Here is a 72089-nt window from a genome sequence, read left to right as displayed (position 1 = left end):
AGGGTTGATCAAATCCTTGTGGCTCCTCCCATCTTTGATTGTTCCAACCTTGATGCCTGTTCTCATTGTAATTTCTTCTTCCTGCAACATAATTGTAACCAGACTCATAGCCAAAGGGGTGAGAGTTCATAGTAGCAAATAAAAAAAATAAAAACAAATTTAAATTAAAAGGTTATTTAAATTTTGAATTTGAAAATTAAATTTTGAAATTTGAAATTTGAAATTTTGAAATTTTAATTTTGAAATTTGAATTTAAAATTTTTTAAATTTGAATATTTGAAATTTGAAATTTGAAATTTGATTTTTGAAATAAGATAAGATAAGATAAAAAATTTTAAAAATAAAAATCTGAATTTTTTTTTCGAAAAAAATTAATTAAAAATATTTTTGAATTTAATGAGGAAAGAGAAAAACAATAAAATGACACCAAATTTCAAATTTTTAGATCAAAACGAAGAAAACAACTAAGAACAGCTTGAAGGTCAAGATGAACATGAAGAACAACTTGAAGATCAAGATGAACACTAAGAACAAATTTTTGAAATTTTTTTTTAATAACTAAATAAAAACAAATAACCTCTTAATTTATGGAAAAGCAAAAATAAAAACAAAAATAAAAATAAATAAACAAACAAAAAGCAAAAATATTTACAATAAGCAATAATAAGGCACACGTTTGCAATTCCCCGGCAACGGCGCCATTTTGACGTTAGGATTTTTGCCAGTAAAGAATGTCATAAAAACAGTCGCGTTGTAGATATAGTCTCTAAACCGACAAAAATCCCTTCGTACAAACGTTTTGGGTGTCACAAGTAACAAACCCCTTTAGAAATTGTTAACCGAGTATTCAAACCTCGGGTCGTCTTCTCAAAAAATTGCAGGGAGGTATGTTCTTATTATTGATTATGAGTCTTGTAAATTGGGGTTTTGGAAGTAAGGTGGGAATATGTTATATGACAAGTAAAATAAAATAATAATAATAAAATAAGTTCTTGGCACAGTATGAAGAACTGGAAGTCCTATCCTAGTTATCCTTATCAATTGTGATGAGAATTGGATTCTTCCGCCACCTTATTAACCTCTAACTATGAAGGTAAGTTAAGTGGACAAATTAATTCGAATCCTCAAGTCCCAGTTTTTCCTTGGGAAAAGTTAGAGTTATTGGATCTCGAAGTAATTCTTGAAGAATTCCAATTTTCAATCAACAATGAGTTTGATAACTCAAGAGTTACCAATGACTCAACCAAAGCCAAAAGAGAAAAATCCAAATTATTTATATAATAAAAAGGAGCAATCATAAGTCTGAAATACCTCAAGATATATTAAATAGAAAATCAATCTACACATAGAGAGTCATAAACAAAATTGAGAAAAGAAATAAAAAGAACATTGAACCTGGGAAGAAGTTGAAATAATAAAGTTGAAATAATAATATATCCTAATTCCTTTAAGAGGAATCCTAATCCTAAATCCTAAGAGAGAGGAGAGAACCTCTCCCTCTAAAAACTACATGAAAAGTGAATTATGGAAGTGTCCTCATGAATGAATGCATTCCCCCACTTTATAGCCTCTAATCTGTATTTTCTGGGCCGCAAACTGGGTCAGAAACAGTCCAGAATTTGTTGGGTTCGAATTTTAATGCGCTGATTTCCGTCACTGCGATGCGGCCGCATGGATCACGTGGTCGCGTCGCCTAGTGTCAGAAGAACTATAGCATATTATATATTAAATCGAAGCCCCGGACGTTAGCTTTCCAACACAACTAGAACCGCGTCATTTGGACCTCTGTAGCAAAAGTTATAGCCGTTTGAGTGCAGAGAGGTCAGGCTGGACAGCTTAGCAATTTCTCCAACTTCTTGCATTCCTTCCACTTTTGCATGCTTTCTTCCCATCCTCCAAGCCATTCCTGCCCTAAAATCTCTGAAAGCACTTAACACACATATTAAGGCATCTAATGGTAATAAGAGAGGATTAATAATAAGAAAATATAAGATCAAAGAAGCATGTTTTCAATCAAAGCACATAATTAGGAAGGCAAATGTAAAACCATGCAAATATTATGAATAAGTGGGTAAAGAGTTAATGAAATCCACTCAATTGAGCACAAGATAAACCATAAAGTAGTGGTTTATCAGGTTGCTCCCCCTAGATTTGTGCTCTTCTCTTCCTTCCTGTTTATTATTCTTAAAGAGAACACAATAATGTGCAACACACAATTCAACTTGACTAAGGGATTTTACATAGCCAGCGAAAAAAATAGCCCAATACTAAAGAAACATATCTCAAATATCCATTTCAAAAACTATAACTAACAAAGTGATGACAAGTCATCATATACCCTTTTTAATAGTCTTTTTCTTTATTTTCATTTGGTTTTATGCACTTTCTTGCATCCTAAGAAAGCAATTTGGAATGAAAATGCATAACTTCTTTGAATCAAACAACCACCATATAATTTATGCTAAATCATGAGGTTTAGGCCAAATTTAATTGCAGTTTGATGATTTGTAAACCTTGTGAATTTGGTGATACTTTGATTGGTTGTTTTGATTAATTGTAGGTGAAGAAAAGAAGAAAAGAAGAAAAGCGTGACCTAAGGAGCGTGGTTCAAGGAATAGAAAGTGTGGCCATCAAAGGAGAAAGTGTAGTGCAACAAACCATGGAACTCATTCCAAGAGCACCAAGCACTAAGAGAGCGCTACACTCACTTCCAAGGGACCAAGGCACAAAGCTCAGCTCACTTTGTGAGCTGAGCACAACACAAGGCCAAGAAATAAGGAAATGAGGAACCAAGCTCAGCTCACAAAGTGAGCATTATCGAGAGCGCTAGAGGAGAAATTCAAGAAAAATGATTTGCAAATGCATGCTCCAAGGTTTGAACCCATGACCCAAGGGAGAGTGGGGAGCGCCACTCACAAGGAAAATAAGCCAAAAATTGGCGAAAATGCTACCAGCAAGTCTCGAACACGGAGGCTTCAGCAAGGAAGGTGCACTCCCAGCACTACTGGAGCGCTACCTTGAAGATGTCTAAGACTTGGCACGCGAAATATTTTAAGGGATCAAGGCGCACAATTTGACACTAGCGCTCAGCTCACAAAGTGAGCTGAGCTCTCCCCTGATGCATCCCAAGCAGCAAAGCACGCAACAAAGGCCTCCCCACACTAAGTCTCCAAGCTCAGCTCACTTTGTGAGCTGAGCACTCCCCTGGAAGCAATTTCTTCTTGGGCTGAAAATTCAACCAAGAATCCAATTTAATTCAAATCTTCACCAAATCAAAAGCCCATCCAAATTCCAATATCCAAGAATAGAAAGTGTATAAATAGGAGTTAGTTTGATGTAATTAGAGAGCTGAATTTTACTTTTGAATTTTCCTTTCATTTTCATTTTGAGCTTTTAGTTTTGAATTTAGATTTCAGAGAACTTGGGAGGAGAATTGATCTCTCTTCTTCTTGGTTCTTGCTTGAACACTCTTTAATTTTCTTGCTTTGGATCTTTGGTGGAGAATTGAAGAAATTCTGTTTCAATCTCACCTTGAGATCCCTTGTTTATTTTCTTTCTGCATAATTGAATTTGAATTTCTGTCTACTGCTTCTTCATCTACTTTGTTTCTGCAATTTACTTTTCTTTGTTTCTTTTGCAATTGCTCTTGTTGGATCAAGGAAGGATTTGAGATCTAGACTTGTTATCTAGTCTCTTCCACTCCTGAGATCTCAACCCCTTTTAATTTGCTGCACTTAAGCACTGCTTTCTAGTTCTTTAAATTCTCAAGTCATTTTACTTTTCTGTTAAGATCTACTTCACTGCACTTCAATTTTCTCTTTTATGTTTAATGCCATTTACTTGTTTCTTGTTTAATTCCTGCAAGTCCACGCCCCAATCCCTTTTACAATTCAAGCAATTTACATTTCTTGCACTTTAAGCTTCAGTCATTTATATTCCTTGCAAGTTAAGATTCTGCACTTTATTTTACATGCTCTTTAAGATTCAGTTTCTTTATTTTCCTGCTCTTTAGTTTACTGCAATTTTCCCTTTCCCAATTACATTTCATGCAATTTAGTTTCTGTTAATCACAAACACTCAACCAATACTTGATTCGCTTGACTAAATCAACCACTAAACTAAAATTGCTCAATCCTTCAATCCCTGTGGGATCGACCTCACTCATGTGAGTTATTATTACTTGATGCGACCCGGTACACTTGCCGGTTAGATTTGTGTGTTCTGTTGGAAATTTATTTTTCACCAAAATATCTCATCAAGTTTTTGGCGCCGTTGCCGGGGATTGATTAGATTGACAATGATTAAGTGAGGTGGTGATCTAGATCAAGCATTTTTTTTTCTGTTTCTTTAATCTTTGACTTGAACACTAACTGTTTGAGACTTTGTCTCTACTAACCCCCACTGCACTCAAGCTACAGAATTCTCTGTGCATCTTTGCTGTTTTGATTGTATGACATGAACCAAGAGAAAGTTCTCCACCTCTGGAATTTCTGAAGAAGGGCACCAAGAAATGGAGGAGACCGGAAGGAAGTCCATAGTGAGAGGAGAAAAGCTGAGGCACTATGATTTTCAGCCTCCATGATCAAAGAATGAAGGATGTCAAGCTAGTGACAATAAAGAAGCGCTTTGTTGGGAGGCAACCCAACCTGAGGTAACTTTCTTTTCATAGCTATTTCAATAAAAAGGTTACTTAGTTTTATCTATATTGCAAGAAGCTAAGTTTGGTGTTGCACACCAAAACAATCTAAGGGAGAATGAAGGATTCTAAGTTTGGTGTTCCACCAAAATTTCATCATAAAACATATTCTCACCTTCTGCATAATGTAGGCTTCAAGCATGTTGGATAAACTAGTTAACTATTCTACTGTTTCCTAGTTTTCAGTTTTATTGCTTTTGAAAAAGAAGAAAAAGAGTTTCACACATGGTTAATCTGATGCATTGGCAAGGTACTAAGTTTGGTGTTTCCACACCAAAGTAAGTACAAAGGCCCACAAATAAATCATGCAAGCTAACCATTTTTCAAGTGCTTGGGGAACAAGCAACTTTCAATATCATTGCAGAGATCCATACAAGCTGTTGGAAGGATTAAGCATCATCAACCAAAGAGACAAAAGATGAACCTAAAGGCCAGCAATGATGATGATGAGAAAAAGAAAAGCAATTGAACTCCAACAGGTTGTATTGTTAAGTGATTGTTATACATCAAATATTGCTGTGATTGAAAGTTGGATTGTATCCTTAATTGCCCTGCCTGTCTGCATAGTATAATTTCTTTCTATATATCCCTGCCTGCATAACATAGTCTTTCTTTATAATTCAATAAGCAAGATGTTTTGATCATTCACAACATTCTCATCTTCAAAACTTGTTTGCACTCAATTTCCAAGAAATGCATCACATGAAAGTTCTTTGAGAAGAAAGATTGAGGAATCAATCAATTTTGAGGCAAGCAAAAGATTAAGGGAAGTGGTGGTTCTAGTTGTATGATAATGTATTGAGGTTGCATGCTTGTGAAAACTTGCATGGGAGCTCATAGGCGGGACATGAAGTTCAAAGAAGTATTGTGGAGATTCTCAAAAATCTATTGATCCAAGAAGCAGCAAACAAAACAAAAGAAAGAAAAGAAAATACAAAAGCAAAAAGAACATGGTCCAAGGCTCTGAGCATCAATTACTAGGCAGAAAAAGAAAGAAAGAAACAAAAACTCTAAGAGTTGTTATCCTAGTAAATGCTTGTGGTTGAAGTGTGTCAAGGAAAGAGGCTTGAGCAAGTAAATCCTTAGGGGTGCTTTAACACCTAATACCTTAAAACCAACTGGTTTAGGAGTATTGATTGAAAGCTTATATAAAGAGCCGCCTTGAGACATGATACTTAGAGTCGAGGCCAAAGCACAGAAATTATAAGCTGCTTCAAGGTGATTACATATAAAGAGATCTCCATGGTACCATTTGGATGAAAATCCTAAGACCTACGACTCCCAATATGTAAGGACTAGTGAGCACTGAAGCCCTTGCATAAGCATATAATTTAGAGTTCACCCCACTGATACTTGATCACTTCACTCACTACATTTTACAAGTGTTCCTCAATCCATCCTGATTGAAAGAATCTCTGAGCATAATTCATTTCTTGCTTGGGGACAAGCAAGTTTTAAGTTTGGTGTTGTGATGACAAGTCATCATATACCCTTTTTAATAGTCTTTTTCTTTATTTTCATTTGGTTTTATGCACTTTCTTGCATCCTAAGAAAGCAATTTGGAATGAAAATGCATAACTTCTTTGAATCAAACAACCACCATATAATTTATGCTAAATCATGAGGTTTAGGCCAAATTTAATTGCAGTTTGATGATTTGTAAACCTTGTGAATTTGGTGATACTTTGATTGGTTGTTTTGATTAATTGTAGGTGAAGAAAAGAAGAAAAGAAGAAAAGCGTGACCTAAGGAGCGTGGTTCAAGGAATAGAAAGTGTGGCCATCAAAGGAGAAAGTGTAGTGCAACAAACCATGGAACTCATTCCAAGAGCACCAAGCACTAAGAGAGCGCTACACTCACTTCCAAGGGACCAAGGCACAAAGCTCAGCTCACTTTGTGAGCTGAGCACAACACAAGGCCAAGAAATAAGGAAATGAGGAACCAAGCTCAGCTCACAAAGTGAGCATTATCGAGAGCGCTAGAGGAGAAATTCAAGAAAAATGATTTGCAAATGCATGCTCCAAGGTTTGAACCCATGACCCAAGGGAGAGTGGGGAGCGCCACTCACAAGGAAAATAAGCCAAAAATTGGCGAAAATGCTACCAGCAAGTCTCGAACACGGAGGCTTCAGCAAGGAAGGTGCACTCCCAGCACTACTGGAGCGCTACCTTGAAGATGTCTAAGACTTGGCACGCGAAATATTTTAAGGGATCAAGGCGCACAATTTGACACTAGCGCTCAGCTCACAAAGTGAGCTGAGCTCTCCCCTGATGCATCCCAAGCAGCAAAGCACGCAACAAAGGCCTCCCCACACTAAGTCTCCAAGCTCAGCTCACTTTGTGAGCTGAGCACTCCCCTGGAAGCAATTTCTTCTTGGGCTGAAAATTCAACCAAGAATCCAATTTAATTCAAATCTTCACCAAATCAAAAGCCCATCCAAATTCCAATATCCAAGAATAGAAAGTGTATAAATAGGAGTTAGTTTGATGTAATTAGAGAGCTGAATTTTACTTTTGAATTTTCCTTTCATTTTCATTTTGAGCTTTTAGTTTTGAATTTAGATTTCAGAGAACTTGGAGGAGAATTGATCTCTCTTCTTCTTGGTTCTTGCTTGAACACTCTTTAATTTTCTTGCTTTGGATCTTTGGTGGAGAATTGAAGAAATTCTGTTTCAATCTCACCTTGAGATCCCTTGTTTATTTTCTTTCTGCATAATTGAATTTGAATTTCTGTCTACTGCTACTTTGTTTCTGCAATTTACTTTTCTTTGTTTCTTTTGCAATTGCTCTTGTTGGATCAAGGAAGGATTTGAGATCTAGACTTGTTATCTAGTCTCTTCCACTCCTGAGATCTCAACCCCTTTTAATTTGCTGCACTTAAGCACTGCTTTCTAGTTCTTTAAATTCTCAAGTCATTTTACTTTTCTGTTAAGATCTACTTCACTGCACTTCAATTTTCTCTTTTATGTTTAATGCCATTTACTTGTTTCTTGTTTAATTCCTGCAAGTCCACGCCCCAATCCCTTTTACAATTCAAGCAATTTACATTTCTTGCACTTTAAGCTTCAGTCATTTATATTCCTTGCAAGTTAAGATTCTGCACTTTATTTTACATGCTCTTTAAGATTCAGTTTCTTTATTTTCCTGCTCTTTAGTTTACTGCAATTTTCCCTTTCCCAATTACATTTCATGCAATTTAGTTTCTGTTAATCACAAACACTCAACCAATACTTGATTCGCTTGACTAAATCAACCACTAAACTAAAATTGCTCAATCCTTCAATCCCTGTGGGATCGACCTCACTCATGTGAGTTATTATTACTTGATGCGACCCGGTACACTTGCCGGTTAGATTTGTGTGTTCTGTTGGAAATTTATTTTTCACCAAAATATCTCATCACAAAGACATGACAAAGCAACAATACTTGTAAGGTACAGTCAAGTTGGATGAGCACAGCCTGATCACAGTAGCATCAAGCTTTCAAGATCAATTCAAAAAACAAATAATTATCACAGCAGCAAATATCATATTTAATTCACAAAAAATGACCACAGCAGCAGTAGCACAAAAACCAGATTCATATACTGCTACTACTCCCCCTTTTGTCATCAAGGATGGAAAAGCACTTAATACCAAGATAAGACTGCACCTTAAGACCTACACAGAAGTGTTAATGCAAAGTTCAAAACAAGTATATAATTAAAATAAAGTGCAATAGTTGTTAAAAGTCTTACAGTCATTCGGAATAAAACATAGAGTAGTTCAAAAGTAAATGACAACAGTATTCATGAGACAAAAGTGAACAAAAAGCAGCAGCAACATGAGACAATTTCAGGCATCCGAACCATCCTCCTAAGAATCAGCTTCTTCATCAGCATCAGTAGGAGCATCTTCATCTTGTTGGAGATTATCAATGAACTTCATGAAGACAGCCACTCTATCTCTGGATTTTCTGAGGAAATTTTCATGCTTGCTAGCTAGCTTTCTATGTTCTCTGCTCATAACAATCATATGGTTGGACTGGGAGACAAATTCCTGTATTACGTCCTTAACAACCCTAAATAAAGCAGATTTTTATCCAGTTGAGATTGATGTACCCTCGATAGAAGGTGGGGGAGAATCCTCAAGAACGGATTCATCATCATCATCATCTAGAACCACCCTTTTAGAGCGAGTGGGTCCCTTTTTCTGTTGTTTCACTGAACCACCTCCTTTTAGATATGAGTGTCTATTTTCATATGAATCATTGGACAACTCAACACCAAAATGTTCAAAAATACAAGTTAAGAACATGCCATAAGGAAGGGCTTTATCTTTCTCACTTCTAACAGAATCAAACATATATCTAACCATTAAATAAGCAAAAGAGATTTCTGTTTTTGTGAGAAGAGCATACAAAACAAGAGTGCCAGTGTAAGATACTCTTTGATATGAACCACTCTGAGGAAGGATGACATGATTTACTATACGGTGCAACTAAGCACGTTCATAACCCAAGGCTCTGTGAGTAGCGGTGATGCCATTAATCAAAGAAACATGTTCACAGATATGAGCCAGAGCATCATTGAAAGAGATACCTACTACTTCACATCAATGTATTTCAAGGAATCACTGATTGTTTCATTGTTTAACAAAATGTCTCGGCCCTTGACATGAGAATAAACACTGCCCTCATGATAAGTCATATTTGCATAAAACTCTTTGACTAACAGTGGATACACAAGCTTTTTGATGTTAAAAACATTATTCCAGTCCAGAAATTCCAAATTTTCAACAAAAGAAAAACCTTTCTTTTTCAAATCGGGTAAATCAGTAAGAAAAGTGGGACACAAGGTACGGTACTTAATAACTCCTTCATAAAAATTATTGTTCACGGCAGACTTAAATCTGTGAGGGTTGTAATTGGAGTGGAAAGTCATGAAGTGTGATTTGTGTGAAAATGGATCAATGTCTAGTTTCTTAACAGATTTAAGAGGGATACGTGGTTTACCTCTCTGCGGACGAGTAGGAATAGACCTTGACTTAGGCTGAGTTGACTCGGGGACTAGTTCTTCAGCAGTAGGGCGTTTGCCTTTGGATGAACTGGGTTTCGAAGAACTGGGTTTTGAAGGAGGCTGCTTTGGTGGTGGCGTCGGCTTGGTAGAGGAAGGATTTCTTGGTGTGGTCTTGGTCCGCGCCATAGGGTTAGTACGAAGAGGAGAAGTGGGAGAAGAAGGTGATGGAGTGAATGTCTGGTCTCATGAACGAGTGGAAGGCTTAGAGGATTCAAGGAGTTTGATAAGCCTTTCACGAGGAGGTTTTTGATGAACAACCTTTTTCCTCATTTTGATTTTAACCCTTGTTTTGAAGGAAGAGATGCACTAATGGTAGTGGGAAGGAACCGAAAGGTTAGTGGTATGATTTATAAGGAGAGAAAGAGCCTTAGTAACGGCCATAAAGGAGGTTTCTTGTACCCATGCAACTGCATCACTGTGACTAGACATTGAAAAGACTTTACCTCACAAAAATTTATTTGATTTTATTAAAAATAAAATAGAAAGTATTTTTAAATTTGAAAACTTTTGACTAAAGGACAAAAAAGAACAAAATAAAATAAAATAAAGGGAATAAAATACATGGATGATGTAACACTCATTTTGGGCCCAGAGGTAGTTTATTTTAAGGAAACATGTTGGACCACTCAGAATCTAAATTTTTAAGGTTGGCCCAGATGATTCAGCATGTGCAGTAAAGCCCAGAGAATGCTATTTAGAGATGATTCTTCATATGCCCAAAATTGTCTCATACCTGTTTATGAGACAAAAAATTTAACAAACACATCACCAATTTTCAAATAATGAATCATGATTTAAGATCCCTAGACTAGTTTTAAGCATGCAAAATCTGTCTTCAGCTAGTGGTTTAGTAAAAATATCTGCCAATTACTTTTCTGATTTAACAAATTGAATGCTAATATCTCCATTTTAAACATGTTCTCTTATTGAGTGAAATCTCACTTCAATATGTTTAGTTCTAGAGTGCAAAACTGGATTCTTTGAAATATTAATGGCACTCATGTTGTCACACAATAAGGGAATATTTTCAGCATTTAATTTATAATCAGCAAGCTGTATTTTTAACCACATAAGCTGAGAACAACAAGAAGAAGCAGGTATATACTCAGCCTCTGCAGTGGATAAAGCCACTGTAGACTGCTTCTTACTTGACCAGACATTTAGAGACTTTCTAATGAAACAACATATGCCTGATGTGCTCCTTCTATCAACTCTATCACCAGCAAAATCTGCATCACAATAACCAACTGCAGAAAAATTATCAAACTTAGGATATCATAAACCAAAATTGGATGTGCCATGAATATATCTAACGATCCTCTTTACTGTTAAAGGATGTGACTCTTTTGGTTTTGATTGGAATCTTGAACACATTCCAACACTTTACACAATATTAGGTCTAGAGAAAGTTAAGTACATAAGAGAGCCAATCATTCATCTATACCTAGTCTCATCTACATCTTTCTCAGTTTCTCCCTTTTCTAATTTTGAATTAGGGTGCATAGAAGTTTCCATGAGTTTGGCATTATCCATACCAAATATCTTAACTAGTTCCTTGGCATACTTCTCTTGATGAATAAAAATACCATTTTTAGTTTGCTTAATTTGAAGTCCAAGGAAAAAATTAAGTTCACCCATCATGCTCATGTCAAATTCACTTGTCATGAGTTTTCCAAATTCAGTACAAAGGGATTCATTGGCTGATCCAAAAATAATGTCATCAACATAGATTTGGACTAGAATGAAATAATCATTAGAATTCTTGATAAATAGAGTAGTGTCTATGGTGCCTCTTTGAAAACCATTTTTCAAGAGAAAAGAACTAAGTCTCTCATACCAAGCTCTAGGAGCTTGTCTCAAACCATAGAGAGTTTTAGATAGTTTGAAAACATGGTTAGGAAATTTCTTATTCTCAAAACCAGGTGGCTATGCCACATACACTTCTCTATCTATTACACCATTCAAGAATGCACATTTCACATCCATTTGATATAATTTAAAACCACAAAAGCAGCATAAGCTAGAAAATGTCTTATGGCTTCCATTCGGGCAACAGGGGCAAAGGATGCATCAAAATCTATTCCTTCTTCTTGGTCATATCATTATGCCACTAGCCATGCTTTGTTTCTTGCAATGCTACCATCCTCTCCTAGATTGTTTCAAAATATCCACTTGGTGCCGGTCACTTTCTTTCCATTTAGTTTCGGAACCAATGTCCAAACTTGGTTCTTCTCAAACTCATGAAACTCATCCTCCATTGCCTTTACCCAAGAAGGGTCATCAAGGGCTTCCTTGACGTTCTGAGACTCCATTTGAGAGAGAAAAGCAATATTTGATTCTTCATTTGCCTTTCTAGTTGAAGAACGAGTCTTGACACCATGAGAGACGTCCCCAATGATAAATTCCTCAGGATAATTCTTTAAGAATCTCTGATAAACCCATATTTTATGATATATTTTGTGCTTAATTTGAGTGATTTATTCAATCCTTCACCCACTTATTCATATTAATTGCATGGTTTTACTTTCCCTTCCTTATTATGTAATGTATGTGAAAAACATGTTTCCTATGCTTTAATATTAAATATTTTAATTACCTTTATTTCCATTCGATGCCGTGACTAGTGTGTTGAGTAGTTTCAGATCTTCTAAGGTAGGAATGACTTAAAGGATGGAAAGGAAACATACAAAAATGGAAGGAAAGCACAAAATGAAGCTTCTGAAGAAACTGGCATCCACGCGATCGCATGGACGAAGCGATCGCGTGCTAAGCGCGAATCAGCAGCGACGCGGCCGCATGACTGACGCGACCGCGTGGCAAGGAAATGCTCCAAATGACGCGACCGCGTGACCCACGCGGACGCGTGACAGAGGCCACGCACCAGAAATTGCAGAAAACGCTCATAGCGAATTCTGAAGCCCTTTTTGGCCCAAATCCAAGTCCAGAAGGCATAGACCAGAGGTTACAAAGTGAGGGAACGCATCCATTCAGAGAGAGCTCGCATTTTTACTACTTTCCATGATTTAGATTTAGTTTGAGAGAGGTTCTCTCCTCTCTCTTTTAGGATTAGGATTAGGATTTAGGACTTCTCTTAGTTTGTAAGAGTGACTCTCGATCCAGGTTTAATATTTACTTTAATGCTTTTATTCGTACCTATAAATGTTGTCAACTTGACTTATGAACCCTTTCCATGTTATGATTTGAATTAATGATTATTTGAGGTATTTCAGTTATTGATTGCTTTCTCCTTAATTTGTGTTACCATTGCTTTCCATCTAAGGAAATTTTTATTTCAACAATTTTACTTTTTCCCTTTTGGTCTTGGTTAAGAAATCAGTAACTCAACATTATTAAACTCAGCATAATTGATAATCGTTATCTTGCTAATTGAACTGAACTTCAATAATCCCAACTTTTTCTTAGGAAATAAATAGGATTCGAAGGTCAAACTAATTAGTCCCTTGACTTTCCTTTACTTTAGTAAAGGTCAACTAAGTGGAATTTAGATTCAACTTTCATTATTGTTGAGAGAGATAACTAAGTTGGACTTCCAATTTCTCTTACCTTGCCAAAAGATTGCTTTACAGTATTTATTTATTTTAATTGCCATTTAAATTATTTGTCATATCTACTCTTCACTCTCAACCCCGATTTTACAACCTCCATAACCAATAATAAGAACATACTTCCCTGCAGTTCCTTGAGAAGACGACCCGAGGTTTGAATACTCGGTTAACAATTTTTAAGGGGTTTGTTACTTGTGATAACCAAAACGTTTGTACGAAGGGATTTTTGTTGGTTTAGAGACTATATCTACAACGCGACTATTTTTATGAACTTCTTTACCACCATAAAATCCTAACGTCAGAATGGCGTCATTGCCGGAGAACTGCTAACGTGTGCCTTATTATTGGTTATTGTAAATATTTTTCTTTCGCTTGTTTATTTATTTTTGTTTTTCCTTTTTATCTATATTTGCTACCATGAACTCTCACCCCTCTCGCTTTGAGTTTGGTTCTAACTTTGTTGAAGGAAATAGAAGTTACAATAGGAATATGCATCAAGGTCAGACCAATCAAGGATGGATGGAGCCAAGAGGATCTAATCAACCCTTTAGGTAGCAACACTCTCCGAGATATCCTGGACAAAGACCATTCTACAATGCATACCCAGCTGAAAGATATGGTGGACAACCTTGTAACTACCAACAAGCCCCACCCCGTGCATATAAACCATCCTTTCAACATAACATCGAACCACCACACTCACAAGCTTCTCTTCACCATTCGCCACCATATGATCCTTCCTTGCCCCAGTACCAATCCAATCACTCCCAATCACCACCACTTTCCTATGTATCATCCCCAAGTCCGGCAACCCGAGAAGCAGAGGTTCGCCTAAAGGAAACAGTAAATAAATTTTAAACAACCATTCGACAACTGGAGCAAGTAGTAATTCAATGGGTTTCTAGGCGCTCAAATACACAAGGATCAGCCACAACCCCATGTGAACAGTCTAACGAAGACCGTAACATAAAGGAGATACCAGAAACTCCAGCGGACAAGACAGAGAATGAATTCGTATTAGAACAGGTAGAAGAAGCTGTCATTGTTTAAGAAGAAGAGTTGGTTGAAGATCTAGGAGATGCTGAACCTCCATGGGAATCCAGAACTGAGAAGAACTTCGTCAAGGACGCTACAGTTGATGCTAAGGAGGATATTATACAATCTCCAAGGCAAGTTGTTTATGAAGAATCAGACGGAGTAACCCAGGACACAAATTCCCTTGATGATGATAGTCACAAGTCTAGCTCTCTTAGTAATAAACCGGCATCCGCAAGTGAATTCTCTGAGGGCGAAGAATCTTCCCCAAGTGAATATGAAGATGATGCGGAGGTAGATTTCTCTCAACCTCCAATTTATGACTCAAGTGATGAGGAAGACATAGAAGACTTTGACCAGGACACAGATACAATTGTAGAGCCTTGCAAGGAAGTGGAGAAATTCACAGAGGAGCACAAGGGAGTAGAACTTACAGAACCGCCAGAAACACCTATCCCAAGGCCATTACCACCTAATACAAGCTTCAAGTGGGTACAATCCTTAACCTTTAACTTTACTTATTCACTTGAATATGGTTTACTTGAAACAGATGGCCAGCTTAGAGCTCTTTGCGGCTTTAAGAGTAAGAGGAAAATGGCTCGTACTCAGAGTTGGTGCACAAGGTTCAATAAGGTTCCACGCTTCATCTCGAAGTACACGGATTGGTATCATGCTCCATTGCATGGATCACGGAGAACGTTTGGTCACCATGGTGAGATTCTACTTTTTAAACCGCCCGGATGGAAACATATAGATCAAGATGGAGGCGGATTTAAAAGCAAGGCTTGGGATCCTGGAATCTATTCTGACATTCGTCACCCCGGGAACCTGAAAATCTGTTTGAAGCCGCTCAGAAGCTTTACATGCCTAGTTTGGGACTCCGGAGGCTATTGGCATTCCAAGCACTGGTGGAGATTTCTGGATGAATGTAAACACAAGCCACCATAACAGGAAGCCCTTCCAATGTCCAACTTAAGGACTTTAACTAAAAGTGCTAGGTAGGAGACAACCCACCATGGTATGATCGTTCCTTTTGCAATTTTAATTTTATTTCGTTTTGTTTGTTTTTGAATTTTATTTTTATTTTATTAAACCTAGAATCATGCATAGCATTCACATTAAGCATTGCATCCTGCATTCAGTTAAAAAAAAAAAAGGGATGCACGACGCGATCGCATGCCCCATGCGATCGCGTCACATGGCGAACTACACTTCCCACGTGACCGCGTCATCTACATGATCGCATGATCTGGAGATCGGCGTAATTATCCAACGTCCAGAAAGTTAGGCTGGAATCGTGCAGCCCTTGTGCGTTTTGCACAAATTGGCCCACGCGATCGCATGCCCCATGCGATCGCGTCACATGCACAAAACCAATCCCACGCGACTGCGTGAGCGACGCGATCGCGACACATGGATTCCACAACACCCTCGAAGGAGACAGAGAGTTGCGCTGAAACGGTGCTGGAGTCGTGCGTTTAGCACAATTTCCAGTGACGCGATCGCGCGACCCACGCGATCGCGTCAACCCCTCTCCTACCCCTCTCACGCGATCGCGCGACCTACGCGATCGCGTCACCCCCATTTTCACCCCCACTACGCGACCGCGTGCCCCACGCGGCCGCGTGTATTTGAAAATATAACCCCCCAGCCACGCGAACCCTATCAGTCGCACAGCCCCCCCAACCCTCTTCTCCCTCTCTTCCTCTTCTTCTCTCAACCACCACCCAGCCACCATTGCCGCCACCCCGACCACCACCCAGACGCCGCCGCCACCTGCCCCCCTTCCTCCCTCCCCTTCTTTCTTCCGCTTTCTTCCCCCCCCCTCTCCGTCACTGCCCTCCGCGGACCACCACCTACCACCGCCGGCCATCCCAGCCGCGCCACCGCGCCGGATGCCGCCGCAGCCACCACCCAGCCGCTTTCTTACCCCATTCTACTCCTCACGCCTACCAGGTTCCGATGAACGCCGCCTTTCTGTCCTTCGCAGTTATTTTACAATTTTTTTCTGTTTCTGTTCATAATTAGGATAGATAGAAATACATGTTGTAGTGGATTTTAGGTTGTTAGGTAGATTAGGCTGTGGTTAGTGGATTTAGGTCTGTATACTTGCACTGTTCATGTTTCTGTTTTATCAAAACTGCAATTCTGCTGTTCCTGTGACCTTGTTCATATGCTGTGATTTCCTGCATTTGCTGCTTGTTACTCTGAATTTTCCTGTTTCTATTAATTATAGGTACCTGCAGCAAGTTTTTTATTCATATGAACTGCCTTGTTTGCTGTTTATTTTCCAGGACAATCCAATTTGAGCCGGAATGCTGCCCAAATTTTTTGTAAATTGTTTTCATTCATGTTTTGGTTTGACAATCTGAACTCTGTTGTCCTCTGCTTTAACCAAACCGTTTCATGAATGCGATGGCAGACTTTCTTATCCTCTTTGATTTCCTGGTTTATAAACTACATTTGTGATATTCTGATTCCAGTTCTTGCTTTCTTTATATCTATTAGAATCAACATCACCCTGTTTTCCTTGTTCGGTTGTGAGTTAATTCTATTCATAATTGTGAATCCTTGTTATATGGAATATTTTCTTTATGCCACTTACCCTAACCCACATTTTACTGACTCGCTAATTTTAATTTAATAACTTCTTTTTCAAATTCTAACATTACTAACCTTTTCAAAATCTCTTTTTTGATTTTTTTTCACTTTCCTCTAACTTTCTAACCATGGCATAATGACAATTTTTCTATTTAACTTGAATTCTGATACATTTTGGATTGTCAATTCTTCCTTTCCAAATTTTAAACTACTAAACAATCCTTAATGCACATTTACTTGACTCATTTACCTCATTCTAATTCTCCTTTGCCGCTTTGAGTTTTCTTTGTTTAATTTGCCTATTTGCTTCCCTATTTTTATCCATATCCTGGTTTCCCATTTTTCAGGATGTCTGCCTCACAAAGGAAAGGAAAAGGCAAGGCTACTGGCAAGCGCAAGAGAGGAGATTCCTCCCAGTCCATCATTGCCCTCATGCATGATTCCTCATGGCGGGAGAAGAACTTTACACAGCAGGAAAAAGCTGACCAGCTGCTCCCTGCAAATGATTCAATAAAATTTGCAAACCGGTACTGTGAGCTGAAGTATCCGGCATTTGCAAACTCCAGGAATCTATACCTGGAGAGAACTCTAAAGATTCCAGAAGCACTCCAGCAGTACACCACTGAGCAAATCAAGCAGAGAGGCTGGTTCTTTCTGGAGAGAACACTGACAGAGGTCAATGCATCTTGGGTCTGGGAATTCTACTGCAACTACTACATCACCACCCTAGATGCAGTGAACCTGAGAGAAAAGCAGATTCTGGTCACTGAGGAGGCCATAGAGGACATTCTCCGGCTCCCAGCCAAGTCCGATAAGCCTGATGGTTATTCAAAGGCTGAGGAGGACATGCGCCTGATGCAGTTTGATTGGGAAGCTGTGAAGGCACGGATAGCTCTCGACCCGACTGTTCCTTGGGAGATGGGTCAGGACACCACCATGCCTAGAGGGATCAAGAGGGTGTACTTAAATGATGAGGCTCGGTTATGGCACCAGATCTTGAGCAATTATGTCACGCCGAGTACTCATGAGACGGAGATCCCAGCTGCTATGATCACCCTCCTATGGTGTGTGCTGGAGGGAAAGGACCTTTATCTACCACACTTTATCTGGTATTATATGGCCAGGGTCCACGTCCGAGGCACCCTCCCTTTCCCGTATCTGGTTACACAGCTAGGCCGTCGAGCTGACGTGCCATGGGAGGATGCCGATGAGAGACCACCAGCGGCGGACTGCAGGAAGATCATTCCTCACAGCAGGAACTTCCTAGCTTTGGGCTACAGACCACCACCCTTTACTGCTACTGATGAGACAGCCCCACCGTCTGCTGGACCCTCTTCATCCACGGCTGCCCCTGCTACCCCTGCTGCCACCACTGCACCTCCACCTGCCTCTGAGCCCGTATACCGCCTCGTGCACCACCTATTCCGACAGCTTGATCAGATGGAGTGCCGTAACCGGCGCCGGTATGAGAGATTGGAGCGTCACAGCCAGCGACGCTATTCGCATCTGAAGCTGATGATCAGACAGGGTGGTGACATCCCCTCCGAGCCCGACACACCATCTGAGCCATCCGAGGAGGAGGAGGATGAGCCCGAGGAGGAGATTCATTTCCAGGAGGAGACCCATCAGCAGGCAAACACAGAGCAGGCTGCACCACATCAGGAGGTTACACATCAGATTGAGGCTGCAGATCCAGAGATCCCGATCCAGTCAGCACCGCCTCTACAGCAGCCAGACGCTCAGCCCACCACCACCACAGAGCCTCCAGCTACCATCCCTACAAGTGATGACACCCCTTCACACCCAGCTTGACTGAGCATCAGGGACGATGCTTCATTTTAAGTGTGGGGAGGTCGCCATCTCTGGCGTTTTATTTTGGTAAACCACTACATCTCTTTTTCGTTTATTTTGGATATTTTTCTGTATTTTTTTCTGAGTACTTATACATTGCTGCTTTTATGTATTTTTACTCTATTTTTGCATTTTGCATTTTTAGTTCATATTTTTAGTTATTTAGTTTAGTTTGCAATTCTGACTTATTAGTGGATTAATTAGTATAGTTTACCCTTTTTAGCATAAAGATAGCATAGTTAAATTGAAAAATATAAAAAGGAAGTAAGCTAGGAAATTGAACATAACAGATTTAAATCCATAAACCTTGTATATATAGCATTACATCATATAGTTAAGTTGACAACATTTCATCAAGGAGGAACATTAAAACTTTAAAGGCTACCCTAACTAATTTTTTTATGAGAATAATGGGAATTTTTAACTAAACTTGCATAACATATATGAATGATATATGATGCTTGAGTTAGAGAACACACAGCCTGTGAGTATTGAGCTTAATTGTATGGTTGCATTCAAACCATAATTTCATTCCTGTGTGTTTCACTTCTTTTTATTCTGATGTTCTTTACTTTGCTTTAATCTATATGTCCAATTATAGAATCTAGATACATACCAAAAGAATGATTAAGGCCATCATTTGATTTTAGCTCACTTACCCCAAAATAACCCACCTTTCACATCACCCTTGTTAGCCCCCTTGAGCCTTTAAAATCCCTTTTATTCTATTTAGCCACACTACTAGCCTTAAGCAGAAAAACAAAATAAAATCCCAAGTTGAATCCTTGGTTAGCTTAAGATAGAAAATTATAAATAGATTAAAATGTGAGAAACCTAGTGGGAACATGGATGATAGAAACAAAAGGTAGAAAAGTTAAAAGAAATAAAATAAAATTTGGGAAGCATGCTCATGAGAAATCAAAGTGATTCAATTACCATGTGCATTAAAAAAAAAAAAGAAGAAGTTATTTTTCAGCATTCAATAAAAGGGGATACAAAAGAATTCCCCAATGCAAAATAAAAGCAATGCACATGGGATAAAAATAAAATTGAAATATGAGCATGTAACAACAAGTGGGATAATATGGGAAAATTGGTAAAGAAAGTTTTGTTCTACTAAATATGTATATTAGGTGAGATCTTAGTCTAATTAAAGATTCACTTATTAGCTCATTTAGCCTTATACATATATCCTTACCTTTACCTTGGCCCCATTGCAACCTTAGTTAAAGACCTCATGACTTTTGGTATGACTGTACTCTGTAATTGTTGATTGGTTAGATGAAGAACAAAGTTATAGAAAGTAAGAATAAAAAGAAAAGTAGAGTGAATAAACCCAATAAACACTGAGTGACTAGAGGGTAAACACAAATTCCAGCGAGGGTTCAATAACTCATCAACATATATATGTGCTTAATTTACTAATTGTTTTGCAAGTTTGTACAATATTTTTATTTCCCATCTCATTTGCTAAAATGCTTTATTATTTAAGGGTTAGCTATATATATATATATATATATGACTCCTTGAGAATGTGAATTAATTTGACTACATGTAAGCTTTATATATGAGTGGATAAATTGGAATTGCATGACTCATTTAGGTAGATGCATCTAGAATAGGTTGCATTGCATAACATTCCACCACTTTAACCTTACTTTTTACTTTGGATTTAGCATGAGGACATGCTATTGTTTAAGTGTGGGGAGGTTGATAAACCCATATTTTATGATATATTTTGTGCTTAATTTGAGTGATTTATTCAATCCTTCACCCACTTATTCATATTAATTGCATGGTTTTACTTTCCCTTCCTTATTATGTAATGTATGTGAAAAACATGTTTCCTATGCTTTAATATTAATTATTTTAATTACCTTTATTTCCATTCGATGCCGTGATTAGTGTGTTGAGTAGTTTCAGATCTTCTAAGGTAGGAATGACTTAAAGGATGGAAAGGAAACATACAAAAATGGAAGGAAAGCACAAAACGAAGCTTCTGAAGAAACTGGCATCCACGCGATCGCAAGGACGAAGCGATCGCGTGCCAAGCGCGAATCAGCAGCGACGCGGCCGCATGACTGACGCGACCGCGCGCCTTAAGCAGAACGCACATGACGCGATCGCATGACTGACGCGACTGCGTGGCAAGGAAATGCTCCGAATGACGCGACCGCGTGACCCATGCGGACGCGTGACAGAGGCCACGCACCAGAAATTGCAGAAAACGCTCATAGCGAATTCTGAAGCCCTTTTTGGCCCAAATCCAAGTCCAGAAGGCATAGACCAGAGGTTACAAAGTGAGGGAACGCATCCATTCAGAGAGAGCTCGCATTTTTACTACTTTTCATGATTTAGATTTAGTTTGAGAGAGGTTCTCTCCTCTCTCTTTTAGGATTAGGATTAAGATTTAGGACTTCTCTTAGTTTGTAAGAGTGACTCTCGATCCAGGTTTAATATTTACTTTAATGCTTTTATTCGTACCTATAAATGTTGTCAACTTGACTTATGAACCCTTTCAATGTTATGATTTGAATTAATGATTATTTGAGGTATTTCAGTTATTGATTGCTTTCTCTTTAATTTGTGTTACCATTGCTTTCCATCTAAGGACATTTTTATTCCAACAATTTTACTTTTACCCTTTTGGTCTTGGTTAAGAAATCAGTAACTCAACATTATTAAACTCAGCATAATTGATAATCGTTATCTTGCTAATTGAACTGAACTTCAATAATCCCAACTTTTTCTTAGGAAATAAATAGGATTCGAAGGTCAAACTAATTAGTCCCTTGACTTTCCTTTACTTTAGTAAAGGTCAACTAAGTGGAATTTAGATTCAACTTTCATTATTGTTGAGAGAGATAACTAAGTTGGAATTCCAATTTGTCTTACCTTGCCAAAAGATTGCTTTACAGTATTTATTTATTTTAATTGCCATTTAAATTATTTGTCATATCTACTCTTCACTCTCAACCCCGATTTAAAACCTCCATAACCAATAATAAGAACATACTTCCCTGCAGTTCCTTGAGAAGATGACCCGAGGTTTGAATACTCGGTTAACAATTTTTAACGGGTTTGTTACTTGTGACAACCAAAACGTTTATACGAAGGGATTTTTGTTGGTTTAGAGACTATATCTACAACGCGACTGTTTTTATGAACTTCTTTACCACCATAAAATCCTAACGTCAATCTCCATTCACGAGGTCTAGTGGACTTGGAGGTAGATTCAGTCACCAAGGGATTCAGGGAACTGGTGGTTTCAGAATTTCCTCCATGTTCATGAGACAAAACAGAATTGTCTCTTGTTGAATTTTTAGCAGTTGCAGTTTCTGGTTCAGTTTGCCCAGAATTTTTATTTTCATGATTTTGTGCTTTTTCATCGTCCTTTTGAACCTGATTTCCTGCATCATAATCTTCCAAAATACTTTGAACCAAGTTAGTGTCACAGAATGTAACATGTATGGACTCCTCAATTATCCTAGAATCTTAGTGATAAACTCTATATGCTTTACTATTTGTTGAGTATCCTACAAATAAGTACTCATATGCCTTTGGATTAAACTTTTCCAAATTATCTTTGTTATTTAGCACAAAATATTTGCATCCAAAGATATGCAAGTAATTCAAATTTGGTGGGTGACCTTTCCAAAGTTCATAAGGTGTTTTCTTCAAGAATTTTCTTATGATAGTTCTATTCAAAATGTAGCAAGCTGTGTTAACCGCTTCAGCCCAAAGGAACTTTGGAACATTACTCTCACAAAGCATTACTCTTGTCATTTCTTGAATACTTCTATTTCTTCTTTCCACGACACCATTTTGTTATGGTGTCCTTGGACAAGAGAAGTTGTGAGATATTCCAAATTTCTCACAAAAAGATTCAAATAATTGGTTTTCAAATTCAGTTCCATGATCACTTCTTACAGAAGAGATCTTTAAATCCTTTTCATTTTGAACTTTCTTGCTAAAAATTTCAAAGGCCGAAAAGGCTTCATTTTTGTGTGCAAGAAATAAAACACAACCAAACCTAGATTAGTCATCCACAATTACTAAACCATAATGTTTACCACCTAAGCTTTGAGTTCTTGTTGGACCAAATAAATCAATATATAGCAATTTATGAGGTCTTTTAGTAGAGATGTCTTCCTTTGATTTAAATGAACTCTTTGTTTGTTTTTCCATTTGGCAAGCATCACAAGTGATGTCTTTGTCAAACCTTATCAAAGAAAGACCTCTTACTAATCCTTTCTTGACAAGTTTGTTTATTTGAAACATACTTGTATAATCTAATCTCTTGTGCCATAGTCACTTTTCAGATTCTTTATAATGAAAATAAGCTACATTTTGATCCTTTAGTTCATCAAGGGTAAGTCTATACACATTATTACAATGCTTAGCAATAAACAACACGTCATTGGTCTTTTCATTTATGACTGGTACGCGGAATCGTGATTACACTTTAATTATGTAAAATTCATTGCTCTTTCTTTCCCTGGAAATGGCGCCAAAAACATGATGCCAAGACCATGGTTCACAACTCCGTGTAACTAACCAGCAAGTGCACTGGGTCATCCAAGTAATACCTTACGTGAGTAAGGGTCGAATCCCACGGAGATTGTTGGTATGAAGCAAGCTATGGTCACCTTGCAAATCTCAGTTAGGCAGATATAAATTGATAATGGTGTTTTCGAATAATAATTAATAGAATAGGGATAGAAATACTTATGTAATTCATTGGTGAGAATTTCAGATAAGCGAATGGAGATGCTTTCGTTCCTCTGAACCTCTGCTTTCCTGCTATCTTCATCCAATCCGTCTTACTCCTTTCCATGGCTGGCTTTATGTGATACATCATCACTGTCAATGGCTACTTTCGGTTATCTCTCAGGAAAATGATCCAATGCCCTGTCACGGCACGGCTAATCGTCTGGAGGCATCACCCTTGTCAATGGCTTCATCTTATCCTCTCAGTGAAAATGGTCAACGCACCCTGTCACGGCACGGCTATTCATCTGTCGGTTCTCGATCATGCTGGAATAGGATTTACTATCCTTTTGCGTCTGTCACTAACGCCCCGCAATCGCGAGTTTGGAGCTCGTCACAGTCATTCATTCATTGAATCCTACTCGGAATACCACAGACAAGGTTTAGACCTTCCGGATTCTCTTGAATGCTGCCATCATTCTAGCTTACACCACGAAGATTCTGGTTAGGAGATCTAAGAGATACTCATTCAGTCTAAGGTAGAACGGAAGTGGTTGTCAGGCATGCGTTCATAGGGAATGATGATGATTGTCACGTTCATCATATTCAGATTGAAGTACGAATGAATATCTTAGAAGCGAAACAAGATGAATTGAATAGAAAACAGTAGTACTTTGCATTAATCCTTGAGAAACAGCAGAGCTCCACACCTTAATCTATGGAGTGTAGAAACTCTACCGTTAAAAATACATAAGTGAAAGTCCAGGCATGGCCGAGAGGCCAGCCCTCAAACGTGATCTAAGATAGCATACAACTGATCAAAGATCGCATACAACTGATCAAAGATACCTAATACAATAGTAAAAGGTCCTATTTATAATAATCTAGCTACTAGGGTTTACAGAAGTAAGTAGTTGATGCATAAATCCACTTCCGGGGCCCACTAGGTGTGTACTTGGGCTGAGCTTGAGTGTTGCACGTGTAGAGGTCCTTTCTGGAGTTGAACGCCAGCTTTTGTGCCAGTTTGGGCGTTCAACTCTGGTTTTGGCTCCTTTTCTAGCGCTGGACGCCAGATTTGGGCAAAAAGCTGGCGTTGAACGCCAGTTTACATTGTCTATTCTTGGCTAAAGTATGGACTATTATATATTTCTGAAAAGCCCTGGATGTCTACTTTCAAACTCAATTGAAATCGCGCCATTTTGAGTTCTGTAGCTCCAGAAAATCCATTTTGAGTGCAGGGAGGTCAGAATCCAACAGCATCAGCAGTCCTTCTTCAACCTCTGAATCTGATTTCTGCTCAAGTCCCTCAATTTCAGCCAGAAAATACCTGAAATCACAGAAAAACACACAAACTCATAGTAAAGTCTAGAAATGTGAATTTAACATAAAAACTAATGAAAACATCCCTAAAAGTAACTAGATCCTACTAAAAACATACTAAAAACAATGTCAAAAAGCGTATAAATTATCCGCTCATCACAACACCAAACTTAAATTGTTGCTTGTCCCCAAGCAACTGAAAATCAAATAGGATAAAAAGAAGAGAATATACTATAAATTCCAAACTATCAATGAAACATAGTTGCAATCATATGAGCGGGACTTATAGCTTTTTGCCTCTTGAATAGTTTTGGCATCTCACTTTATCCATTGAGGTTCAGAATGATTGACATCTATAGGAACTCAGAGTTCAGATAGTGTTATTGATTCTCCTAGTTCAGTATGATGATTCTTGAACACAGCTTCTTTATGAGTCTTGGCCGTGGCCCTAAGCACTTTGTTTTCCAGTATTACCACCGGATACATAAATGCCACAGACACATAATTGGGTGAACCTTTTCAGATTGTGACTCAGCTTTGCTAAAGTCCCCAATTAGAGGTGTCCAGGGTTCTTAAGCACACTCTTCTTTTGCTTTGGACCTTGACTTTAACCGCTCAATCTCAAGTTTTCACTTGACACCTACACGCCACAAGCACATGGTTAGGGACAGCTTGGTTTAGCCGCTTAGACCAGGATTTTATTCCGCTAGGCCCTCCTATCCACTGATGCTCAAAGCCTTGGGATCCTTTTTATTTGCCCTTGCCTTTTGGTTTTAAGGGTTATTGGCTTTTTGCTCTTGCCTCTTGGTTTTAAGAGCTTTTGGCTTTTTCTGCTTGCTTTTTCTCTAAAAATTTTTTTTTCGCCTAAATTTTTTTTTCTCTGCAAGCTTTGTTCTTTGCTGCTTTTTCTTGCTTCAAGAATCATTTTTATGATTTTTCAGATTATCAAATAACATGTCTCCTAGTCATCATTCTTTCAAGAGCCAACATATTTAACATTCTTAAACAACAACTTCAAAAGACATATGCACTGTTCAAGCATTCATTCAGAAAACAAGAAGCATTGTCACCACATCAATATAATTAAACTAAGTTCAAGGATAAATTCGAAACTCATGTACTTCTTGTTCTTTTGAATTAAAACAGTTTTTATTTTAAGAGAGGTGATGGATTCATAGGACATTCATAACTTTAAGACAAAGTTACTAACTACTAATGATCATGTAATGAAGACACAAACACAATTAGGCACATAACATAGAAAAAAACGAAAAGCAGAAGAAATAAGAACAAGGAATGAATCCACCTTAGTGATGGTGGCGTTTCCTTCTTGAGGAACCAATGATGTCCTTGAGCTCTTCTATGTCTCTTCCTTGTCTTTGTTGCTCCTCCCTCATTGCCTTTTGATCTTCTCTTATTTCATGAAGTATGATGGAGTGCTCTTGATGTTCCACCCTTAGTTGTCCCATATTAGAACTCAATTCTCCTAGGGAGGTGTTGATTTGCTCCCAATAGTTTTGAGGAGGAAAGTGCATTTGAGGCATCTCCGGGATCTCATGGTGATGAGCTTCATACGCCTCTTGAGCTCTATGAATGGGCTCTCTTGCTTGCTCCATCTTCTTCTTAGTGATGGGCTTGTCCTCTTTAATGAGGATATCTCTCTCTATGTCAATCCCAGCCGAATTGCATAGGTGGCAGATGAGGTGAGGAAAGGCTAACCTTGCCATAGTGGAGGACTTGTCAGCCACCTTGTAGAGTTCTTGAGGTATAATCTCATGAACTTCCACCTCTTCTCCAATCATGATGCTATGGATCATGATGGCCCGGTCTATAGTGACTTCAGACCGGTTGCTAGTGGGAATGATTGAGCATTGAATGAACTCCAACCATCCTCTAGCCACAGGCTTGAGGTCCAATCTTCTTAGTTGAACCGGCTTGCCTTTGGAGTCAATCTTCCATTGAGCTCCTTCTAGACATATGTCCATAAGGACTTGGTCCAACCTTTAATCAAAGTTGACTCTCCTTGTGTAGGGGCGTGCATTCTCTTCCATGTTTGGCAAGTTGAACGCCAACCTCACATTTTCCGGACTAAAATCCAAGTATTTCCCCCGAACCATTGTAACATAGTTCTTTGGATCCGGGTTCTTACTTTGATCATGGTTCTTGGTGATCCATGCATTAGCATAGAACTCTTGAATCATTAGGATGCCGACATGTTGGATGGGATTTGTTAGAACTTCCCAACCTCTTCTTTGAATTTCATGTCAGATCTCCGGATACTCATTTCTTTTGAGTTTGAAAGGGACCTCGGGGATCACCTTCTTCTTGGCCACAACATCATAGAAGTGGTCTTGATGGGCTTTGGAGATGAACCTTTCCATCTCCCATGACTCGGAGGTGGAAGCTTTTGTCTTCCCTTTTCCCTTTCTAGAGGATTCTCCGGTCTTAGGTGCCATCAATGGTAATGGAAAAACAAAAAGCTTATGCTTTTACCACACCAAACTTAGAATATTGCTCGTCCTCGAGCAAGAAAAGAAGAATAGAAGAAGAAGAAGAAGAAATGGAGGAGAGGGAGAGTGGGAAGTGTTTCGGCCAAGAGGGGTGTGTTGTGTGAATTTGATGAAGAATGGAGGGCTTTATATAGGGAAGGGAGGGGGGGTTAAGGTTCGGCCATATGGGTGGGTTTGGGTGGGAAATTGGTTTTGAATTATGAAGGTAGGTGGAGTTTATGAGGTAGGTTTATGGGGAAGAGTGGATGGATGTGAGTGGTGAAGAGGTGATGGGGAAGAGAGTTTGAGGTGATTGGTGAAGGGTTTTTGGGGAAGAGTGTTTATGGGGTTGTGTGAAAGAGAGTGGTGAGAAGAAGTGAGTGGAGGTAGGTGGGGATCCTGTGGGGTCCACAGATCCTGAGTGGATCCTGTGGGGTCCACAGATCCTGAGGTCATCCCTGCACTCATTAGGCATGTAAAAATGCCTTTGCACACAACTCTGGGCGTTCAGCGCCAGGTTGGTGGCCATTTTGGGCGTTCAACGCCCATTTGTGTGCCATTTCTGGCGTTGAACGCCAGAACCATGCCTGTTCTGGCGTTCAGCGCCCAGAAGCTGCCCATTTTGGGCGTTCAGCGCCAGAACCATGCCCTGTTCTGGCGCTGAACGCTAAACAGATGCTCCTCCAGGGTGTGATTTTTCTTCTGCTATTTTTTATTCTGTTTTCAATTTTTCTATTTATTTTGTGACTCCACATGATCATGAACCTATAAAGACATGAAAAACAATGAAAATAAAAATTAAATAAATAAACATTGGGTTGCCTCCCAACAAGCGCTTCTTTAATGTCAATAGCTTGACAGTGGGCTCTTCATGGAGCCTCACAGGTGTGCAGAGCTTTGTTGAGACTCCCCAACACCAAACTTAGAATTTGGTTGTGGCCTCCCAACACCAAACTTAGAGTTTGACTGTGGGGGCTTTGGTTGACTCTGCTTTGAGAGAAGCTTTTCATGCTTCCTCTCCATGGTTGCAGAGAGAGATCCTTGAGTTTTAAACACAAGGGAGTCCTCATTCATTTGGAGGACTAATTCTCCTCTGTCAACATCAATCACAGCTCTTGCTGTGGCCAGGAAAGGTCTTCCTAGGATAATGGATTCATCCTCTTCCTTTCCAGTATCCAGGACTATGAAATTAGCAGGGATGTAAAGGCCTTCAACCTTTACTAACACGTCCTCTACTTGTCCATAAGCCTATTTTCTTGAATTGTCTGCCATCTCTAATGAGATTTTAGCAGCTTGCACCCCATAGATTCCCAGTTTCTCTATTACAGAGAGGGGCATGAGGTTTATTCCTGAACCAAGGTCACACAGAGCCTTAAAGATCATGGTGCCTATGGTACAAGATATTATGAACTTTCCAGGATCCTGTTTCTTCTGAGGTAATGTCAGTTGATCCAGATCACTTAGTTCATTGATGAACAAGGGAGGTTCAACTTCCCAGTTATCAATACCAAATAATTTGGCATTCAGCTTCATGATTGTACCAAGGAACTTGGCAGCTTGCTCTTCAGTAACATCCTCATTCTCTTCAGAAGAGGAATACTCATCAGAGCTCATGAAGGGCATAAGGAGGTTCAATGGAATCTCTATGGTCTCTAGATGAGCCTCAGAGTCCTTCGATTCCTCAGAGGGAAGCTCCTTATTGGTCACTGGACGTCCCAGGAGGTCTTCCTCCTTGGGATTCACGTCCTCTCCTTCCCTTACAGGTTCGGCCATGGTGATTATGTCAATGGCCTTGCACTCTCCTTTTGGATTCTCTTCTGTATTGCTTGGGAGAGTACTAGGTGGGATTTCAGTGATCCTTTTACTCAGCTGGCCCACTTGTGCTTCCAGATTTCTAATGGAAGATCTTGTTTCATTCATGAAACTTACAGTGGCCTTAGATAGATCAGAGACTAAGTTTGCTAAATTAGAAGTATTTTGTTCAGAGTTCTCTGTCTGTTGCTGAGTGGATGATGGAAAAGGCTTGCTATTGCTAAACCTGTTTCTTCCACCATTATTAAAGCCTTGTTGAGGCTTTTGATCCTTCCATGAGAAATTTGGATGATTTTTCCATGATGAGTTATAGGTGTTTCCATAAGGTTCACCTAAATAATTTACCTCTGCTATTGCAGGGTTCTCAGGATCATAAGCTTCTTCTGCATAAGAAGCCTCTTGAGTACTGTTGGATGCAGCTTGCATTCCATTCAGACTCTGAGAAATCATATTGACTTACTGAGTCAATATTTTATTCTGAGCCAATATGGCATTCAGAGTATCAATTTCAATAACTCCCTTCTTCATAGGCGTCCCATTACTCACAGGATTCCTCTCAGAAGTGTACATGAACTGGTTATTAGCAACCATGTCAATGAGTTCTTGAGCTTCTGCAGGCGTTTTCTTTAGGTGAATGGATCCACCTGCGGAAGTATCCAATGACATCTTAGATAACTCAGACAGACCATCATAGAATATATCCAGGATGGTCCATTCTGAAAGCATGTCAGAAGGACACTTTTTGGTCAGTCCTTTGTATCTCTCCCAAGCTTCATAGAGGGATTCACCTTCTTTCTGTCTGAAGGTTTGAACATCCACTCTAAGCTTGCTCAGCTTTTGAGGAGGAAAGAACTTGGCTAGGAAGGCCTTGACCAGCTTATCCCAAGAGTTCAGGCTATCCTTAGGTTGAGAGTCCAACCACACTCTAGCTCTGTCTCTTACAGCAAAAGGGAAAAGCATGAGCCTGTAGACTTCAGGATCTACTTCATTAGTCTTAACAGTATCACATATCTGCAAGAATTCAGTTAAGAACTGAAAAGGATCTTCAGATGGAAGTCCATGAAACTTGCAGTTCTGCTGCATCAGAGAAACTAATTGAGGTTTCAGCTCAAAGTTGTTTGCTCCAATGGCAGGAATGGAGATGCTTCTTCCATGTAAATTGGAATTAGGTGCAGTAAAGTCACCAAGCATCCTCCTTGCATTATTATTATTTTCGGCTGCCATCTCCTCTTCCTGTTCGAAAATTTCTGAAAGGTTATCTCTGGATTATTGTAATTTAGCTTCTCTTAATTTTCTCTTCAGAGTCCTTTCAAGTTCTGAATCTGCTTCAACAAGAATGTTCTTGTCCTTGCTCCTGCTCATATGACAAAGAAGAGGGCACAGAAATAATAATAATAATAATAATAATAATAATAATAATAATATGGATCCTTTATACCACAGTATAGAAATCCCTTTGTGAGTGGACGAAAAGAGGGGGACAAAGAATGTGATGTAAAGAAAGAAACACAACTGTGAGGAGGGCAGAGATGTGAGATGAGATGTTAGTAAATGAATAAATAAATAGAATAAGATGGGAGAGGGAGAATTTTCGAAAATAATTTTTGAAAAAGAGTTAGTGATTTTTGAAAAAAAGTTTTTTTTGAAAAAGGTTAGTAGTTTTTCGAAAATTAAAAACAAAAATCAGAATAATTAGTAAATTAAAAAGAAATTTTGAAAAAGGGGGAAGATATTTTTTGAAAATTAGAGAGAGAGTTAGTTAGGTAGTTTTGAAAAAGATAAGAAACAAACAAAAAGTTAGTTAGTTAGTTGAAACAAATTTTGAAAAGATAAGGAGTTAGGAAGTTAGAAAAGATATTTTGAAATCAAATTTTTGAAAAAGATAAGAAGATATTTTTGAAAAGATATAATTGAAATTAATTTTGAAAAAGATTTGATTTTTAAAATCACAATTAATGACTTGATTCACAAGAAATCACAAGATATGATTCTAGAACTTAAAGTTTGAAACTTTCTTAACAAGTAAGTAATAAACTTGAAATTTTTGAATCAAAACATTAATTGGTGATGTTATTTTCGAAAATTTGATACAAAAATAAGAAAAATATTTTTGAAAAATGTTTTTAGAATTTTCAAAAATAACTAAGAAAATTGAAAAAAATTTGATTTTTGAAAAAGATTTTGAAAAAGATAAGATTTTTAAATTGAAAATTTGATTTGACTCATAAAAACAACTAGATTTTAAAAATTTTTGAAAAAGTCAAATTTAATTTTCGAATTTATGAGAGAGAAAAAGGGAAAGATTTTTTTTGCTTTTTGAATTTTTAATGAAGAGAGAGAAAAACAAGAAAAATGATGCAATGCATGAGAATTTTAGATCAAAACATGTGATGCATGCAAGAATGCTATGAATGTCAAGATGAACACCAAGAACACTATGAATGTTAAGATGAACACCAAGAACATATTTTTGAAAAGTTTTTGATGCAAGGAAAACATGCAAGACACCAAACTTAGAATTCTTTAATGCTTAGACACTAAGAATTCAAGAATGCATATGAAAAACAAGAAAAGAAACAAAACATGTAAATGCAAAGATCAAACAAGAAGACTTACCAAGAACAACTTGAAGATCATGAAGAACACTATGAATGCATGAAAATTTTCGAAGAAAAAAAAAATGCAAGATGCACATGCAATTGACACCAAACTTATAACATGACTCAAGACTCAAACAAGAAACACAAAAAATATTTTTGATTTTTATAATTTTCAAAAAATTTTTTTTTCGAAAATTATTTGTAAAAGAAAAAAATTAAGGATTCCAAAATTTTTAATATGAATTCCAGGAATCTTGCCATGTTAGTCTAAAGCTTCAGTCCAGGAATTAGACATGGCTCACTAGCCAGCCAAGCTTTCAATGAAAGCTCCGGTCCAAAACACTAGACATGGCCAATGGCCAGCCAAGCTTCAGCAAGATATCAGAATATACTGCTCATTACTTATCAAATATGTAACTTGCCTCTATGCTGAGGGTTTGGAAGCCTCAGTCCAAAAGAATTTAGACATGGCTTTGCAGCCAGCCAGGCTTCACATGCTTCATGAAACACTAGAATTCATTCTTAAAAATTTTGAATAAAATTATAAAATTTTTGAAAACATTTTTATTTTAAAATTTTTTTTTTCGAAAACAAGGGGGAAAATTTTAAAAGATTTTTGACAAATTTTTTGAAAAGAAAACAAAAAGAAAATTACCTAATCTGAGCAACAAGATGAACCGTCAGTTGTCCAAACTCGAACAATCCCCGGCAACGGCGCCAAAAACTTGGTACGCGGAATCATGATTACACTTTAATTATGTAAAATTCATTGCTCTTTCTTTCCCTGGAAATGGCGCCAAAAACATGATGCCAAGACCATGGTTCACAACTCCGTGTAACTAACCAGCAAGTGCACTGGGTCGTCCAAGTAATACCTTACGTGAGTAAGGGTCGAATCCCACGGAGATTGTTGGTATGAAGCAAGCTATGGTCACCTTGCAAATCTCAGTTAGGCAGATATAAATTGATAATGGTTTTTTCAAATAATAATTAATAGAATAGGGATAGAAATACTTATGTAATTCATTGGTGAGAATTTCAGATAAGCGAATGGAGATGCTTTCGTTCCTCTGAACCTCTGCTTTCCTGCTATCTTCATCCAATCCGTCTTACTCCTTTCCATGGCTGGCTTTATGTGATACATCACCACTGTCAATGGCTACTTTCGGTCATCTCTCGGGAAAATGATCCAATGCCCTGTCACGGCACGGCTAATCATTTGGAGGCATCACCCTTGTCAATGGCTTCATCTTATCCTCTCAGTGAAAATGGTCAACGCACCCTGTCACGGCACGACTATTCATCTGTCGGTTCTCGATCATGCTGGAATAGGATTTACTATCCTTTTGCATCTGTCACTAATGCCCCGCAATCGCGAGTTTGGAGCTCGTCACAGTCATTCATTCATTGAATCCTACTCGGAATACCACAGACAAGGTTTAGACCTTCCGGATTCTCTTGAATGCCGCCATCATTCTAGCTTACACCACGAAGATTCTGGTTAGGAGATCTAAGAGATACTCATTCAGTCTAAGGTAGAACGGAAGTGGTTGTCAGGCACGCGTTCATAGGGAATGATGATGATTGTCACATTCATCATATTCAGATTGAAGTACGAATGAATATCTTAGAAGCGAAACAAGATGAATTGAATAGAAAACAGTAGTACTTTGCATTAATCCTTGAGAAACAGCAGAGCTCCACACCTTAATCTATGGAGTGTAGAAACTCTACCGTTAAAAATACATAAGTGAAAGTCCAGGCATGGCCGAGAGGCCAGCCCTCAAACGTGATCTAAGATAGCATACAACTGATCAAAGATCGCATACAACTGATCAAAGATACCTAATACAATAGTAAAAGGTCCTATTTATAATAATCTAGCTACTAGGGTTTACAGAAGTAAGTAGTTGATGCATAAATCCACTTTCGGGGCCCACTAGGTGTGTGCTTGGGCTGAGCTTGAGTGTTGCACGTGTAGAGGTCTTTTCTGGAGTTGAACGCCAGCTTTTGTGCCAGTTTGGGCGTTAAACTTTGGTTTTGGCTCCTTTTCTGGCGCTGGACGCCAGATTTGGGCAGAAAGCTGGCGTTGAATGCCAGTTTACGTCGTCTATTCTTAGCCAAAGTATAGACTATTATATATTTCTAGAAAGCCCTGGATGTCTACTTTCCAACGCAATTGGAAGCGCACCATTTTGAGTTCTGTAGCTCCAGAAAATCTATTTTGAGTGCAGGGAGGTCAGAATCCAACAGCATCAGCAGTCCTTCTTCAACCTCTGAATCTGATTTCTGCTCAAGTCCCTCAATTTCAGCCAGAAAATACCTGAAATCACAGAAAAACACACAAACTCATAGTAAAGTCCATAAATGTGAATTTAACATAAAAACTAATGAAAACATCCCTAAAAGTAACTAGATCCTACTAAAAACATACTAAAAACAATGTCAAAAAGCGTATAAATTATCCGCTCATCAACGACACAGCATTTCAATCTTTTAAAAATCACCAAATAACCCAAATCACACAATTGACTTATGCTCAACAAGTTATGCCTTAAACCATTAACCAAAAAGACATCATCAATGAAAGTAGAGTGATTATTACCTACTTTTCTAACAGCCACAATTTTACCTTTTCCGTCGTCTCCAAAGGTCACAAAGCCTCCATCATACTTGTTTAGTTTGATGAAGAAAGTTGACCTTCCAGTCATGTGCCTTGAGCATCCATTATCTAAGTACCACATATCCTTTTTGTTCTTAGATGCTCGGCAAATCTGCATTAAAACTTTAAGTAACTTTAGGTATCCAAATTAATTTAGATCCTTTGAAGTTAATCCACCTTGGCTGCCCAAGTGCATTGAAGTTACAAACAACATTGTAAATTTGGTTTCCTACTATTCTTTTTTCAATGAAGCATTGTGAGTATGAATGACCAATTTTCTTACAATTAAAACAATGATTTCCTGATTCTTGTTGCTGAAATTGACGTGAGTTATGATGTTGGAAATGATTAACTGACTGAAATTTTCTGATTTTTGAAAGAGGTGCATTTCTTTTGACAAAATAATTTTTGTTATGATTGTTTCTTTTTGCAAAAGCATTCCAACCATAATTTTTGAATGAGTTTTGGCTTTTTGAAGATGAGGTTCTATTGTTAAATGTTGTTTTTTTTAATGTAACCTCATTGGTTGGAACATAGCCTAGATCTGACTTGTTAGAAACAGTTTTGGTTCTTGAAGACAAAGCATTTTCATTTGAAAAGGAACTTCCAGATTTTTCTTCATGTATGGGAACATGTCCCAAAACAAATTTACCCAAGTTGGACTTAGTTTTTTATGAAGATGCCAGAAATATTATAGGAGATCTATCAAAAACAGCATCATCATTTGTCACATATCCTAAACCAGATTTTTCAAACAATGGTCTTTGACTTGCAAGTAATTTGTCCAAGTTGCTAGAACTTTGAATAAATTTTGCTAAGTCACCATTCAATCTTTTAATTATTTCATTTAGTCTTTCATTTTCAACAATGAGCTCTTGAGAAGGATCCACAATGTGCTTTCCTTTTAGTTTTTCAAGTTCAGATTTTAGAAATCTGTTTTCTTCAATAATATCCAAAGAACATTCAGTTTCCTTTACCTTTTCTCTCAAAAAATCATTTCAGCTTTTAACATTTCTTTTTCAGATTTACATTTAGTGTATTTTTCAGCAGTTTTGAAGAATTTTTTGTGAGATCATCAATTATAACGTGTAAATCATCTATGGACAAGTCATAGTAATTTACCTCATCAAGTTGATCTTCACCAGCCATGAAGCAGATTTTATCTTCACTTTTGAAGTCTTCTTCCTCATCCGAATCATTCTCAAGATCCTCCCAAGATGCCATGAGCACTCTTTTCTTTTCTTTCTTTCCTTTTTCTTCCTTCATGAGCTTCGGACAGTTGAGCTTAAAATGTCCAGCCTCCTTGCAATGATGACAAATCACCTTGCTCAAGTCCTTCTTGTATTCCTTTGAGCTTGACCCTTTGTACTTGCCTTTGTTCCTCATTATCCTTCTGAGTCTTCTAGCAAAAAATACAAGTTCATCATCTGAAAAACCATCACTAGACTCACTCTCTTTTTATTCTACTTTTTTACCTAAGGGCTATTCCCTTTTTTCTTTGAGTTCGGGTTTTTGTGTGTGGCTTCATAGGCAAGGAGTTTTCTTCTCAGCTCATCATAGGTTATAGGGCTTAGGTTATTACTCTCAGGTAGGATAGTGGCAATTGTTTCCCATTCCTTTGTGAGGCTTCTAAGGAGTTTTCTCACTAGGGTTTGTTCTGAGTAGGTTGTACCCATAGCATCAAGGTTGTTGATTATGATTGAGAATCTCTCAAACACTTCATCAATGCTTTCTTCATCCTTCATATTAAACATTCCGTACTCTTTTTGCAGCATATCAATCCTCATTTCTTTGACCTATTTAGTGCCTTCGTATGTAACCTGGAGTTTCTCCCAGATTACTTTGGCTGTCTTGCATCTAGACACCTTTCGGTACTCTTCAAAGCTGATAGCACAGTGAAGAAGGTTGATGGCTTTTGCATTCAGCTCTATTTTCTTCTTGTCGTCATCATTCCATTCAGTTTGTTCTTTTGGAGTCACCACTCTATCAGAACTTATTTTTGTTGGAATCTTAGGGCTACTCACAACAATCTTCCATATGTTGTAATCAATGGATTGAATGAAGATCCTCATCCTCTCTTTCTAGTAGGCATAGTTCTTCCCGTTGAAGAATAGAGGCATGTTGTTTGACTGGCCTTCAGTTAGAGTATATGTAACTGTGGTTGTGCCCAAGTTGTTCGCCATTGGACCTTTGCTCCAAGCGCTGAAGCTTGATTCTTGAGACCTTGGCTCTTGATAGCAATTGAAGGTTGCAGAAGGCATAGAGAAGGGGGTTGAATCTATGCATTTCTTTTAATTTAAATAAATAACCCTTTTAAAATAAAATTTCAGTCTGAATCTGTTTGAACTCAGCAGCAAAAAATTTATGAGATAATTTTATTTTGTCTCATGAATATCAGAAAATAAAACAAAGAAGGGAAGAGAGAAGATGACACTATCATGTATCCTGATTCAGTTGACTTGTGCAATGCAACCTACATTCAGTCTCCACCACAACTGTGGTGGAATTTTCACTATAGTTAAAGTATTACATACACCAATTCCACAGGATTGACACAATCCTTTCACTCTCAAGTTCTAACCTAACTTGACTTGGTTATGCTAATACCTAACTCTTCACTTTTAGTACTCACCCAACTAAGAAAGGGGTACCTCACTGGTACAAGATACAAGACACAAAACCAACCTAAAGAAATCTGAAATCACTCTAGGTTTTTCTCTCAAGTGTATCACTCAGCCTTTTAACACTCATTGGCTTTTACTTGAGCTTTCTCATTCAGCCTTTTACCACTCAAGAAATTACAGAAAGATATACATTAAAAATGAAATTACAATCTGTAAAATATGAAGGAGATTAATGCTTCAACAGCCTCTTTGCTATGTGATGAACCAGATTTGCTTGCCTCTGATTTAGTTCCTCATTCTGACGGAATGCTCCTTTGACTAGGAAACACTGTCCAAGTTGATGAACTTTCGCAGAGAAGACTTCTCAGAACATGAATCTTCAAACCCCTGGTTCTTTCTCCTTGCTTTAGCAGAAACAAAAATTTTTCTTTTTGTATCTCCTTGTATGTTGTTGAGTTGCATCTACCAAGTTAACTCCTCGAGCTGTGTGCTACACCAGCTTAACCGTTCCCTTTTTCTTGACCGAATGACTCAGAACGACAAAGAAAAAAATTTTCAATGGCAATCCCACATCTGAACCCTTGAGATACTACTTGGTCCCCAAGAAACAATCTTGGCCTTTGATTCACAGTAGTGTATCTCAGAAATCACTTTTTCCATATATCTCAAAATAAAGTAGTAGAGAGTTGGAGAAGGAGGGAAGAAAGCAAGATGCATGCAAAAGGAAATAAGTTACCTTTAACTTCTACCGTAGCCTAAGATGGGTAGATTTGGGTGATTAAACTTTTGCCTTTTCTAATTAAGCTTTCTCTTTCTTTCTTCTTTAATGAAACAAGCAAGAGGAACGAAACTCTCTCTCTTTTCTCTGTGTCTGACTGAATGAGAAAAAGGTGAACGTTACTTTGGAGACAACACTATGGAGAGATCAGCTTGAGAATTGCCTTAGGGCTTGGATCATGCCCGCTTACCATACAACCCATGTGATTTATTTTTTGTTTGGGCTTTGTTTGTTATTGTTATACTTTGTGAGTGCTTCTTATTTTTGTTAACTTTATTTGGGCTGTAACAAGTTAAGTTTTGGCCTGCATCACTTTTTTTTTTTTTTTGGTTTCCCACGGTATCCCCCAACCCGGTAGGTCAAGGACTAATCCGTCGCGGTACTGAGCTCCATTTAAGGGTTTGCCGCTGGCCAATGGGTTGCTGCATGCACAAGGCGGGATTCGAACCCCCGACACTTGCTTAAGCGGACTAGTGAGCTAACCACTAGACCAACCCAACTTGGTTTGGCCTGCATCACTTTAAACAAACATCATCAAAACTGATTGGGTAATTAGCCCAATAAAATTAATGTTTGTCATCATTAATTATGTTAGTTAATTTCTTAACTCAATAGACATACAGTTTAAATAGATAAAGAAAAATTAAAACAAAGACTTACAAAATGTCATTTACTCTCTCTTTCTCCCTATATATGGATAGGAGAAATATTTGAAATAATAAAATTTATTATTTTTTATCATTACTTAATTATCAATTTAATTTATCTAGTTTAGTTCTTTTTAGTCTAATAATTTAATAACATATTTTATCTCATATTTTTAATATTAATGGCTAACTAATAGCCAAAAATAATAAATTTTAATAACTCTTTAATATTTTTTATATCGATAATATTAGAAAGATAAAAAATAATTAATCTAAATAATCTAAATTTATTGTATTTAATATTTATTTATTATATAATGTATTAAATAAAACTAAAAATAATAAATTTTGATCGTTTTTAATTAATATTTTTTAGTCCACAAATTCCTGTGTATATATTATGTATGTTTTGAATATGTATGAGAATATGCTCCAAACAATAAATACTCAACCATTACTTAGCCAATAGCTAAAGCAACTCGAACAAATAATTATAGGAAAACACATTCAAATTCGATGTTACTCACAATTTTTCTCTCTTCCATTTATTTTTTAAGAAAAAAAAATCTAAAAATCCTCCAACATTCATATCAAACCAGAAGAAAATCTTGAAAAAAAATAGAAAAAGATAACTCCCTTCCCCTATCCCCTATCCTATGCCCTCTCCGGTTCAGCCCTTTAATTTCGCTTTCATCGCCTCTTCCACAGATCAGGCACATTTTTATTATGCTAGATAAGCTAATAAAAATTATAGTTGTGCAGGAAGAAATTAATTGTTCTGTAACTTTTGAATGGCAAGACGTGACTAACCTTATTCATCGGTTTCAAATCATGTTACAGGTAACAATGTTCTCTTTATTTTAATATAATTGTGAAAAAAATTTTATCATTAAAAAAAATAAAAATTTATAAACTCAAAAAATTAATCATCATATATTTGTATAAAAATATATATATTATTTAATTTATTTTTAATATATATTATATTTTAATATATATTATTAATTTAATAATTAATTTTTTGAGTACACCGAATACATATGATTAAAAAAAGGGAAAGTATGAGGAGCCAATGGAATATTTATATAATGTGTACAATGGAGGTTTAAGGAGTATTAGAGATATAATCATTAGTGTTACCTTTTCCCATCAGCTGAAGCTTTTGGGATGAGTGGTATCATGACATGGTATTAAAGCGCTAGATCCGAAAGGTCAAGAGTTCGATCCTTTATGAACCCCAAAATCAATTTAGGATTTAGGAAGATGTTTATTATCGCTAGTACTCGGATGGTATGTTCATTTTGTAACTCAATTTCATTGTCTCCCTAGCGGGATCCAAAAAAAAAACTACAAAGTTGTGTTGAGATATATATGCCGAAACAAAGAAGGCGCCAGAAATTTGTTAGGAAACAAAGTATACACTAGCATCAACCTCACTCCTAAAATTTGGTCAAAATACCTCCTCAAAGTCTCAAAATACAACAACAGATACACTTTTTAAACCTAGAGTAATTTTCACTTTTTAAACCTAGACTTATAAATTGGTCATTCTAAAGTTTCACCAAACCAAAGCACTATATTAATAGCTATAACAACTCATAATTTCTCTCTAATTCTCATTCTCTCACTTACAATTATGGCTACTACACCAATAAATTCAAACCTCCTCTACAAGATTATTATTGTTATTTCCTTCCTTGCAATCACAACTTGCCCGGTTGTCTCGGCCGAGGAATGCGCCTCGAACCACCAAGAAGCATGTCACAACCGGAGCGAGGCGCTCAAGTTTAAAATAATAGCAATACTTGCAATTCTAGTGATGAGCATGATCGGCGTAACGCTGCCGATGCTCTCACGCGTTGTGCCCGCAATTCACCCAGACCGTGACCTTTTTGCGTTAGTGAAGGCCTTTTCCTCCGGTGTCATCCTCGCCACCGGTTACATGCACGTATTGCCGGACTCATTTAATGACCTCATGTCGGACTGCTTGCCGAAAAATCCGTGGCACAAATTCCCATTCACTACATTCATCGCCATGTTTTCCGCTGTTTTCACCCTCATGGTGGACTCTTTCTCCAACAGTTTCTTTAAGAAGAGAATCCTTGCTTCTTCTTCTTCTACTACTACTAGTGATTTTTTCGAGAAGAACATTGAAGTTGATGGTGGTTGCCGCAATGAAGTGAATAAAGAATTGGAATTGCTTAGTCATGGTCACACTCACGGTGATGAGATTGAACACGGAAATGGAAACACGAAAGTTGTGAGTGCGGAACAGTTGCTACGCTATCGTGTTATCGCTCAGGTTAGTTATCTTAGTTGGTAAACTACCAAAATAGTAGTAGAAAGCTTATACCATTAACAAAAAAAGAACTCCGATAAATATAAGTGATAAATAAGTTTTCGAAAAAATTATAAATAATGATAACAATAATAAAAGAATATCATATTTTGTTTATAAGTGACAAATAATATTTTTTTGTTATATGCATGTAGCACTACTAATCTTCATTTTATTATTGTTGTTGGTGGTGAATTTTGAGCTTGTGGGTTATGTTTATTATTTATTGTTTAGTGTATGAATTGTGAGATGTAGTTGTATGTATATAAAACGTATGCAGGTGTTGGAGCTAGGGATTGTGGTGCACTCAGTGGTGATTGGTTTGTCAATGGGAGCTTCAGATAATCCATGCACAATTAGGCCTCTCATTGCAGCACTCTGCTTTCATCAATTCTTTGAGGGAATGGGCTTAGGAGGCTGTATACTTCAGGTTTAATTTATTAATTACCGATATATATCTTTATTATATTTTCTTATGTTAAAAAATTAACTACACCAAAAAATAATACTAGTTAATTTTATTAAAATCAAATTTTCTTAACTACTAATAATGAACTAATAAAATAACCAATGAGTTATAACTCAAATGGCATAGTCTCCCCATACTCAATTAAGAGATTGCGGGTTCGAGTCTTTTATCTTTGATAAAAAAAAAAATAATGAACTAATGAAATAGTTAGAAAAGTTTGTTCCTAGTCATTCTCCTAACAACGATAATTTTCTATTTTTAAATATATACATAAACTAAAAAAATAATTAAAGAATGTTAAGGTTACAAAAAATTGAATCCAAATTAACAAAATTATATTAATATTTTTTCACGTATTCCATTAATTTTAATATTTACCAATATTCTTTTCTTAATAACTTAGTTCAATCATGTCTTTGTGTAAATGCATAATTAAAAAAAAAAGATATTAAATATTGTCACCAATGTTTGTTTATTTTGTAAAATGATATTTTTTTTTGTCTCTCTATTTTCATTTATTGTATTTTCTAGTTTTACAATTTTAAAAGTGAAAAATTGAGAATAATAAAAACAAAATTTTTTTATTGTTACATATTTTATTTTTCACAGTTCTCTAAAAATAAATATAAAACACTAAAAATAATTTAATCAGTATGTTAAAAGTGATAAAATATATTAATGCTTATATTTGAATGGTTTAATCCTAGTAATTTAACAGTCGGGTAATATTGTTGTCCGTTTTTTATGGTATTTAAAGAATAAAAAATAATAAAAAAAATATTTAAAAGTGTAATATTTACTAACATAATAATTATGATAAGAGTGAACTATCATTTTGGATTCTCATTTTTTAACAAAATGACTTTTAAATGAATGAAATAACATTTTGATCCTCCAAAAATAATCTTAATTTGCAAAATACACTAAGAATAAAAAAGCATACTCAAAAAAAAAAAACTTTAGAGGTCGAAATGTATGCTTAGAAAAAAGATATTTCAGCTTTTAAATTTAATAATTTTATTTTAAGTAAATTCTTTTTGAAATCCTTTTGGTAAAAACATAAATACTAAAAAAATATTCTATATATTGAATGTTAGGTAAGTTTTCTGTACGTACCTTCTAAACAATTTCTACATGTTATAACAAAAAAAAATGCATGAGTTGTTTTTCCATTATGAAAAAATACTGTATTTTATCAAATTGAGACAATTTTTCCAAGCTCAATTTTATTTCTTTTTTTTTTTTTTGAAGATTATGTTGTCAAATATTAAATTATTTGAGATGAAAATTATGATTTGCTCACTAGTGATATTTAATTTTATGTGAAAATAAAATGTAACTAAGAATTATTTAATATATAAATAGATACCTATCTAACGAATATATATTTCTTTTTCATTATCTTTTTTTGGTAACAGGCAGAATATGGGATGATGATGAAGTGCATTATGGCATTCTTCTTTTCCGTGACAACTCCATTTGGAATCGCATTGGGGATAGCTTTGTCGAAGACGTACAGTGAAACAAGTCCAACCTCACTCATAGTTGAAGGTGTTTTGAATGCTGTGTCTGCAGGGCTTCTCAATTACATGGCATTGGTAGAGTTATTGGCCACTGATTTTATGGGCTCAAGGCTTCAAAGTAGAGTGAAGCTTCAGATTTGTGCATATCTTTTTGTTTTTCTCGGAGCAGGAGGCATGTCAGTCATGACAATATGGGCATAGAGAAAAAAGAAATATTGTACGAAAAAATAAAGTAGAATTTTTAGAGAGGGATTGCTTTTTATCCTTTTTTTTCCTCACATGCATGTCTTCATTAGTTGACACGGGAGAAGCAGAAACAAAAGAAGAAAAAGAACAAGAGTTTTTGGATTTCATGGGTTATTTATTCTCTCTTTTTCAACGTTTGTGTGTGTGTCATCTTGGATTAACCTTATATATTATCTACAAGTAAATAATTTTTTTAGCCCTGGGATCTAGTCTAGAAAGACCTAATAGATGTTAGCTAAAAGATGCTCTAACATCTTTTTCATACTCGAACTCCAGACTTACGTCAAAGTGTTTGGTCACTTGTGGGTTGCCATCCAATCAAAGTATCATTGGCTTTCTTCAAATTTGGTTTTAAAGATAAAAATCATAGTAAATTTTTATTTTCTTCAAATTTAGAACAAGACAAACTCTAAATGTTCGAAGATATCACCTTTTCTTCTTTCTAATTAAACAGTCACTCAAAAAGAGTAGAAGTGTAGCCTAAAAATTCTCTTAGTCAAGACCCAACCAAATTGAAAAAAACAAAAACTAAATAAAGTACACATCCATTAATAATAAGTGATATAGTAACTTTGACTTATGATGAGTTTAGAAAACTTGAAATTATTGTTATGATCAAACATAATTAAAAATGTTAATTAAAAAAATTGTTAACTTAATATTTGCTTCAAATTATTTGGCTGATGGATTTTGTTTAGTGTACAGATTTTGATTATTGGGCCAAAAGTCACATAAGTCCAAATTGATAAATGAATTAATTTGCTTTGATTGATCCAAGTTGCTGAGACTTGAATTGAAGTTAAGTCCAAACCCCAGACTCATTTTGATAAAACAAAATAATGAAGAAAATGGCTCAAAGATGCCATACATTGATTACAAAACAAAAGGAGTCCAATTTGTTGATGCACAATTCGATTACCTATTTCATGGGTTATGGAATTCAAAATTTAATTAAATAAAGCACAAGCATTGGTAACTGAAAGAGAAAATTAAATTGAGTTAATTACATTGATGGCTCCACACGTTACTCCACTCCTTGGAAAATGTTAGTAACATTTCAATTTCATTTAATTTCACATTGAATGCTTTTTTCTTCTCTCTCTTTGTTTCGGTCATTTCATTGTCAGAGAAAAAGATAGCAAGAGCAAGTTATCAGAGATACAGTGAAGCTATGAAGAAGCAAAAGACTAGGATGAAGAAGGTCATTAAAGAAAAAGGAAGATCTGAAGCATAGTGTGGCTAAGATCTTTGTCACTGAAGGAAATATTTCAAGAAGAAGCTTCAAGATCCTCATGCCTAGAATAGAAGCAATCGGCCTCGGTCAGAGAAGAAGATCTCTGTGAAAAAGCTCGTTTCCATTTTTGTTCATCCAAGACAGAAGGTAGCTATTGGAGCTACGTTGAGGAAGGAGCAAATATGGAAAGGAAGGAGCTGTAAAGGATCAAAGATTCATCAAAGGTCAGAATTCATTCTTGGGGACAAAGTCAAGATGAAAGGCTCAGATTGATGAAGTTTGATGAGAAGGGATGAGAGAGAGGTACATGCATGTTGATTTGCTTTCGGTTTTTCCTCTCTCTTCTCTCTGTCCGAACCGGCTATGTGTTGGAGAAGATGTTAGTGGCTTGGTTGAACTGGTTTCAACCTTGGAAGCTTCCCCTTCTATAATAAGAGTGAATGGCCAAGGGTTGAGACAAGAAAAGTAAGCATAGAGTTCTCATAGCTATCCGAAGCTAACAGAGTTCTTTTCCTTCAATGAGTTTTATTTTGTTTTCTTTTCTTTAGTTTTGTCTGTCTGAGTCTCATGGTAAAAGGCAAACAGAGTGAGGTTTGTAAGAAAAAGCCAGTGAGAAAAAAAAGACAGAGAAAGCAAAATTAAAGAAAAATCCAGAGATATTTAAGGGTTCCTTTGTACATCTGTATGTTGTGTTTCACGATCCTGTGGAGATTCCCTTGCAAGTTGGGTTAGCACTTTACGATTAAAAGCTTGGTAGGTATCCAAGTCAAGTTCAGATTTGGGGATAAAATCTAGATTTGTCCCAGATAGGAATGGATAGTTTCTAGGAAAGAATTGGTGTATGTAACTGATGATTATAGTGAAATTTCGTCACAGTTGTGATGGAGACTAGATGTAGGCTGCATTGCACTTAGCAGTTGAACCAAGATACTGGGTATGATTCTCTCTCTCTCTTCTATTCCTATTCTATTTCTGTTGTACTGGAGACAAAATTAAAAATATCTCCTAATCGGTTACAAGATAAAAAGAAAATGTCTCTTGACTGGTTATGAGACAAAATGTAGAAATATCTCCTAAAGCTCTTTGAAAAAGAAGAAATTAATATATAGCAAAAAGGGGCTAAGATTCAACCCCTCCTTCTCTTAGCCACTGATTACCATCAATTGGTATCAGAGCTTGGTCTCAAAGAGATCAAGCTTTGCATCTTGGAGAAAAGATCCTGATGGCAACTAATAGTGGTTCAAATCTGGTGGCCTATACTCTGACGAAGGGCAGTCAAGCAACAGACTTCCATTCTTCAATGGAAAAAACTACAATTACTGGAAAGAAAGAATGAAGATTTTTGTTCAATCTGTAGATTACAGACTTTGGAAGATAATCCTGAAAGGTCCACAATTTCTAACCACTACTGGAGCCGATGGTGTGGTTACTCTCAAAGGTGAAGCTGATTGGAATGATGATGAGAAAAAGAAAGTAGAGCTCAATGCCAAAGCGGTCAACTTGCTCAACTGTATTGTCAGCTTCGAGGAATACCGACGAGTATCACAATGCACAACAGCAAAGAAAATCTGGGACAAACTTTAAATTACTCTTGAAGGCACAACTCAAGTCAAGAGACCAGAATAGACATGCTGAATAGAGAATATGAAATCTTCTCAATGAAGGAAGGAGAGACGATAGATGAACTGTTTGAAAGATTCAACGTCATCGTCACTGGCTTGGATGCTATGGGGATCACATATTCTGAATCTGTGTTTGTGAGAAAAATATTGAGATGTCTCACAAAACAGTGGGAAACCAAAGCAATAGTGATAGCTGAAAGTAGTAACATTGATACTATGACCTATGATGATTTGAGAGGAAATTTACTTGTATTTGAAAACACATATTTAAAAAAAGATACAAAAAAAAAAAGAAATTACTCTCAAATCTATTACTGAACCTCTGGAAAATGAATCTAGTGATAACTCTTCTGAAAATGAATTTGTGTTGTTTGCTAAGAAATTCAGAAAAATGGTGAAGCTAAAGGAACGAAACAAAAGAGGCAGCTCAAGGAAGCTAAAGAGGGATCTCGGTAAAGTAATATGTTACAATTGTAAAGAAGCTGGGCACTTCAAGTCTGATTGTCCAAAACTGAAGAAGGAGGACAAGCCAAAAAAAGGAAAGAAGATAGGTCTCGTGGAATCTTGGGAGGGCTTGGAAAATGATTCTGATGAATATGATAAAATAGAAACCAAGTCTCAAACGTGTCTCATGGCCGACATAGTTGATGAGGTAATATTTTCTGAACCCTCAATTGAAGACCTTCATCTTATGATTCATCATCTTTCTGAAAAGATTAAATGTTTCTTTTATGAAAACCAAGATCTTGAGTCCTAAATAGAAATACTTAAAGCTGAAAATGATTTTCTTAAAGATAAATTAAAGGAAGCTAAAACCACTGTTGATCTTGTTGAGAAAAACAAGCGGTTGAAAGCTGAACTTGAAAGCTGTGAATATCACCATTCTGTGACTGCAAATCTAAATTATTTTGAAAAAAATGAGTGGCTGCATAAAGAGATAAAAAGACTTAAAGAGGACCTAGCCAGCTTTGCTCAAAGCTCTGAAAATTTAAATCAACTCTTGACTAGCCAAAAACCTCTTTACGATAAAGCTGGTTTGGGTTTTCACAAATCTGAAAAAAATTATTGAGAAATCTTCTTTTACCAATTTGGCATCCACCTCGGATGACACATGGTTTCAAAATCCAACAAGTTTTAGGAAAACAGCAACTCAAAAATTTTGTAGATTATGCAATTGGAATGGTCATTTCCTTATAAAGTGCTTCATAAGTGAAAGGATGATTGGAGATAAGGTTTACAAAATTATTTGTGATTATAATGGCTTGGAACAAAGAAGATGATTTGACATCAAAGGATCCAAAAAGACTTGGATACCTAAGGTCACTTAAGGTTGTTTTGTAGGTTTGCTTAGCATCCAAAAGAAAGGACAACATATGGTATATGGATAGTGGGTGCTCTAAGCATATGACCAGAAAGTCAATATTCTTCATCAAGCTTGATGAGTATGATGGAGGCTTTGTTACTTTCGGTGACAATGGAAAAGGAAAAATAGTGGCCATAGGTAAAGTGGGTAAGAATTTTTCTTCTTTCATTAATGATGTGTTGCTTGTTGATGGATTGAAACATAATTTACTAAGCATTAGCCAATTATGTGATCTTGGATATTGGGTTATTTTTAGACAATTGGACTGCTTGGTTGTATGTGAAAAATCTGATGACATTTTGTTTGAGGCTAAAAGGTGCAATAATGTGTATGGATTAACTATAGAGGACTTAAAGGATCAAAAAGTAACCTTTACTTCTCTTGAATCTGAAAAATGGCCTTGGCATAAGAAATTGGGTCATGCAAGCATGTACCAAATTTCTAAGCTTGTTAAGAAAAATTTGGTTAGAGGAATTCCTAGTATTAAATTTGATAAGGATATTACTTGTGATGCTTGTCAACTAGGCAAACAAGTAAAATCATCTTTTAAACCAAAAGAAGGAATTTCCACTAAAAGGCCATTAGAAATGTTACACATTGATCTCTTTGGTCCAACAAGAACTCAAAGTTTGGGGGGTAAACATTATGGTTTGGTAGTGGTGGATGATTACTCTAGATTTGGTTGGGTTCTTTTCTTAGCACACAAGAATGATGCATTTCATGCTTTTTCTTCTCTTTGTAAAAAGATCCAAAATGAAAAAGATTTAAAAATTGCCCACTTGAGAAGTGATCATGGAAAGGAGTTTGAAAATCAAGATTTTGAAAATTTTTGTGATGAACTTGGAATAGCACATAAATTTTCATGCCCAAGAATACCTCAATAAAATGGGGTTGTTGAAAGAAGGGGATAGAAGCCTTCAAGAAATGACTAGGGCAATGCTTTGTGAAATGATATTCCAAAATTTTTGTGGGCTGAAGCTGTAAATACAGCTTGTTATATTTTGAATAGAACCATCATTCGAAAAGGTTTAAAGAAAACTCCATATGAGCTTTGGAAAGGAACCCCACCCAATCTTAAGTATTTCCACATTTTTTGATGTAAATGCTTTGTACTCAGCAATAAAGAAAATCTTAGAAAATTTGATCCAAAATCTTATAAAGGAATGTTTGTTGGATACTCCACCACTAGCAAAGCATTTAGGGTTTACCTCAAAGAACATAGAACAATAGAGGAATCCATACATGTGTCCTTATGTGATTCTAATTCTATTCCAAGTGTTGTGTTAGATGATGATGCAGGAAGTGAAGCTGATGTGAACCATCAAGCAAGTCAAGAAAAACCTAAAACTGTCCCAAGTGATGAATTTGTCTGTCCAGAAATGTCTCATCAGGATGGAGGAGACATTTCAGTTTTACCTCCTAAACAAGCCAGAGAATCCAGAATAGAGCTGTCCACTGAAACTCATCAAGGCAGAAACATTCCTCAAAGGCCATGAGAATAGAAATTCTTGAAGGATTACCCACATGAATTCATCATTGGTGATCCCTCAAAAGGCATAACCACAAGATCCTCAAGCAAGAAGCAAACCGAGTCAAACAATGTTGCCTTCTTGTCCCAATTAGAACCTCTCAATGTGAAGCAAGCTCTTGAAGACCCCTCATGGGTCAAAGCCATGAAAGAAGAGCTAGCATAATTTGAAAAGAATGAGGTTTAAACACTTGTACCAACTCTAAATGGTAAAAAGGTAACCGGTACAAAATGGATTTTCAAAAATAAATTGGGTAAAGATGGTTGTGTACTAGTGTTGTTTGTAAGGCTAGATTAGTGGCCCAAGGTTACGATCAAGAGGAAGGTATTGATTTTGATGAGTTATTTGCTCTGGTAGCAAGAATGGAAGCAATTAGGTTGCTTCTTGCCTATGCTGCCCACAGGGGCTTTAAAATGTTTCAAATGGATGTCAAATGTGCTTTTCTTAATGGTGTTATTGATAGGGAAGTATTTGTGGCTCAACTCCCCGGTTTTGAAAGCAAAGAGTTTTCAAATCATGTTTTTAAACTCTCTAAAGCTCTCTATGGTCTTAGGCAAGCTCCAAGAGCTTGGTATGAAAGGCTTAGTGCCTTCTTGTTGGAAAATAAATTTCAAAGGGGTACCACCGATACTACTTTGTTTATAAAAGAATCTAATGATGGTATCTTACTTGTTCAAGTTTATGTGGATGACATTGTGTTTGGATCGGCCAATGAATCCTTGTGTGAAGAATTTGGAAAACTTATTATTAGTGAGTTTGAAATGAGTTTAATGGGAGAATTAACCTTCTTCCTTGGTCTTCAAATCAAACAAACTCCTAGTGGCATCTTTATACACCAAGGAAAATATGCCAAAGAATTAATCAAGAAATTTGGTCTTGAAAACTCCAAACCAATGGGAACTCCTATGCATCCAAATACTAAACTTGACAAATATGAAAATGAAAAAGATGTGGATGAAACAAAGTATAGAGGAATGATAGGATCCCTCATGTATCTTACATCCTCTAGGCCGGATATTATTCAAAGTGTGGGTGTGTGTTCAAGGTTTCAATCTCACCCAAAAGAATCCCATCTTTCGGCTGTTAAAAGAATCATTAGATACATTAAAGGCACATGTGATTTTGGCTTGTGGTATCCTAAATCTAATGAATTCTGTGCAGTGGAGTTTTGTGATGCAGATTATGCGGGAGACCGAGTGGAGAAAAGAAGCACTTTCGGAATGTGTTGCTTCCTTGGAAGCTCACTAAACATGTGGTCAAGCAAGAAGAAAGCCACAGTTGCTCTATCCATGGCTGAAGCTGAATATATATTAGCCGCTGCATGTTGCTCTCAATTAATTTGGTTAAAAACTCAATTGGAAGATTACAAATTGAAAATCAATAGTATACCTCTGTTTTGTGATAACATGAGTGCTATAAATATTTCAAAAAATCCTGTACTGCACTCTAGAACCAAGCACATTGAGGTTCGATATCACTTTTATTAGGGAACATATACAAAAGGGCACTATTGATATCCAATTTGTAAAATCTGAAGAGCAACTTGCTGACATCTTCACTAAACCACTGTGTGAAGATAGATTCTGTTCATTAAGAAACAGTTTGGGAATGATGGATTTGAGTTTTGTTGAAAAAATGTGATTTTTTTATGCCTCTGTTTGTTTTTGTCTCGTAGGCAGCAGGGAGACAAATCTGGACACATCATGAACGAGCCATTAAATAGGGAGAGACTGAACTTTGGTACCTTGGACTCAAGCCCAATCAACCTCCTTTGAAGCCCATTCCATGATATTGGCTCATTAATATTTTTTGCATTGTGCTTTTAATAAAATTCTTTTTATTTTCTTTCACATCATATCTTCAAAAAGGAAGTTTTTCTCAAATCAAATCTTTTTTCCCATATCTTCTCCCACTTTTCAAGGAAGGGTCTTTTCAGTTATTTGTTTTGATTTTAAATTTTCTTGTTGAAATCGTTTCCCATTAAATGCTAATTGCCTTAATTAAGTTTCTCTCCATTAAGGAAGAAGCCAGGGCTTACATGTCTGGTAAATGGGACAACCAGGTTGGGATTTCCCTCCAAGTGGCTTTTACTCGGGTTTGCGAAAATTTTTCTGCACTTGAAGGCACAAATCTCACCCACAAAGCCCTCGGCCCTGTGAGAGTCTTGCTCCACCGTATCATTAATCATGTTCTGATGACTCAAAACGGTTCTTACCAAAGGGTTACGGTTTGTGATACTCTTGTGCTTTTTGCTATTCTAAATTCTGCATCCATTTCATTTACATATCTTATGGTGAGACATATGTAGGACTGTGTCCGCAGCGACAAGAAAGCAAATCTACTATATGGAATGTTTTTAACATGCATCTTTGAGTACTTTAATGTGGATTTGAGAAATGAGCCTGTTGAGAATAGGGTTTCCACAATTAAAGGAGGTGGGGTTCCCGATTCTGTTAAAGGTAAAAAGGGCAAGTGTTCAATGGCATCAATGTTTTATGATAGTGAAAGTGATAGTCTTCCTCCTGAATCTGCTCGGATTTCTGAAACTATCAAAGATGTTCTGAATAAGTTCTCCAACATGTTTAGTATGATGGTCAGGTCATATGGTGTGCGAAATCGTGATCATTCCTTCCTTGGTAACGGCGCTAAAAACTCAATACGCATGTTCATGTTCTTAATTCTGTTTCACAACTTCGTACAACTAACCAGCAAGTGCACTGGGTCGTCCAAGTAATAAACCTTACGTGAGTAAGGGTCGATCCCACGGAGATTGTCGGCTTGAAGCAAGCTATGGTCACCTTGTAAATCTCAGTCAGGCGGATTCAAATGGTTTTATGAATTGATAAGTAAAAGATAAATAAAATATAACTAGGATAGAGATACTTATGTAATTTATTGGTGAGAGTTTCAGATAAGCGTATAGAGATGCTTTCGTTCCTCTGAACCTCTGCTTTCCTGCTGTCTTCATCCAACCATTCCTACTCCTTTCCATGGCAAGCTTTATGTAGGGCATCACCGTTGTCAATGGCTACATCCCATCCTCTCTGTGAAAATGGTCCAATGCGCTGTCACTACATGGCTGATCATTTGGCGGTTCTCGATCATACTGGAATAGGATTTACTATCCTTTTGCGTCTGTCACTACGCCCAGCACTCACGAGTTTGAAGCTCGTCACAGCCATCCCTTCCCAGATCCTACTCGGAATACCACAGACAAGGTTTAGACTTTCCGGATCTCAAGAATGGCCATCCATGGGTTCTAACTTATACCATGAAGATTCTAATATCTCGGACTCGGTCCCCTGTATTAGATATCTAAGAGATATTCATTCTAGCTTGTTTGCATGTAGAACGGAAGTGTTTGTCAGGCACGCGTTCATAAGTGAGAATGATGATGAGCGTCACATAATCATCACATTCATCATGTTCTTGGGTGCGAATGGATATCTTAGAGAAGGAATAAGCTTGAATTGAATAGAGAAACAATAGTACTTTGTATTAATCCATGAGGAACAGCAGAGTTCCACACCTTAATCTATGGTGTGTAGAAACTCTACCGTTGAAAATACATAAGTGATAAAGGTTCAGGCATGGCCGAATGGCCAGCCCCCATAAAGGTCTAAGATAGCATAAAACTAATCAAAGAGAATCTAAATACAATAGTAAAAAATCCTATTTATACTAAACTAGTTACTAGGGTTTACAGAAATGAGTAAATGATGCAGAAATCCACTTCTGGGGCCCACTTGGTGTGTGCTTGGGCTGAGCATTGAGCTTTACACGTGTAGAGGTCTTTCTTGGAGTTGAACGCCAGTTTGTAACCTGTTTCTGGCGTTTAACTCCACTTTGCAACCTGTTTCTGGCGTTTGACTCCAGAATGCAGCATGGAACTGGCGTTCAATGCCAGTTTCCGTCATCTATCCTTAATCAAAGTATGGACTATTATATATTTCTGGAAAGCCCTGGATTCTACTTTCCAACGCAATTGGGAGCGCACCATTTTGAGTTCTGTAGCTCCAGAAAATCCACTTTGAGTGCAGAGAGGTCAGAATCCAACAGCATCTGCAGTCCTTCTTCAACCTCTGAATCTGATTTTTGCTCAAGTCCCTCAATTTCAGCCAGAAATTACCTGAAATCATAGAAAAACACACAAACTCATAGTAAAGTCCAGAAATATGAATTTTAATTAAAAACTAATAAAAATATACTCAAAACTAACTAAATCATACTAAAAACTATGTAAAAATAATGCCAAAAAGCGTATAAATTATCCGCTCATCATCATACAAAGAGGCTCGAAAGCAAGCCTATGAAAATGAAAAGACCTGGACCAAATTCCATGAAAGGATAAATCTGCTGATTAAGAACTTGGAGAAGGACATGACTCATTCTGAAAGAGAAGACGGTCATCTTGATTCTGACATCGATCTTTCTGATGCCTAATGATTTTCTCACTGCTGCTTATGTTCTTGAACGATTTCTCTCTTGTTGTCTTTTTGGATTTAGTTTCACTTGAACCATTTTTTGGGATGACTGTACTCCATAACTTTGATACTCTGTTTGCATTTTAATATCAATATTATGAATGGCATTGCTGTTTTATTTATTTTGCAGGTTCCCTCCTTGATGAAAAAAAGGGGAGGAAAATTAAAAAGAGGCTGAATTGAAAATCGAATTGGGACTGCCAATTCTAGCCCTATTTTGGAGCTCTTTTGATTACTGTTTCATGCCATTTTTTGATGCTCTGTTTTAGTGGCTGAACAATGTGACTTATTGCTTACTTTGACATGTCGCTTTATTGGCAGAAAAACTATTTTTTGCTTTGATTTAAACACATTATTATGAGCAGTGTATTGATCATTTGTTGGACATGTACTCTGAATGTACTATGTCATACTCTGTTTTGGTGGCTGAACATTGTGTTGCTAGCTATGTGTTTTATTGCTTGCTATGATATGTTGCTTTGATGGCTGGAATTTTTTTGATGCTTTGAATATGTTACCTTGAGCAGGGTATTAAGAACTTGAACTTTGATCATTGGTTGATAAAAATATTTTTTGTTTTGTTGATGTGGCTCGGTTTCTTGAAGTTCCATGTTCTGAAAATTTAAAATTTTTTTGGAACTATTTAAACATGTTTACAGGTATTGCTTCCATTAGATAAATGCACACATTAAGGGGGAGCAATGTGATAAATTGGAAGGGGAGGATTCGGCCAAAATCTCGAAGGGAGTTTTCTAAATCCTATTCCTTTTCAATTCATTTTTAATACTGTTTGTCATCAAGGGGGATATTGATGAATTTGGAAAACTTGAAATTATTGTGATGATCAAACATAATTAAAAATATTAATTAGAAAAAATTGTTAATTTAATATTTGCTTCAAATTGTTTGGCTGATAGATTTTGTTTAGTGTACAGATTTTGATTATTGGGCCAAAAGTCACATAAGCCCAAATTGATAAATGAATTAATTTGCTTTGATTGATCCAAGTTGCTGAGGCTTGAATTGAAGATAAGCCCAAACCTCAGGCCCATTTTGATAAAACAAAATGATGATAAAAGTGGCCCAAGGATGCCATACGTTGATCACAAAACAAAAGGGTCCAATTTGTTGATGTACAATTTGATTACCTACTTCATGGGTTATGGAATTCAAAATTTAATTAAATAAAGCTCAAACTTTGGTAACTGAAAGAGAAAATTAAATTGAGTTAATTGCATTGATGGCTCCACACATTACTCCACTCCTTGGGGAATGTCAGTAACATTTCAATTTCATTTAATTTCACATTGAATGGTTTCTTTCTTCTCTCTCTTCTCTCTCTTTGTTTCGGTCATTTTATTGTCAGAGAAAAAGATAGCAAGAGCAAGTTATCAGAGATATAGTGAAGATATGAAGAAGCAAAAGGTTAGGATGAAGAAGGTCAATAGAGAAAAAGAAATATCTGAAGCATAGTGTGGCTAAGATATTTACCACTGAAGGAAAGATTTCAAGAAGAAGCTTCAAGATCCTCATGCCTAGAATAGACGTAATCAGCCTCGGTCAGAGAAGAAGATCTCTGTGGAAAAGTTCGTTTCCATTTTTGTTCATCCAAGACAGAAGGTAGCCATTGGAGCTACGTTGAGGAAGGAGCAAATATGGAATGAGCTGTCAAGGATCAAAGATTCATCAAGGGTCAGAATTCATTCTTGGAAACAAAAGTCAAGATGAAAGTCTCAGATTGATGAAACTTAATGAGAAGGGATGATAGAGAGGTACATGCATGTTGATTTGCTTTCGATTTTCCCTCTCTCTTCTCTCTGTCTGAACCGGCTATGTGTTGGAGAAGATGTTGGTGGCTTGGTTGAATCGGTTTCAACCTTGGAAGCTTCCCCTTCTATAATAAGGGTGAACGGCCAAGGGTTGAGACAAGGAGAGTAAGCACAGTGTAAGAACCCGAGTTTTTCACACAAAACCGTTTTAATAAAATAATAATTTTAAGTGCCCAAGATGGATTCAAAATTTAGAAGTTTTAATTTGAAAATATAAATGTGAAAATTGGTTTCAGTGAATTTTTCTGAGTCAGAAAATGTATTTTCTGAGAAAGACCGAGAACCGACAACCGAACTTGTCGAACCAGTTTAAGCCTGTCCGGTACTCTGTTTTGAGAAAAATAATATTTTGGAAAAACTAATTTATTATTTTGAAAGGAGAAAAATAATTTAGAATTGAAAACCGGGCACTAATCTTAAAGGTTTTGGCCCAAAGTGGGCCAAACGGACCAAAAACGCTGACGGGTTGGACCGGACCCAAATCGGGCCCAAGGTCCAACATATATAAGCTCATTTAATGAGCTTTGAGTTCATTTTTTCAGCCCTAAGAGAGAGAGGACCACGGTTTTTAGAGAGGAGAGGAGAAGAGGGATGACACTATTCATCCTCCACTTCCGGAAGCCATAACATGAGCTACGGAGCTCCGATTGACAAGCCATTTGAGGCTACACAAAGCTCTTGACGAGCTCTTCCTTTTTATTTAAGTTTTTTGGTAAGAACTCGAAGCTCACTCCCCAGTTTTCTGCCCTAATTTTCTGCGCGTTTTGGGTTTAGTTCTTGAGCAAGTTTTGTGGTTTTGCTTATTTAGGTGATCTCTAGTAGCGGGTAAATATTGGATTTTACCCCTAATCTCGTTGGATAAGATAAGGTTTTACTAATCCCTTGTGTTTAGTTATTTTGTGTATATTAGGTTTTGATTTTGGTGATATATATGATGTTAGATTGAGTTTTGGGTGTTTGTTGGAGTTGGTTGAGGCTTTAGATCAAGCTTGGTGGCTTTGTTTTGGTATTTGGTGCGTTTGGGAATCGGCCAAGGTATGGTTTCGATTTTTTTTATGTAATATGTAATGTTTCTGGACACTTAGACTAGTTGACCCTAAGATAGGGTGAATGATATTGGTGTATGAATATTTAAATATGAATTGATGTAATTGTTAGTTATATTGGATTATTGTGGTAGATGATGATTATTGGAGATTGTTGGTGTTAATGATTATTGATGATTGATGTTGTTAGTAATTAAAAGTAAATTGTGATTTAGAGATTGGTATGAGAGTGGGTGGAGTGGATATGGTTGATGAGAAATATTATTTGTTGATGGTTGTTACTGTTGAGAAAGTAGATAATAAATGTTGTGGATTATTATTGTTGATAAGGGTTTTTGATATGGTTGATGAGTAATGATGAGTAATTGATTTTGTGGGTGATGGTGATTGTGAGAAGTATTAGTATTAATGATGTATTATGATGTGGAATGATGTAGGTGAGTGTGTATATTGATATGGGTAACATGAATGTTGATTTTGATGACTATTGTTTGGAAGATGTGAGTTTTATGAGATTAATATAAAGAGTTGTAGTAGTTGATGTTGTTGATAATTCATGGAAATGCCATTTTTGAATGAAGAGAATTATGTTTGTTTATGATATCTTGAATGTTGAGGAATAAGGAATTTGATGGTTCACAATGGTGTTGATGAGTTATGATGTTAATTGTGTGAGAAGGGTGAAGTTGAGGTTTAAATTTGGGAATGATGAGTTATGGTTGCGTTATGTTGAAAAGATTGAGTTAGAGAGGTTTGATGGTTGAGAATGGTATAATATGATAAAAAGGGTAGGTTATAATAGAAAGTAGAGCTTGAAGTGGTTTTGGTTTGGTTTTGGTTGGAAATGTTAGTAAGTTGAGGTTTTGAGACTTTTGGTAAAAGTTGGTTTTTGGTGAACTTTGTCTGATCATAATTTTTGCCTCGATTTTCAAAATTGGGTGAAATTTGTTTGGAATTAAAGATCTTTGAAAACCCTTTAAATTGATATAAAGTTTGTAAAATTTGTAATTTTGTAGAGGAAGTTATGATCACTCAAAGTTGGTGTTAAAAATCTGAAATTCTGCAAGATTGCAGAATTTCATGATTTCTGATATGTGCGAGCGCACACCCTCGTGCGGACGCACACCCTGCGAAAATTTTGACCTGTGCGGACGCACACACATGTGTGCACGCACAGGCAGGGCAGTGCGTTCTATTTGCAGCGCTAGCACAGCTTGTGCGCGCGCAGATCTACGGAAGAATTTCAACCTGTGCGGACGCACACATTGGGAAGACCAGTCTGTTAGGGGCGCTGGCACAGGTTGTGCGAGTGAACAGATTCTGTAAGTTTTGCCACCTGTGCATACGCACACATTTTAAAATCTCCTGGGCGTGCGCACGCACACACCCCTGTGCGGCCGCACATGCCATGTTTCTCAAATTTTACTTGTTTTTCAACTATTCTACCTTCCCACAGGGTTGTAAGTTTCTATAACACCATTTTAAGACTCTTGGGCTTGTTTTTAGAGCATTGAAATATGGGAAAGGTCTTAGGAGGTTTAAATTGGGTTTTACTTTGAAAAGTTAGCAAACGGAGATTTAGGTTTCTAGTGTATTGAGGATGAGTTGGTTGAGAGACAAGGAAGAGTAGTGAACTGGGTGATTGCTGACAATGAATTGAGATACTGATGAACTGATGAGTTTGGGATGGAAATTATGAATTGATGATGGATGTGATGAGTTGAGGATTCAAAAAGGCGTGAATGATCCTGATGAATGTTGAGAGTGTGCCAGGCACTATATCCTTAGAATGATAATGTTTGAAAGAGAGTGTGTCAGGCACTATATCCTTGTAATGTTGAGAATTGATACTTGAAAGTGGATTGAGATGAGAAATGGTGATGAATGGTGATCATGTGAGGTTGATGAACTTGTTGAATGTTGAGAGTGTGCCAGGCACTATATCCTTGGGTTAAGTACGATGAGAACTTAAAGAGGAATGATGATCTTGTTGAATGTGGAAAGTGTGCCAGGCACTATATCCTTGGGTTAAGCATGATAGTATGCAGGGCACTATATCCCTGGGAATGAATTATGATTAATGACCTTTTCTGCTGCAAGAGTGTGCCAGGCACTATATCCTTGGGTTACGCATGCGAGTGTGCCCGGCACTATATCCGTGGGTCAGTAGAGTGTGCCCGACACTATATCCGTGGGCGTGGCAGAAAAGCTACATCCGAAAGGATGTGTCAGGTTGGCATTTATGGACCGACAAGTGATATCACGAGCCAATAGGATACGCATTCATCATATGCATCTTTTATGTGCTTGATTGTTTTGATTACGTGAGTTTGCCTAATTGTATAACATGCCTATTTGCTTACTTGAACTACTTGCTTTATATGCTTCTACTTGTGTTTTATTTGTTTGCATTAATTGTGATTGTTTGGTGCTGAGGAGGTTAGGTAGGCGCTGGCGATGGGATCGCACAGAGGTTAGGTTGGAGGAGGCTGTGGGACAGAGCGGTGTGATTAGTATTAGTTAGAATTCTCCTAAGTTTAGATAATCCCTGGTTTATGGTTTAAGTCCTTTATATATTTATTTATTTTGTTCTAAACTTGAATATCGGTTTGATGTGAAGTTCTAGGATTGCCTTCGGTGTCCTGGAGCCTTACATCTTACATTATTGGGCACTGTTACCATACTGAGAACCTTCGGTTCTCATTCCATACTTTGTTGTTGTTTTTCAGATGCAGGTCGTAATCTACTTTAGTGAGATTACAGATATGGTGACAGAGCGGAGTATGGTTCCTCCTTGGTTTAATTTATTATACTTTGTTATAGTTACTCTCACATCTTGTTGTGTTCTATCTTTATGGCCTTAGAAGCTTATTTGAGAGAATAGTTGTATAAGTTGTTTTTAATTCCAAACTCTGTATGTCTGTATAAACTAGTCGGCTTAAACTCCGCAAGTTGCGACTAGTCCCCTATGATTATTATACTATTGTATCTATATATATTCCATTCTTTTGCATCTATATCTTATATCTTATGCGTTAGCTACGTGTGAACGTTTCACGCTTTTGTAATTTTGTCTTTGAGCTATATCCTTCATCAGGCTTCTAGATTATATTATTTCCTTCTATATTTATAAATATGTATAAGCCTTAGGACTGTCGTAACCTCTGATTAACCTTTGCTTTACGGCTAGAGGTAAGGCTTAGGGTAATTGGGGTGTTACACACAGAGTTCTCATAGCTACCCGAAGCTGACAAAGTTCTTCTCCTTCAATGAGTTTTATTTTGTTTTCTTTTCTTTAGTTTTGTCTGTCTGAGTCTCATGGTAAAAGGTAAACAGGGTGAAGTTTGTAAGAAAAAGCCAATGAGAGAAAAAAGGCAGAGAGAGCAAAATTAAAGAAAAATCCAGAGATGTCTAAGAGTTCCTTTGTACATCTGTATGTTGTGTTTCATGATCCTGTGGGGATTTTCTTGCAAGTTGGGTTAGCATTTTGCGGTTGAAAGCTTCGTAGGTGTCCAAGTCAAGTTCAGATTTGGGGATAGAATCTGGATTTGTCCCAGATAGGAATGGGTAGTTCCTAGAGAAGAATTGGTGTATGTAATCTGATGATTATAGTGAAATTCTGTCACAATTGTGATGGAAACTGGATATAGACTGCATTTGCACTAGCTGCTGAATTAGAATATTTCTGGATGTGATTCTCTCTCTCTCTTCTACTCCTATTCTGTTTTTGTTGCACTAGAGATAAAATTGAAAAATATCTCCTAATTAGTTACGAGACAAAAAGAAAATATCTCTTGACTGGTTATGAGACAAAAAACAAAAATATCTCCTGAAACTCTTTGAAAAAACAAAAATTAATATACAGCAAAAATGGGCTAAGATTCAACCTCCCTTCTCTTAGCCACTTATTACCATCAACTTAGTGTTTCCACCTGAATTTATGCCTCATAGTACATCCACTCTTCTATAGAATGAATTTAGTTTATATTTATCTCTATAGCTGAACATTATATATCATGGTATACTAAGGTTTTAAAATAAATATGCAACATAAGACGTACAATTTCAAGCAAAATAAAGAGATAGTTATATCAGCATAATATACTTCTACTTCCATTACATAATACTAACCACAAATCTCATAAATTTTTCAAACAAAATAAAGACAACAACAAACATAATTCTCGTTGCACAATATAAAAAGGGATAACCTACATCATAATCAATCACCTCATTGATTCATCTAAGAGCCCACAATATAGCCATGTAATTCCACCAATGAGTCCAACATATAAGGCACCATCGATCATTAAGGAACCAGTTCTAATCTCTTATTGGACCACTGACAACTAAAAGTAGTTAACTTACCCAACTATTATACTTTCAAAGTCTTATAAATAAGAAGCATAACTATTGAATCATATATTAATATGGGTTAAATATCTTGCAGAAAACCACAAAATACTCTTCTATTTATAACAAATGCAGAGGTAGAACCAATGTGAGTGGCAATGCAGTTACCTTAGGATAAGAAATATTGTTCCTGTATAATGCACATTCTGCCACAATTATTGAAGATATTATTGCAATTTTTGTCATATGATAGAAACTAATGCTGAACACAAAGAAAGATAGCAGGGACAAAAAATAATTAAGAGTAACCTAAACAAAACATAAAGAACAAACAAATAAATAAATAAAAAATAGAACAAATGATATATAGTTAGTTTACCTATTCTACTTCAAGCTGACATTAGCAAGACCAGATAGAGATATAACAAAGCCAAGTATAAACAAAGAAGACATGTGAATGGATTTTGAGACATCCTAAACACTTGTACTTTTTGACATTCGCGGCAACTTAGTCTTTAGACATGTGTCCCCCTAGCAGGCACGGACCTATCTTAAGAGGAGAGGAGACACTTGCCCCATTAGAATTTTGAAGAAAACTAAAAATTATATATAGCTATATATATTTATTTTTATTATGATGTTATTTTTGTCCCATAATAAATTATAGATATTTTTGTATAATTTATCTTTAAAAAATATTTTATTTAGTTAAACTTAACATGCAACCAAAAAAAAACTTAACATGCAGCATTATTTATCTTGTGAAATCTGATTTAGTATTAAAACTAGAAATAAATGAATCAATTCAATAAAAAAATTAATTAGTAATAAGGTACTTTTTTTAAACTAACCAATTAATTATCATAATTTTCTAAATACACATAAAATTATCAACATCTTTTTTTGTTTTAAAAAATTATTTGATATAAGAAAAAATATTATTTATTTATCTATCTATTAATTAATGTTATATATTTTAATTTTGAAACAGTCTTGTTTGTATCGTTATTTTTGTTTAAAAACTTATTTTTTCATAAATATTATAATAAATAAATAAACTTTTTAATTGAGTGGGAGATAATTCATATAGTTAAATCTTTTGGTACTTAAATATAATTCAAGCTTTAAAGTATAAATATTAGTGTATTAATAAATTTAACGTGTCTATTGATTAACTCTTTTATTTATTAAATATGTAAAAATAATAAAAATACAGTTAATTGAAAACATGAAATAATAAGTTGTTTATAATTTAACTAAGATTTTGAGTTTAAATTTCAGAATATAGCAAAAAAAAAAATCTTTTAGAAATTGTTTATAATAAAAAGTATTTTTTTAAAAAAAATTGTGCACTAATTATTTGTAATTTTTATATTTTTAATTTTTTTCTTACATAATATAAATATTAATATTTAATAAAATTTATTTTAATATATTTTTGTCTCATTATTAAAATTTTTCACGGAGACTGATAAGTTCCCTGAACGAGGTTTGCTTTGTAACACTGGAATCAGGTACAACATGAATTTTAGTATACATGTATGATGATATATGATATAGTAAATGTGTAAATATTTTTGTTGTTGTAAGGCGGGCCTTTCACTTGGCCGGGTGAATGGATTTTTTGTTTGTGCATATATAAAATTTTGTTGTTGGCCAATTTGGACAAGAAAAACGCTAACAGATTGGGGCTTATGCAAATGTGGAATTAATGCTTGTGTTGTATACAAAGAGTTTTTTTTGTACATAGACATAATTATTTAAAGAACCAGATAATTATAAGTTCTCATTTTTTGACCTATGGGCCTCAGTTGGACCATATGAAAAGATGTTTTTGTTTAGAAATGCATTAATGTGTATTTTGTGCTTACTTTGGAGAACTAAAAAATGAATAAAGTTCTAGTCATAATCCTAACTAAATTCATCCACAAATATTTTGAATTTACATGTACACATTTTTCTGTCATTATTTTTTTCTTTTAAATTTGGGCATACAAATTCTTCCCATATCTCCTCCTGCTTCTTCTTTTTTTTTTTTGTTACTTTTTTTTATTATGGTCATCACCAATAACACCAACATTTTGCTAATATCTTTATTAGTTCTAATTTTCTATGGTGCCATCATTAAATAATTTCGATTCATTTCTTAGTTTATTTGAGATTCATTTAAATCCAAAATGAATTCGATGTGTTTTTGTTGATGATTGACTTTTTTTTATTGCTTGTTCAAATCTAAACTAATTTCGTTCATTTGAGAATTAATATAAATAAATATATCATGTGATAGACATGTATTTAGAATTATATTATTTATTCTATTTTTTTAAAAAAATAAAAAATAAAAATTTAATATCTCCATGTATTATATATAATATTTAAATAAATTATATTTTTAAAATATTTTGATAAAAAATTATATTATATAATAATATTTTTAACAAAAATAATTAGTTAATAAATTTTAAATATAATAATCTAATTATTTGTTAAATAATATAAAATAAAAATTTAATTATTTTATATTTTTATATTACAATTTAAAATATTATTTTAATATAAATTTTTAATATTATAAAAATTTCTTGCATAATAATTTTAATGAATAAAGAATATTTATATTTTTGTATTTATATATTTTATATTTAATTATTTAAAAATAAAAAATTTTATTATTATTTAAAATATTATGTATTAAAATATTGTCATTTAAAATATTTATTTATATACTAAAATATTTTGTATTTATTAAAATTTATTAATATTTTTTTTATATTAATTTTTAATTTTTATTTAATAAAATCTAATAATCTATATAAATATAATACATCTAATAAATATATAGTTATTATTGTGCTCATTTTAAACGTACCTTGTCCCTTTACTCAAAAATAATTTCTGATTCCAAACATATCCTCATAAGAATTAGACATAGCATTAAATAATCTGTTTTACGTTGTTTCCGAACTTCCTTTTCCATTAAACTTCACATCCATGGTGCCAACCACGACCTGAATTCCACCGCACTTACCTAAACATATATAATAGCTTTCGATGATTGTTCTCTTATATAATATAATAGAAGTACTATTTCAACAATTAAACATAGCTTAAAAACTTATAGTAAAAGTAAATTATCTAAGTTATTTTCTATTACTTATCTTATTTACCGTATAAACGAATTAATTATAAATATATTTTGTTTATACGATAAATGATATAAGATACAAATTTTAAACAAAAAAACAAGTGCATCTGTAATACATGAGAATTGATATATTCAATATATATATAATTTATAATATAAATAAAATATATTTATAATTAATTTTTTTATACTGTAATTCTGTAAACGAAATCTGATTAGTATAATTTTTTATGATTTAAATAGTATTTATTTAATTTTTATTTATCAATTTAATTAAATTTTATTCAAAAATATAATTTAATACGATTTAGATCTATTTAAAAAATGAAAAATTGATATAAATTATTACGATTTAGATTAAATTATAAATCAAATTGGATCAATTTAAAATTAAAAAAATAATTGCTACAACTTCTACTTACTACTGTGAGTGAATTTTTTTCCCTTCTGATTGTTATGACTTTCTTTTTAATTTTTTTTGTTACGTAACAATTAAAGAATAATAATTTATTTTCCCATTCAAATAATTAAAAAACCACACACACTTAAGTTACGTTTTTACTTTTTACTTTTTACTATTTATTCCTAAATAAATTTTTAAATTATTGTAAATCAATAACGATATATGACTTAACATATACAACTAAACATATATTCGAGCCTGCTACACATCCATATAACCATATAACCAAGTTAGTCCAAGCCCAAATTGATTCAGGCGCATTAAATGGAGAGTGAGAAACACACACCAGACACAAAAAATTCTCTCATTTTTCATTCGCGCTTCATTATGAAAGAACGTTACATTTTCAACACGAAACCAATACACCAAAACATTCATTCTCGTCGAATCTCTCTGAACATCACTCAAACTTCAATCACATTCTTTGCGGAAACCACTATTGCAAAGGAATCGGAAGAAGATTTCGCAAGCAACAACCAAAAACAAACGAAAACAGCAACAAAGACTACAAAAAGTATGAGAAAACTACTGTTCATTTAAAATCTTGCAATGTCGCGTTTCGCGTAGTTTCATTTTAGTTTTACTGGTTTGATTTGCTTCGTTTAGTAGATTGAACTATTGTGAATGATTTTTACAGTATAACTAGGGCTTTAAGATATAGGTGCTTGTTCTTATTATTGTGGATAATTTAACTAGAGCTCTGTTACTATCTTCAGTACTTCTAATTCATTGAAGAACACTATTCTTGTTGATTGAAAATTGATAATGATTTATTAACCACATGAACGTTTTTCGGTTTGGTGGCCTTTGTGATTTTGGTTCTGTGCATGAAGGATTTTCGGTTCGGTGGGTTGTGGCATTTTAATTGACTTGTTTAACATATACATGCTTTTGGTTGTTGATGTATTGAATGAGTTTTGTTTAGGACAATTGACATTAGAGATAACTCTTTCACTTTGATAAGCCATACTACTATAAAATTGTCTCATTATATTTGATTAAGATATATGTGGTTGTTCTTATTTGTGTGAATAGTTATATACATTTTTCGGTTTGGTACCCTTTGTGATTTTGGTTCTGTGCATGAAGGATTTTCGGTTCGGTGGGTTGTGGCATTTTAATTGACTTGTTTAACATACACATGCTTGTGGTTGTTGATGTATTGAATGAGTTTTGTTTAGGACAATTGACATTAGAGACAACTCTTTCACTTTGATAAGCCATACTACTGTAAAATTGTCTCATTATATTTGATTAAGATATATGTGGTTGTTCTTATTTGTGTGAATAGTTATATATATTTTTCGGTTTGGTACCCTTTGTGATTTTAGTTCTGTGCATGAAGGATTTTCGGTTCGGTGGGTTGTGACATTTTAATTGACTTGTTTAACATACACATGCTTGTGGTTGTTGATGTATTGAATGAGTTTTGTTTAGGACAATTCACATTAGAGACAACTCTTTCACTTTGATAAGCCATACTACTGTAATAGTATTCTTGTTGATTGAAAGTTGATCATCATTTATTAACCACATGAACATTTTTCGGTTCGGTAGCCTTTGTAATTTTGGTTCTGTGAGTGAACGATTTTCGGTTCGGTGGGTTGTGGCATTTTAATTGACTTGTTTAACATATACATGCTTGTGCTTGTTAATATATTGAATGAAATATTGACCAAAACTTTTTATTACAGTAAAACACAACAAGAAAATGGCAACAATGAAGGAGAAGGCACATTATAACGTAAGCATATTAAATATATTTATTCACTTTCATTCGAATAATATCTATTTTGTATTATAAATATATCCTCACATTCTGTTTCAAAACTTGCAGAAAACTCACTATTGCAGATGCCAAACAAAGGCAAATATCAACAGTGTATAGGAAAATGAGTCAAGAAAAGAAAGATATTGTGGAAGAAATGGAATTTGGTGTCCTGGCACATGTCCCAGAAATGAACGTCTCTAATACACTGTTGAAAGAATTGCTTGATCGGTTTGATGAAGAGAGAGGATGCCTGAAAACTCTCCAAGAGAGAATATACGTAACTCCTCGGAAAGTAGCAGCTGCCCTCGGCATAACCAACGGAGGTAATACATTTTTCACTTACTGCTTATTTTCAGTTCATTGGTGTCCGAAAAATTAAACTGACCATTTTTGTCTAATTTTTGCTATTAAAATATTATAGAGAATCTTTTTCTTGAAAAGGTTGATTACAACAACATGAATCCAACAGACAAGGAAATATTTGACAGCGTCAAAATATTTCCTTGGCAACTTGACAAGAAATGTGCTGGACATGAGTGTAGAAGGGGAGGAGAACCGGAAAAAATTCAAGAAGACTTTTGTTGTCTTCATACAAAAGTGCTTCTTGCTCCCTACAACAGTAAGTCTGGCCTCTCCAATTCATAAGTCATCGATCTTTCATGTGGACAACATTCGGGAATGGGATTGGGCGAAGCATGTTCTCAACTTCTTGATGAAAGGAGTTGAAAACAAGAGAATGTGAAAGAAACAGTCTGTTCATGGCTGTGTTTTTGTATTAATGTTGATATACTTCCACGAAACCAAGTTTTCCCGCCTTTTTGCACCTGATGCTCCCCCTGCACCATGGGTGGCCTATTAGACAAGGCAAAGGATACTTGAACGGATTTTATCCGAAGCAACACAACCTTTGGTAAATACTCTACTAAAATTCTCCGAAAAATTTGCTTTCAAGTGCTTTTAAAATACTCTACTAACTAAATAAACTTCTGTTTTAGGTTATAATTAATTTATTTTCCTACTTGCAATTGTTAGTTTGTTGATTTAAAAGTTTCTGCATTAAGAAACATTTTTATTGATGATTAAACAGTTGTCATGTACTATTCAGCATATGAATATTTTTCGGTTCGGTAGGATTTCTTCATTCGGTTCACCGGATTGTTAATTTATTATTTTGATGATTAAATAATTGAGACCTTGTTTCTGTTTTAGGGACTTCTGTACAAAAATAAAAAAAATAAAGAAAAAACAAAAACAAGTAACTTGGACAAAAAAGAAAAAGGAAAGAAAATAAAAAAAATTGTTGAGACGGATTTTTCTTCAGAAGAGGAAAGACTTTCCGAATCTAAATCCGAAAGCTAGTAAATTTAATTTTAGATTAATTTCATTTAATTTGTATTTGCTTAAATTTGTTCTTATGCGCTTGTTCTTATGTATTGCAGAGAAGAAGAAATAAAAAAAAACTACAACAAAGAAAAGAAAACAACCACTGAAGGTGGTTAAAAAACAAACCAAAAAAACAAAGCATGTGCCTATAGATTCAGAGAGCACAAGCAAATCTGAAAACGAATAAGTATTGCATAATTTCTGTGAGACGTTTTGTTGATTGTATATATATTTATTTTCGGTTCGGTGGGCTTCTAAGTTTCGGTTTAGCACTTTAATTTATTTCGGTTCGGTGCTGTCTGTGAGTTTGGTTGACTTCATTGTTAGTGTCTTGTCTCCGGTATAAATTCAATGCGTTTATTTGTTTTATAGAGAAAATAAAATTGAGAAAACACCGGTAATAAAAAGAAGACAACCAAAAAGGGTGGCAAAAACACCAACCCAACCTGACAAGGAGTAAGTTTCTCGAATCATATTTTCTTTTATTGATAGAGTTAATAGTTAATTTCGTCCCCGAAAGTGTCTTTGATCTCCATTTTCGTCCCCGAAAGTCAAAATTAATCAAAAACATCCTCGAAAGATACCTGTGTTGATCACGTTCGTCCTTCCGTCTTCTCGGTTGATGAGATGGCAAACGGCCGCTTACGTGGCCCGTTAACTACCAAGTTGGCCAATGCCAGGCTGTAGCATGTTGTTGTTGACAAGATAAGTTTTGTTTAAGACATCAAATTAGTCCTTCGAGTTTATAAACCCTAATCCCAATTCGAACGATAAATACATCGAGGTGATCACTTTCAGTGGCAGTAGAGGTAAGTAGGAGGCGTAATCCCTGGCTGGCTGCGTGGATGGAGAGAGGAGATGGTGGTTGTGGTGGCGGTTTGTCACATGCATCGCACGACAGTCATGGATCCAGTGTTTCGATGCGAAGGAGGAGGGTGAATGCTCATGATGGATCATGTTTCTGTGGGCTGAAGACTGTGACAAAGAAATCTGGGATAGCGGAGAATCCGAATAGATTGTTTCATGCATGTCCAAGGTACCGGGTGAGTGATGGTAAAGGAAGTTAAAGCTTTTTCATGTTGTTATATGCTGTTGGGTGTTCTCTAATTTTTTTGTTTACTCCCATCTTAAATTGTAGAAGGGCAGTCACTGCAATTATTTTAAGTGGGTTGATGATGATGAATTCGAAGCAGTGGGTGTGTGTGGTACAAAGAAAGATGCAGGAGCTGATATGGAGGTTGAAGGTGAGTATGATGAATGGAGGGTGAAGGTGGCATGGAAGTTGGGCACTTTGGAAGCTGAAGTTAGAGCTTTGAAACTGCTAATGATTTTGTTGTTTGTAGTAGTTGTGATACTTTGTTGTTTCTTATGTACTTCTAAATGAACCCAGTTATCCTCTATGAACATGTAATGATGTATTGAAGTTGTTGATTTGAATGGGAGTAGTTATTTGAAGTTGGAAGCAATTCCCTGTCAAATGTGGATAATTTTATAAAAGTTGGCAATTAATTCTGTGTTTGCATGAATTATGTTGAGGCATAAACAAAATGAAGATAGTAAGTAATCTTAATAGTAACTTATCATTGATGCCTAATTGTCACATTGTCTTAATAGAGAAATAGCAGAACAAAGTCATAAGGTTCTTAGCTGACAAATACATTGTTCATAGACTAAATTACCACCACACCCAAAAGCAACAAACAGAATGTTGTGTCATACACAAAATGAGTCAACAACTACACATTCCTAACGAATCAAACTTTGTCATCAATCTTCCTTGGAGCCTTGAAGCCTGGAGTAGGCATAAAGGTCATGAATTTTTCTAGCCGCTTAGCAGTTTCAGAACTTGTCCCCTTAATGATCTCAGCAGAAACAGCCACAGATCCAGTTGTAAAATGCTTAGGGGAGGACGTTAACCTTGCTTTTCTTTTGATCACTTGCAACTTAGGTGGACTACCTATCAATTGATCCTGTATGATCCAGTACCAAATGAGTTTGTTACATGATTAGGCTACATTCAAATTTTTTTAGGAGTTAGGAGTGATGATACTACCTGTAGGGGCTCTTGGGTTGGTGGGATGCATTCTGATTCACTACTGTCACTCTCTGAGTCAGCCTGAGTGGGTGATGGAAGTGAAGGCATAGGTGCCTCAGCTTCTGTACCAGTATCAGTATCATTAGGGGCAGCATTTACTTCGGGTTCAGCACCTTCTGGAGCAGGGGTAACAACTGCCAATTGTAGTTGCATCTGCTTGGCATGTTCCTCAGCATCCACAGCCTTTTTCTTTGTGCACCCTCTTTTGTTGTGTCCAATCTCACCACAGTATATGCACCGGATTGGGTTGTATTTTCTTTTCATTTTTGTCTTTGACCCACTCGGTTGTTCTTCTTTGTCCCTTCTTCGCTTCTTTGTTGGCCTCCCAGGTTTAGGCTTCACTGGGGGTGGGACTGGTGCTGGATGTGGCATTTTTTCCCATAGATCCTGCCCCTTAACCGGATTGACATTAAAATAATAAGTACGCTTATACGCTTCCATCTTTAACCACTCATGGCAATATTCTTCAGGTCTCTTGTCATTCTTATCTTGAATTTCCGATATTGCATACATACACGGCATTCCTTTCAAGCCAAACAAATTGATACAGTAAACATACTATCATGAATGAAGACAATGTTAATTAAGTAAGAGAAGAAAGTTGTTACCTGTAAGTTGCCAAAACCTGAAGGTGCATGTGTGCTTGCCCAGGTCAACCACCATATTGGTCGGCCAGCTATCACTTCGTACAACTCCTCTTTTTCATCACCAGACCACTGAGGAGCCCAATGGCGGGACAGCACTGTCATAGCTTCCAACCTACTTTGCTGAACAGGAGGGAGAATTCCTTGGTAGTTCTACAACTTCTTTCTGTTATCAACCATACTCTTCATGATGATTTTCCTAACTTCCTCAGCCAGGGTCAGGATAGGCTTACTCTTTTCGTGTTTGATCTTTGCATTGAAAGACTCACAGGCATTATTGTATATGTTATCCACTTTCGGAACCTCACTATAATGCGCCTTCGTCCATGCCTCTTTTGGCCATTTATCAAGATACTGCCAAGCTTTCTCGTTGATCAACTTAACTCTCCTCATGTTTCTATCAAATTTAGTTGTTGTCCTTGACCTTGCACATTCCCACACAAGGTCTTTTAACTCACAACTACCCCACTGTTTTGAGAAATTGCGCCACAAATGCCACTGGCAGAAGCGGTGGTGAACTCTTGGAAAAACTTCCTAAACAGCAGGGATTAAACCCTGCACCAAAAGACCAAACATGAAAAGATATTAAATCATTTCAGTCCTCAACATAGAAATCATTAAATCAAACTAGTCCTTCAAAGAATATTTAGTAAATCAAATTAGTCCTTACAGAATTCATTACCTTATGCATATCTGAGATGAAGCACCATTTGTGCTGTCTGTAGTCACCTAGATCACTGTGAAGCAGTTCAAGAAACCATTGCCAATTATCCTTGTTTTCCACACTGACAATTGCATAGGCAATCACAAAGATATGATTGTTAGCATCTTGTCCGCAAGCAGTAAGAATTTGTCCTCCGTGTAGTGTCTTCAGAAACGCTCCATCTAGTCCAATTAGAGGTCTACAACCCGCCTTGCAAGCATCAAGACACACATAGAACCGATCAAATAGTGGAGGATTCTCAGGCATAGGGATCACACCAACTTGCACTCTGGATCCTGGATTGCTAGTAAGTAACTCGTTTGCATAATCCCACACTAAACCATACTGGGCTATCTCATCACCCTCTACAATTTTCCTAGCAGCTTTTAGTGCCCTGGTGATGCATGTGCTATTGAGGTACACATTACATTTTCGGACAAACCAATCATACACCTCTCGATGCTTCATAGTTGGGTGCTTTCTAAGCTTGGGTACTAGCTTGCTAAGTGTCCAGGTTTGGGTTGCAGCCCTGTTTTTCCTCTTTCTAGGGTAGGTGTGATTATCAACTAGCATTTTAATTTGTTAAGACAAGTCTTTACTGTTACAAGCACAATAAACCACCCATGGACAATCGTCTGATTTACAAACAGCTCTAACCCTAACTCTATCATTCTTGGTAAATAATATATTTCTACCCCACTGGATAGTGTAATCCCTAGTGGCTTGTATAAATTTAGCTTTTGATTTGAATGCCATACTAACCTCAAACTTCAGGTTTCCAAATTTGGTTTTTTCATTATATTGGGGATAAACAGTAGGTGTCTCCTCATCAAAGTCTAACTCCTTGCCAGAATCCTCTGAATGCCATGAGTCAGGATCTGAGAAACTTCCAAGATCATCATCATCTTCATCTGCATCTACCAAATCATAACATAGAAGACATTAAAATTTGGCCAAATGAAATATTAAAACAGTAGCAATCCAGATTCAGAGCTTACCAAATTTAGAGCTTTCTTCATCTTCGAAACCCTCATAACTTGAGTCATCAGTGTCAATTTCTTTATCCGCAAGTCTAGACTTAGGAGGCCTATGCTTCTCCTTTGCTTCAACTTTCTTTTGCTTTCTTTGTGAACCTTTTCCACTGTCACTATCACTGTCACTGTCACTCCTGTATAAATTGTCTCATAGAACTTTTGGAGGCTTGTATAACTCATCTTCAGTACTCTTATATGAGTCATGAGAGTCAGAATCTTCATCCTGGATGGGACCTTCTCTTACAGTTCTTCCGGATCTTGTTACTTTGCATGCACTGGTATTTCCTTTCTTGTTATTACTTTCTGGGTTCTTGGTTGGTTGAGAGGATGTTTTGGAATGATGTGGGGCTGTCTTTCCCTGATTGTTGG

General features: G+C 36.1%; 2 protein-coding genes, 1 long non-coding RNA gene and 1 other non-coding gene across 4 annotated transcripts; 2 read left to right on the top strand and 2 right to left on the bottom strand.

Annotated features, from left to right (window-relative positions):
* The first annotated feature begins 29855 nt into the window (after positions 1 to 29855).
* LOC112739859 (small nucleolar RNA R71) lies at positions 29856 to 29963 on the top strand. The gene has a single exon (XR_003170794.1). It is a non-coding gene; the product is annotated as a small nucleolar RNA R71 (small nucleolar RNA).
* A 10119-nt stretch (positions 29964 to 40082) lies between these two features.
* LOC112733924 (probable zinc transporter 8) lies at positions 40083 to 42977 on the top strand. Its single transcript, XM_025783043.3, has 3 exons — positions 40083 to 40748; positions 41065 to 41214; positions 42672 to 42977. The coding sequence occupies exons 1-3, from the start codon at positions 40083 to 40085 to the stop codon at positions 42975 to 42977; spliced, it is 1122 nt and encodes a 373-aa protein (XP_025638828.1).
* A 9270-nt stretch (positions 42978 to 52247) lies between these two features.
* On the bottom strand, positions 52248 to 60855 carry LOC140178146 (uncharacterized). The gene is made up of 2 exons (XR_011870389.1): positions 60651 to 60855; positions 52248 to 52899 (listed from the first exon to the last, which is right to left on the bottom strand). It is a non-coding gene; the product is annotated as an uncharacterized lncRNA (long non-coding RNA).
* A 9281-nt stretch (positions 60856 to 70136) lies between these two features.
* On the bottom strand, positions 70137 to 71259 carry LOC140177587 (uncharacterized). The gene is made up of 2 exons (XM_072210717.1): positions 70666 to 71259; positions 70137 to 70451 (listed from the first exon to the last, which is right to left on the bottom strand). The coding sequence occupies exons 1-2, from the start codon at positions 71257 to 71259 to the stop codon at positions 70137 to 70139; spliced, it is 909 nt and encodes a 302-aa protein (XP_072066818.1).
* Between the last annotated feature and the right edge of the window lie 830 nt (positions 71260 to 72089).

This window comes from Arachis hypogaea, chromosome 13, assembly GCF_003086295.3.
Source record: "Arachis hypogaea cultivar Tifrunner chromosome 13, arahy.Tifrunner.gnm2.J5K5, whole genome shotgun sequence".
NCBI classification, from domain to species: Eukaryota; Viridiplantae; Streptophyta; class Magnoliopsida; order Fabales; family Fabaceae; genus Arachis; species Arachis hypogaea.
The sequence above is the reverse complement of the archived record's forward strand: the minus strand, read 5'-3'. Positions and strand labels throughout refer to the sequence as shown.

Coding starts and splice junctions, on each gene's coding strand:
- LOC112733924 (XM_025783043.3), top strand. CDS start 40,083: ATGGCTACTACACCAATAAATTCAAACCTCCTCTACAAGATTATTATT. Junction 40,749..41,064: donor GCTATCGTGTTATCGCTCAG/GTTAGTTATCTT, acceptor AAACGTATGCAG/GTGTTGGAGCTAGGGATTGT. Junction 41,215..42,671: donor TAGGAGGCTGTATACTTCAG/GTTTAATTTATT, acceptor TTTTGGTAACAG/GCAGAATATGGGATGATGAT.
- LOC140177587 (XM_072210717.1), bottom strand. CDS start 71,259: ATGCTAGTTGATAATCACACCTACCCTAGAAAGAGGAAAAACAGGGCT. Junction 70,452..70,665: donor TCATCTCAGATATGCATAAG/GTAATGAATTCT, acceptor TTCTCAAAACAG/TGGGGTAGTTGTGAGTTAAA.